The 61,134-nt window shown below is 39.9% G+C and overlaps 2 protein-coding genes across 2 annotated transcripts; both read left to right on the top strand.

The window, feature by feature from the left end:
- Positions 1 to 10,420: 10,420 nt before the first annotated feature.
- LOC149836055 (wall-associated receptor kinase-like 15) lies at positions 10,421 to 13,776 on the top strand. Its single transcript, XM_090010769.1, has 2 exons — positions 10,421 to 11,352; positions 13,597 to 13,776. The coding sequence occupies exons 1-2, from the start codon at positions 10,491 to 10,493 to the stop codon at positions 13,641 to 13,643; spliced, it is 909 nt and encodes a 302-aa protein (XP_089866895.1). The 5' UTR covers positions 10,421 to 10,490; the 3' UTR covers positions 13,644 to 13,776.
- An 18,848-nt stretch (positions 13,777 to 32,624) lies between these two features.
- LOC149836054 (cysteine protease RD19A-like) lies at positions 32,625 to 53,781 on the top strand. The gene is made up of 4 exons (XM_090008953.1): positions 32,625 to 33,112; positions 33,226 to 33,345; positions 52,881 to 53,127; positions 53,288 to 53,781. Exons 1-4 carry the CDS (start codon positions 32,645 to 32,647, stop codon positions 53,557 to 53,559), a joined length of 1,107 nt encoding a protein of 368 aa, XP_089865079.1. The 5' UTR covers positions 32,625 to 32,644; the 3' UTR covers positions 53,560 to 53,781.
- Positions 53,782 to 61,134: the final 7,353 nt, after the last annotated feature.

The following is a 61,134-nucleotide window of genomic DNA, read 5'->3' as shown; positions in this document are numbered from 1 at the left end:
TGCTTTGGATATTGTTGTCAGGATCTTATGGAGATGTAAGAAGCAACAAAAAACATCTCTTTTATCAACAAAGGCTGAATACCGAGCTATGACTACTACAACTATGGAAGTAGTCTGGCTTTGACGACTGCTTTCCGACATGGGAGTTGAAAGTTCAGAAGCATCCGACATGTGTTGTGACAATAAGAGCTCTATCTACATTGCAAGCAATCGGACGTTCCACGAACGTACCAAGCATATAGAAATGAATTATCATTATGTTCAGGAGGAATTCTTGCGCGGCACCATCAATTTTCCCTATGTTGCTTCTGAATACTAGCTGACCGATTTCTTCACCAAGCTTCTTGCTGCTCTTAGATTTCACTTTCTCTTAGGCAAACTTTCGGTTATCCAACCGTAAGTTTGAGGTGGGGTGTTAAAATATGTAATCTCATAAACAACTCATGTAATCCCTTATAATGTTTTTTTTAGTTAGTTTAGTTCTAGTTTAAACCCAACTAAAACTCACTTAAAATCTATTTTTAGGACACCTTTAGGCTTCACCTTTTTGACTAGTCAAAAAGGCCTTTTTGACCAAGTCAAAAAGGTGAAGCTCCAAGGGAGCCGTTGGGAGTCCAATGAGTCCCTTGTGGCTCCTCTCCCCTTCTTCTATAAATATGGGGCTGTTTCCCTTTGTAAAGCATTCTTTGTTCTTTATTTTTTGTGGGAGTTCTCTCCCAAGTTTATGAAATCTTGTTCTTCATTTTATGTATACCCTCTTTTGGGTATTGTGTATGAGTGTGAGCTCTTTTGTGTGAATGCCTTTGTTTCATAAATCCTCTTTGTGAGTGTTGAAGAAACAATCCTTGTTAGGGATTGCTACATTCTTTCATGTTGTATATATATATATATATATATAATCTTTTTATTATTTTACCCGAAAGGGTATTATTGTAATTTCACATCTTGTGCATATTCCACTTGGAATATGTTGTAATCTTTTCTTTTCTTTCTTTTTTCTTTTATTTTTTTTATTCTTTTGATTAATATGTCACATTGGGGGTCCCCCCAATAGAGTTGTTGGGGACCCCCAACGACTCCTTTGGGAGCCCCCCCCCCCCCCCCCCCCCCACACACACACACACACACACACACATGTGGCCTCTTGCATTTGTATAAATAGGGTTGTTCCCCCTTTTGTTTTGTAAGCTTCAGAGCCTCAAGCATTTCTCTTTTATTGAAGTGCATGCCTTAAGTACATGCTTGTTCTCTTTTGTGTATTTTACGTATTTGTGCAAGTGTGGTGTAAGTGCATTTGTGCACTTTTGTTTGTCAAGTATTTGTGCTTGTATGCTTGTTGCCTCTTAGTAGGCAATTTTACAGTGACCCCTTCTTTGTATTTTGGGTTTGGCGGTTAGAATGTTGGCAGAAGGTTTTGCCATTTCATTGATTGGAGAAACAAAATAGGCTTTTGCATGGTGTAGGAAATTCTTGAAGAACGAGGTGGTTGGCTCTACTGATATAAGATAAGACATGAAGGCTCTTGTCATATTATTGTTCAACTTCTCGTAAAATAGTTGGTTGCTTTTTTAGGCTAGCTTACTCAATTCTTGAAAGAAAACTTTTCATATTTATCCTTTTAATGATTTTTTTAAGGAACTTTTAATGGTTTTCTTAAAATAGTTGTTCTTTAAGATGCCACTTGGTGTGTACAACTATAGAGAATATCTTTTCCTTCTAATTATGGATGCAAATGGTTCAAATTTCGGATCAGAAAATACATTGGTGAGTCGGATCGGATCCGGAACAGACAAAATTTGCAAAAGTCCCATCCTGAATCCGAAACGTTTGCAACCCTACTTCTAATTGTTTTGCTTAGATCTCTACCTTTAGACGGTTTTCTTCATATATGCATCTATGTTTCATTTTAATCTCTTATTTCATGGTGGCTTGAATATTTCTTATGCCTATGGCCCAAAGGACGGTGATTATCTGTTTTCTCTTATTTCTTTGTTTTGTCTTTCTTCCAAGTTCTTGTGGTGGTGTATGGGTGTCCTGTGTCCTAACTTTCCAATGAGTTTGTTTCTTGTTGTTAGTTCATTGTGATATATATATATATATATATATATATATATATATATATATATATATATATATATATATATATATATATAGAAAAAGTGGTAGCTGCCTGACTACCTTTGTGCCTAATGCAAATGGACGTGTGCTGAGCGTCCATCGCACGTGCGTTGAAGCGCCACTAAAGGTTAAAATCCTGCCAAAAGCATGGCTAAAGGTCATTTTTATACAGGACGCATGCACGATGGACGCTCAGCGCACGTCCATGTGTAAAGGGGCTTTATCGGTGCTTTTGAAGCGCTGCTAAAGGTCAAATTCCCGCTGGGACATTTAGCAGCAATTCAAAAGCGCCACTAAAGGTCATTTTTTATACAGGATGTGTGCTGAGTGTCCATCACACATGCACGATTGATGCTCAGCGCGGGCCCATTTGCATCATGCACAAAACACATCAGGCAGCTGCCATTCATTATATATATATATATATATATATATATATATATATATATATATATATATATATATATATATATATATATATATATAGGGCCACTAGAATATGTTAATTGGAAATATGTGAACTGGAGTATGAACTGATATTTTCATGGGTTTTTTTAAATTTTTTTCCTTAAATTTCACCATAGGGATGTGATCTAGATGCTTAGTTTTATAGAAACATACTCTTGGATCATCCGATTATGATGCATAAGAAGGATCTTTAAGGCTTGAAAATCGACGACTCAAAATTTTCGTAAAGAATCAAGCATCAAAAAATCAAATTTTTCATTGAAAATACATGATCCAACAGTCGATTCCTAGCAAATGAACCACACCGAATGCATTTGCAGGGTTGGATTTGCAAAAAAAAGTGTCGGAAATACCTAGTTCACACTTCGGTTCACAAATTTTCAGTTTAACATATTCTAGTGACCCTATATATATATATATATATATATATATATATATATATATATATATATATATATATATATATATATATATATATATATATATATATAATGGTGTGTTTCTATTGTGATACTGTACCACATACTTGATTTACATAAATCCAAACACCAAAAGCAAAATCTAACCTTTGGATCATGTGGGCAAATGAATCCTACAAATTTTCATGGGAAAATTTCTTTGGAGAATGAATTTCACAAATTCTTCATGAGCTCATCGACTGATCGAGCCATAGGGAACAGGTCCATTCTTAATTTTCATAATTATTTCTCTCATTCGCATTAGACCTTTCTAAATCTTAATTAAAAATTTTCTGGTTTCGACACCACTTAGAGTATGTGGCCCATAATTGGAATTTGGCATAAAGGTTTGTAGAATTAAAAACAAACTAAGCAAAAAAAGAGCTAGAAAAGTTCCCCTCAACTTTGAGTTTTGCTGTAGTTTTAGAGAAGGAAGGCCTTGTTCAACTGGGCTCTATAGAAAAGGTATCTCCTTCACCACTGAAAAACGTTTGACAAAAGATATCAAAAATATTAGTCACACACTTGGACCAAGTTTTATGTAATTAACTTGTTTTCTTGTTGATTCATTAATGCATATAATAAATATGATTACAAAGTTTATTCATTTTACTACATTTAATTGCATTTCTAATTTCAAGAACAAGTAAAATGAACATGTCTATTTTATTGATATGATCTTTGCTTTCATTGATACTACTAGCCTACATGTTGTAGATCTTAACTTGGCCATCAGCATATAGAGAAAAATAAACTCTACGCAGCATTCCTGATGTCTTTGAGTTCAGAGGCCATTCCTCACTCCTCCCCTACCTTATCAGGCCATGATAGTCAGTGATGGCTAGCACAATCTTCAATGTTTCTCACTCCCCATTACAGGAATTGATCACTTTGAAGCAAGAGAGCTTGAGATAAGCCAGATAATTAGCACTGGAAAGAGATGGTGCAATTAGACAATGCAGCAGCTTCACCAAGCAAGGCCTAACTTTGCCCAGAACGCTGGTGGGGCTTGAAAGTTCACTTCTCCCTGTGCTTCCTTCAATGCCATCTGGACCAAGTGCTCCATTGTCGAGATTGCTACCACATGGTACAAATCTGCCTATTAATCACCACAAATCTCCATTTCTCTATTAGTGCAACATTGAAAGAGGTGAAAAGGAAGTAAATTTGGAGCTCATCTGTGCTGTGAAGCCAGAACTAGTAGTTGAGGCTCATCTGTGCTGGCACACGCTTGACACAAGTGTGACATGGAGTGCTCATTGAGTATAAACTTTCATCCATGATATATGAATGATTTGATTAACAAAAAAAATCATATTTCTGTTCAGCTTGTCAGAATAACTTCTATTTATCTAGTTGCTGGATGGTATTTAGATGTTATGTAAAGGTGAGGGATTTCCTTCTTATTTTGCAGAAGCAATAAATTATTCTTTGTTTTGTGATTTTTAACTTTGTCATACATTTGTTTCACTGGCATGCGTATAAGTATATATGACTGTTAGGGGCTGAATTTTGAAGGTGCTGAAAAAATTACAGGCTCACAATTCATTATGACGGTGATGGTTTAAAATGATCAAGAACATTATTTGGTCAACACTAACTCTCTCTTTCTTCCTGACAACACATTCAGGTGTGTCAAATTGGGTGACACGTTCATCCTCAAGATGATGTATTTCTTATGGTTTGTTTACAGATTTTTTCTTCGTTTTGTTTTATGCATCACTTTGTTTCACTTTTTTTTTATCGCTTGAAACTATGATGCTAAAATAATATGGTTGTGATTTTTTATGTATCTCATTGTAACAGATTCTTTTTTCAGTAGTTTTTTTTTATTACCATTGTTACGTGAAGATGTGTGATGTGGGTGGTTTAGTTGACTAGGCTGCCTTTGTTTTTCCTTTTGAATAATGTTCTATTGTGATCCATCTGTGAGGACGGGCGGCATGTCTAATTGCTTCGTAAGAAATGTTTTATTATGATTACCATCCCATATCACAACATTTTTTTTTTTAAACAGTAGTAAAGCGATAAACATTAACATTAGTTTTTTGTTAAGTTTTTTTTTTTAAATTTATAACCCGAAGAAACCGCACCCGGCACGAAGACCTGTTTGCGTTGGCTCAGCCTGCCATACCTACGGTCGTCGTGCTGACAGCGTAAAACTCTGAAGCTAGGACCCCTGCCCACAGGGCCTATGCTACGCATTGGCTTGCTCAGAGGGGTGATGCCCATGAGAATCGAACCTTGACTATCTGTCTAGCAGCCAAGGCCCCACCCTCACTACGCCAACCCCCTTGGGGCTATTTTTTTGTTTAGTTACGGGGAGAAACCCAGATCCTGATATCAAGGGGCTAGGACCCTCACCTCCATATCACAACAATTTGATAATGAATTGATGGCAAATTAATAATTACGTAATAAGTACAGAGGTCCAAAGAGTCATCCACAATGTTCGAGAGCAGGATGCAATTTGATTACTTTGTTTGGAGATAACCAAAATACTACTGATTTTTTCAGAATAACCAGGGGAACTGAAGGAAATTGTCCTGCAAGGATGATTAAGTAGTAGAGCAACCTTTAACGGATTGAGCAGGGTAATATGCCTGCATCATGCATTCATTGAAAAGGTTTGTGATCCTAGTAGTCCTTCGCTTATTTATTCAAGCCCCAAACAGTGCTTCCTCCCCTCCAACCTTCTTTGTTTTAACATATCCATCATCCCAAGAAGTGACTGTTGTCATGGCAACTTAGCATGCCTTAAACTCGATACTAACCACAGGCATGCCTAAAACTTTCTTCATGTTGCCCCTTAGTTGTTTAATACACAGCATCATAAGAGTATTGGTTTTATTGTAGTCTTATAAAAATGTCCATTGAATCATAAGGACACTTGTTTATTATATACTTGTGTTTACTACACCCAATTAGCATAAATCCTCCTAGTGATATCTTTATCAAATCTCACCATCTGTTGCAGAATTAAACCTATACACCAAATTCTTTGCACTCTCCTAGGTATAATATCTTCTCCACTAGCCTTCTCATTAACCCTCAAAGCAAATTTTCAAGGTACCATCAAATCTAAATTGTAAACTTTAGATGAAGATGACCATGTTTTGTTTCACTTTTTTTTTTGTACTCCTACTTTTGAAACTTCACTTCACAGCTTAGAGAGAGTCCTAAATTGCTAATTTTAACTGACAATACTTCCATGAAATGAATTAGGTGACGTTTGTAGCATTGGTCAGTCAACATGAACCTAATTGATTTGAATCCTACGTCAATGAACTGGTTAACCCTTTAGTGCATGTGATACTGTGAATGTAAGGTTGAATAGACTGTTGGGGTTTAGTCTCAAAATAAGTTGGTTAGTACCTAGCCTTACCTACTTTTTTCCCTATATTTACCTAAGTTAGTGAATTTTCATTTTTTCTTAAAAGTTTAGTCTCACATTCAAGAGTAAAAACTTCCTGGGGGAGTTACTCTTATGAGCAAAACTCATTGGGGGCTTGTCAATTGAACTTTGGATTTGTCCTTAGACTTGGACTTGGGTTGGGTTGGGTTTGGTCTTGGTTATGATCATGGTTGGATTTTGACCACTCTTTTTGGTACTTGGGATGGTTTTATTGACCATTTGAGCCACCTTTGACCTCAACTTGAACCTGACCAGGATTTCTGCATGGCCAATTGAATGCTCCGTCCCCTAGCCGGCCTCATTATTCCAGATCTGTTGACTGCACCCCTTATTTTGGACTTTTTTTACCTAACAAGATCATTCTCAACCCTTTGACTGTCATTTTAATCTTTGGACTTAGCTCAACTTAAAATTCTTCCTCTACTAACCGTTTGCATTTATTTTTTTGAAGAAGTAATGTTGGGGTGTTACCCTTAGAATATATTAAAAAATACAATTTTATAAATGATAACCTAAGGAGGGTAGCCAATCTGATGGCTTGCCTTCCCAGAGCAAGTTATTACAATTTTGAAGCAAGACAAGAACATAGCCCATATTAACAAGAGGACCCTTAAACACGACATCCTCACATGCAAAGCAACTAGTTAAAGCACAACCTTGAATTGATGAGTGTTGCCCTTCAGCAACACTCCTAATGGTTCTGCACCAACACAGATTATTTGATATCACACACACCTTCGATCCATGCTGGAGAAACGATAACAAAGGTGGACAATCTTCCTCAATAAGGGATGAGTTTAATGTTCGCTTTGTTCCCCCAAACAAATGAATTTGTCTCTGGAGTAAACCACAAAACAAAGAAAGTGATAGTCTCTATAGGCTTTGAAGCAAATCTGATCACAAACAAGCTAGAGATAGACATCCAAAAGCTATCAGCTATTAAACCTATTTTAATAAACAAAGATATGAATTTCATCTGGGCACTCGGCCAATCAAGTACAACAAATTGATTTGTACATGACGCCCAAACCAAATCAGTTATAGCAGACCTATCCGACATGACACCCTCATGGTAGAACACATTCCTCAGCTTCCAAATATTTCAGTAAACAATGTGGAAGGTGATGTCCCAACACAATTTAAGCCACAAAGGATGAAAGGAAGACGCCATCCACCACTTCAACTTAGAAATAAAATCAAAGTGTGGTACCCTTTTTTTCATAAATTTTGCACACATGTTTCCAAATCATTTGAGTAATAGGGCACGAAAAAGATGTGACTGAGATTCTTCGTGCTTGAAACAAAAAGGGCATCTATTAGGCAATGCTACTCTAAATCCCTTCAATGTATCCTGCATTAGAAGTCTACCATGTCCAACTAAGTAAGTGACCCACATCCTTAGGCAAACCCTTTTTTGGCAAGACAAACACAAACCACTCATGGGCTAGCGCATTAATACGAATGGCATCCCAAATCTCCTTTCAACTTATCCTTTTAGTAAAAACAAATCCTTATAATATGTAAGGATTGGGAGTATTATGAAAGCCAGTTGAATTAGGCTACAAGCTTTCAAGACCCGTTATGAGAATGGGATGCCTCACACATAATGCCACCTCATCCTTAACATAGGTTTTTTTGTCAGGTACCAACCTATGTATTTTCCTCTCAGAAAGTAGTGAGATCAACAGGGGACCCATCTAATGATCCGTCCAAAACAGGGTGACAATTCCATCCTCTACGACACAAGACATCCGAGGCTCAATCTGTTTCGAACCTCATAGAATACCCTTTCATGCTCCAAAACTAACATCCGAGTTTGTTCCCCAAAAACTTCTAGTTTGAAGGTACTTGGACCATATAAATTTGGCCTATATAGAATCCTCATAGAATATATCAATCACAAGCTTTGCTAGATAAGCGAGATTTGGCTCCTCAATCATTTAAAGTCCAACTTTGCCTTCCTTTTTAGGTTTACATAGCACCTCCCATGCCACTAGATGAGGTATCTTGCCGAAATCTGAATCATGCCATAAAAAGTTTTTGAACATGCCACTTTCTTAAGAACCTTAATATATAAGATCCAAAAAAATGGAATTAAGCTTCCAAACACTGATGAATTTTAGAAATAAGAGGCTGGCATAAAGATGTATTAAACTTACCCACACAAAGAGGCAACCCCAAATATTTCAACGAAAGGTTGTTCACTGTCATCCAGACAACTGCGAAACTTGGGTTGCAACCTCTGGGTTCATGTTAAGAGGCACCATGATAGATTTTTCGTTATTAATTTTCATACCTACAACAACTTCAAATTTCAAGAAGATATTCATGATTTTTTGCACTTGAGTCTCTGATGGATTACAGAATAGCAATACATCATCTGCATAAAATAGGTGGAAAATATTTTAGGGAAGATAGAAAACTTTTATAGACTCAATGTAATTTTGACATACACTCAATTTCAGCCTTCAGATAACCTTTTTATTACAATAAGGAACAAATAAAGGGATAGGGGCTGCCTCAAACCTTAGGAGCTCCAAAACTTCTTACTTGGCACTCTATTAACTAGGACATGGAAGGAAAGAGTGGACACATATAGCATTATTCTATCAATCCAAGTTGGATGGAACCCTAGCCAAACAAGAGAGCTCAAAAAAATTATAAGACACCCTATCATAAGCCTTCAATAGGTCTAATTTAAGACATTCATTGTTAGCCGTTTGGCCCCTTTTATGAGGTTGAGACCTATATATATACCCCAACCTTCTCTTATTCTTCCCTATTAACTCTCAAGCTTTCTGGTCTCTTTCCTCTCTTCTTTCACTATCGCCATGCCCTCTTATCTCTCTCATGAACTCCTCACTCTCTTGGGCTCTCTAGCTCATACATGCTCTTTGTCTCTACTGCTCTTCTTGTCCCTCTCTCTAATGGGTTCAGACCTTGACTTAGTCAAAGTTCTACTTAAGTTGAATCTAAGGTCTAGTCTAAGTTGATCATAGGTTTATCTAATCGAGTTAAGAGGTTATTCAAGATGGTCTGTGTCGAGTTACTCAGTATTTCATCCATTGCAAAGTGTTGACGAAATCTTGGTTATATTATGAAAGCGGAGTTGCATGAATACTCATTGTACCAAAGACTTGGTTATAAGTCCTAAGTGAGACAACTATCACTTTAAAGATAACACATCTAACGTGTGCCTCCAAGCATGTATTTCGAGAGCAGTTTTCATACACACAGAGGTAACTTTTCAATAGAGACTACAATATTGTGATGCAATCAAACCCCCAACCTTGGTCTAAGTTGTTCGAGTGAAGTAAGTTTATGGTAACATGAGTGGACTTGTTCAAACCAAGACTTTGGTTAGATCATTTACTAGCTTTCTTATGAAAAGTAGAAAATGCAAAAGAACAAAATAACAATTGCACCGACTCTCCTTCCACTGTCCACACAAGTCACATGCAGAGTCCCATCTACATCCCCAACCCCGTCCCTTTATTGCTAAAGGTAGTGCATTTCCACCATAAAATACAAAACAGTGTCTTGGTCTTTTCTCCACGGGGGCTCCACCTTGTTCTCTTTATCAACTTCATTGTTCAAATTATTGCAATCTTTTCCATTATGGGACCCCACCTCTCTCCACCAAACATAATTCTCAAGTATTCAATAAGGTCAGATCAGGTGATATGAAGAAACAATTTTTTTTTGTTTTGAAATCACCATCGTCCATAGTCTTGATTTTTGTGTATGGATGACATCAGCACTTTTGGTGGGCCCCACTGTTTTACAATGAATGACAGCGATGAAGGCAATGGATGGTGGTGATTTCTAAACACAAAAAAATTGTGTTCTGACATATCACCATCTCCTGTAGGCAATTGTTTTGAATATAAAACACCCATTCTTTTCTTTTGCCTTTCACAGAATTCCACCCCGCCCCCTCCCTCTCTCTCTCTCTCTTTTGGTTTGAAGAATAAATACCCTACCTTTGTATTCTTTGCCAAACCTTTCACAGAATTCTCTCTCTGTCTCTCATGGCTGCCAGTCCAACATCAACACGAACAGTCATCCTCTTCATCTTGCTTCTCTTTTGCACCACAGGCACATCACTAGCAGGGACTTGTAGCAACAAGTGTGGTAACCTTGAGGTCAAGTACCCTCTGGGCACTGGCCCAGGCTGTGGAGACCCTCGTTTCCAATCCTCAGTGTCCTGCATCAACCAGCAACTCACCTTCACCACCCACACTGGAAACTACCCAATCAAGTCCATAGACTACTACAAATCCACTCTCACCATTATGGATCCTGACATGTCCACTTGCTCATTCATGAAGTCATCCCCCAACTTTGGCCTAGACTGGACTGCACCCTTCCAGCTAGACAAGTCCATATTTGTTCTTCTACACTGCAATTCAGCCTCCTCCTTGGTCTACAAGGGGAACCCTCTGTGTGATACCTCAAATTCACACATATGTTCCTCCCTATACTCTTGTCCTGGAATTGTTAGTCTTGGGGTCCCATTGTACTCACAGACTGCTTCTTCCTCGTGTTGTGTCTATTCACCAGTTAACTTGGGACCTGCTGATGATATCAACCTCAATACGCTTCATTGCTCCACGTATACGTCCATCATGTCGTTTGGCAATTCGCCAACTGATCCAACTCAATGGGACTATGGAATTGGTCTCAAGTATAACTACGGTATCGCAGACAACTACTTCCCTAGTGTTTGTGATGCTTGCCAGAGGAGTGACGGTGTATGCGGGTATGGCATACCACATAATACGTTCTCCTGCGTATGCCGTAATGGGCTTAATACCACATCAACTTGTTTTGGACAAGAAGGTTTTTGGTCAAGCAGCTCCAGCAATTTGCCAATGCTTGGAACAATGTTGGGTATGTACTCATCTTCATTTAGCAACTTTCTTTGACAATATATATATATATATATATATATATATATATATATATATATATATATATATATATATATATGAAAAGGCAGGCTCGGGTTAGGCAGACCCTTACCAGTTATACAACTATACCATTGGGTTTTGAACCTGCAAAGTCCCAACACAAGGTGACGTGCACTAACTGATCCTACCATACAAGCGGAGCCCCGTTGGTATTTTTCTTTGATATTTTACATAACAAGTCTGCCATATTTTGGCACAAGGGTTAGCTCTGCTATCCCTTGCTGCAAGGTCGAACTTGGGTGTATCACAAGGGTTTTAGCAGTAGGAGGCCTGACAATGTGTGCTCAGTGTTTTGGGGGGTTTTCCCTTGGCCTAAAATAATAAAAAAATGTCACATTTTTAAAATGCTTTGAAGATCCAGAATTTCCAAACTACAGGATTTTGTTTTGCCAGTGAGGATAGAAGCATTTTCTATCTGGGTCTGCACAAAATCCTGAAATGTTTCTACTACTAATAGGAAATTCTGAATTCTCAGTGGCATAAAGCATCCCTATGTATGTTCAGTGTCATTTGAAATATGACCAAGTTCATGAACAATGCGGGACAAGGTAGTATAATATCAGTTATTATATTGAAAAGGTTATGTAGCCATTGGACAAAAAGTAAAATGCATCTATCAATTAAGTGGCCCATACAACTTTAGTGCAAGTTGTTTATGGCTTTATGCAATCCAATGGTGGTGAAATAGGGCATCTAATAAGTATAAGGAGATTCTTTCAAGGGGTGGGCATCCCATGCTTTCCACTTTGAGCACATAGGAAAATGAACTCCTTTCTTACAAGGGGACTTGCTAAAATCCGGACTATTTCATTTGGGTTGCCAATATCAAGTTGGCTCATGCCAACAAGTCTTATATAATAGTTTTTAAGTGAAATCAACTATGGATTGGATCAACCTAATTAATCTTAAGTGATGCACTCATCAAGACCTATGTATCAAATATCAGCAATATTTTGAAAATATCATGATTTTATTTTAATATTTTTAAAAAACAATGTATTCATGTTGCTATCGTGATATTAATGGGATAGCATCACTTTTTGATATTTTATATTTTTATAGGTATACATATAGATTGTGCTATAAATTTTTTTATATGCCACTATTTTCCATAGATTTTCCTAAAATAAAAATTTCAATTTATCATGAGATTAATTTCCCCTCAAAGGAAATCCATGACATTGTTCATCTGATTCTTGGTGGGTGGTCGAGGTCCAAAAGATGTAGTTGCCAACAGGGGCTCCGCTTGTCTGGCAGTAGTTAGTGCACGTCACCTTGTGTTGGGACGCTGCAAGTTCTAATCCCAATGGTATCATTGTATAACTGGTAGGGGTAAGCCTAACCCCAGCTTTCTCTGATATAATTTAAAAAATGCAATATTTAAAAAAAACATTTTCATCTTGGCAGAACAAGCATTTCTTGAGCTTCAGAGTTCATCGTCTTTCAAAGCTTGAGAAACAATGCTCAAATGTTCTGCATGCTCTTCTATCGGGTGACTATTCACCATGATGTAGTCCAAATATAAGACCACAAACTTGTCAAGATATAGATAAAATATCTTGTTTCGGCAGGGAGTCTCCCTGTTTCAAGCATAAGCAAGGGGCATAATACCCCTACTCTTGCCACCGGCCTAGCAGTCAATGCCCCCTCCCACTATGCCAAACCCCTTGGGACTAGGGGTGTCAACGGATTGGGTTTACCCAGACCCGACCCCAACCAAGGGTCCGGGTATGGTGATAAATAATAAGACCTGATTAAGACCTGGGTTTGGACCTGAAAGTCCGATTAATACATGGATCTGGGTATAGTTTGTGAAATTTTATACCAGCCTGACCCAAGTTCCGATTAAGACCCACAAATTTTCAATGTAAAAATGATAAAAATTAATATTATTTTACTGGGTATGGTCCAGATCTGGTTCATGTAGTTCTTATCGGGTCTGGGTATGATTTCTTTTATAGTGAACCCAATTAGACTCAAGACCGGACCCATTACCATACCCAAAAATTGGGCCCAAGTCTGGTTCTACCTGTGTGGTAACCAAACCCGACCTGTTGACACCCCTACTTGAGACTATGCTGACATTTATTTATGTAAAATGTGCTTAGTAGAAAATTGGCAAATCTCTAATGAATTGTGAACATGGTGTTTCTCTCTCCTGCAGCCGGTGTTTGGATTGCATTCCTCGTAACAGCATTTCTGGCAATGTGAAGAGCAGGTTGAAGTACAAACTTGAAGGCACTCTCTCTCTCTCTCTCTCTCTCTCTCTCTCTCTCTCTATATATATATATATATATATATATATATATATATATATATATATATATATATATATATTGTGGGTGTCATCCAAAGTCCCAGAATTGTAATTCCATGGACCAAGAATTGTAAATATGCAAAACAGCAATAAGGGGCGTAAGTGTGGAGCCCACATGAACTAATAATTTCAAGAATGTCGGCCATGAAATCTGGGCCAGACTCTTTGCCTTTCTCAGTAGCACTTTTTGTTTTGCTTGCTTTTTTGTCAGTAAGAAATGAAAGGAAAAGATATCCTCTCAGTCTTATCTCCACTTGAGTTCTGGATTCTTCTACCAATTTTTTATCTCTTGAGAGCATTTATACGCTTATAAAATCTGAAGGGCTGTTGTGGTGTTCTATTATTGTTATTTTTTTTTTCTATCTAATGTTAAACCCCATCTGTTTACTGGGGACAGGTCACACCAATCAATAAAGTATTTGCACGGAGTTATTAATCGTATCCTTTATGAGAATGGCAGGCAATTGGAGAAACTTCTAATGATTAACCAATGGATTAATATTAATATTAGATCATTTGATACTGCTGTTAAAATCTTGCTGTAAGAATCAATCTTTGAATCGAATCAATTTTCTGAAAAAGAGCCCTAATGGGTCCGAATTGAATGAAGTTGAAAGTTTGAATCAGTTTTCTACCCCAGTGGGTAAGGAACTAGGGCCTAGCAAAAAAGTTCAATAATTTTTTTTCAGCTTTTTTGCACATTTGACCCTACAGATATGATATGCTTATTAAGTTCAGTAAAAACTGGCTTTTGGATCATGTTTTTCTGATGTATATATCAGATTTTTTTTGGGTTGAAAAATCGATGGCTTAAAGTATACCAAATTTTCAAAACTAAAAAAAACATATTTTTATGTCGAAAAACTATGATCCTAGGGTTGATTCCTACTCTTTTGACCATATTGAACACATCCATGATGTCATATTTGGTCAAAACAACCTCCCCTTATGAGTTTCAACTAGGGGTTCCTTACTTAGGAGGGTAGAAAATGTTATTCTATATATAATAAGTAGCTCTTAAACAATATTATCACCTAAATCATCTTAAAAGGGTTCTAAAAGTAAAGTTTCAGGTATTTACTTAATCCGAACTCATAGACATAATCTTTATAGATTACTTAGTAAAAAACATGTATTAGATTAGACATTTTTCGTGTTTAGATGAGTATTTAGAGCGATAAAAAACCGACATCTCATATTGCACCAAAACTTGACGAAATAGAAATTAAGGTTACTCATTGTATCCATTCTATCCAAAACATGGTCTTTAGTGAACAAGCAATAGGTTAAGATTAAGAAAAAAAGCATGCACAAACTATGTTTTTGATAAGTGTTTAGGGCAGTTTAGGGGCTACTTATCACTACACACACGAATAATAAAAGCATGCTAAATGGTTTTTTTGAGCTTTATTGGTTTTACTTTTAAATTTTGACCTATAGACCTACGTGCTTGATTTTATAAGAATCAGCTCTTGGAGTGATCGATTCTGACACATGGAAAGGTTTTTATGAGGTTTAATTTTCATAAATTTTTTAGGCTCCAAACATTGCTTTTTTAATCGAAAAAGCATGACCCGAGTGTTGATTCCTAGTAAATTAACCATGTCAAACACATTTATGGTGGTAGAATTGTGAAAAATATCAAAAAGCTCATTTATCATGCTCTCTCTCTCTCTCTCTTTTAATGTTTCAAGCCATGATACACCCCATCGATTTTTTTTACAACAAAATATAATTTTATGAGCTTTAAAATTTATAAAATTATGAGCCATTGACTCTTGATTCCTTATAAAAACCTGCTCACATGTTATATTCGGATGATTCAAAAGCCAATTTGAAATATATATATATATATATATATATATATATATATATATATATATATATATATATATATATATATATATATATATATATATATATATATATATATATATATATATATATATATAAAGGTCACTAGAATATGAGAACTAGAGTGTGAATTGAGATTTTCATAGTTTTTTTTTTTAATTTGATCATAAGGATGTGATCTGCATGCTTGGTTTTAAAGTAACTAGCTTTTGAATCATCTGATTGTGATGCATAAGCGGGATTTTTTAATGCTTGAAAATTGACAGCTTAGAATTTTCGTAAATATTCAAGCATTAAAAAATCATATTTTTGTTGTTGAAAAAGCATGATCCAATAGTCGATTGCTAGTAAATGGACCATGCTAAACACATTTACATGGTCGGATTTGCAAAAAAAAAAAGTATCGAAAATGCCTAGTTCACACTCTAGTTCTCATATTTTGTAGGGGCTTTAAATCAGCGCATGCATCAAATGAAACAAGGGCTGATACAGATCCAAGTCAGCCGATTCAAGATTTGGTTGGATTTTGATAACTTTGGATAAAACCAACATTTTCAATTGATGTGTTGAATAGGCACAACATCGAATTCATCATGGCTAAGGAGTATTGGTAGGTAAGATAAAAGCCCATTGAGTTGTAAATAAGATTAAACCTGGTAGGTTAAAGAGACTTAGTAGGTAAGATAAACCCAACAAGTGGTAAATAAGATTAAACCTGGTAGATTTAGTTGTGGAAGACACCAAATATAATTATGATGATTGAGTCATATAATGCATTTAGATGTTCTCCTTGAAAATCCCCAAATGGATGTCAGTCGACTCCCACTGAAGAATTCGAAAGTATTTGCTAAGTTGAGACAGTTGTATACATTGTTATGTGTGACAGATCTTTCACCTACTGGATAATAACTTCAAAATGCTTGGCATGTGTAAGCATGATATTTTGTAATCATCAAACAAATCTCCTTTCAGCATACATAAGAGTGCTTGGAGATCTATAAGGGTGTGTTTGGTTATCTAAAATTCAGACTGGAGGTGATATTAGATTCCATGATCTAAGATCCAAGATCTCAAATCTTAGGATTTCAAGTTGGATTTAGAATCCAGTATTTGATGAGAGAAAAGAGAGAATTTCAATTTGGATCTCTGGCATGATCATCCCCCTTCGAGCTAGAGATACATGAATTGGAGGATACTTTTGAATCTCAAATCCGAAGATCTGAGAACCCATGTTTGCAAAGCATATGGATTTGGCATGCCCCATGAAAACAAGGATCTGAAATTAGTGGCATTCAAGTGCACCCTGCCATTTTTTAAATCACAAATGAGCTGTGGCCTGGCGAATTCAACATCAATGTATATGTTGTCCCATGCTTCAATTTCTTGACCCAATTGATCCGAAACAAACCCACTCATGTGAACACTAAAACTGCTAAAATTCTAACGGAGATGCAAAATGGAGAGGTTCAATTGAGAATCTAATAAAAGCAAGTCTTCCAAGCCCAATGGTTCAGAACTGCTTTGTGGAGTTGATTTGAGAGAGAACCTTTAATCAAAAGAGTGGAAATAGGATTAATAGAACATCCACATGATGGGAATGGGATTAATAGAACATCCGAATGAACCTCTGTAATCTGCAAAAGAACTTGGAGTTTCAAACTATGGTTGGGTAATGAACAGATCAGGCATGGCATGCCCTTCTTTGGTTCCACTGAACAACAAATTCATTGAAGCTCCAATATTAGAAATTACATGAGATTATGCTAAAGATACTTTAAAAGTAAATACAGGTTTTGTTAAAAAATGCATAATATTTAGAGAGAAAGTAAAACTAGAAAACTGCACCAAAGGAAAGATCCACCGGACTAGAGCAGGTTGCTTTTGGATCAAGCACCTTATATTTATGAGATAAATTGAAAAGATTCCATTGCAAGAATTAGTAAATTAAAAATATCCTGTTGCAAGAAATAGCCACTTGAAACAAATGCACTCAGGTTTCTCAGAAGGACGAGGCACAGGGATGGCAATGGGATAAACTAGGATGCAACTAGATCAGCATAAAACAATGAACCAACCTTGTGAGACCATTCCAATATCATTCAAACTTAGCACAAAACAATGAGGTATGCTATCAGAATTTTGCATTTCACTACACCAAAATAAGGGAGATACTGGAGTTGCATTTATTGTTATTCTCTACATACACCTTAAACTAGCTTTGTGTAATTAACAAATTGCACACCTATTCTCTACTTATTTTTCTTATTCTACAAATAAAGTAACGATCATATTTCATGCCTTCTATTCCATTTCCCAGTGAATGCAATATAGTGTGAAGTTCCATTTTCCTTCATAAGAAGAAATGGGTGGCCTCATTTCTCTTGTTGTGATTGGCCAATAATGGATCGATGATGCTCCTCCATCTGTTGTAGTCAATGGGTGAGCCAGAGCCAGACACCGGAAATCCATTGATAAAGAAGTAGGGTGCCCCTGTCACTGTCCTAGAACATCCATACTGCACCAACCAGGAACCAGGACATTTAACAGAATCAGGATCTGAGTTTCCATCTAAGCATCTCAAGTAATCAAGATAAATAAAGCTCTCACCTCGAAGGAAACTCGTGTTGCTATGTCTGTTTTTCTGTCACGGAAGCCAGATTCAAGTGCAGACAGTGAGGAATGGCCCAATATCTTTGCTGTAAAGTTTGCCATTTTTTCAACAATTGAAGCTCTAGACATCTTAAAAGTCTGCTGGTTATAGAATTTCTCCTGTTCATATTCATCATCATCAGAGTAGACAGTGATGCTGCCAATAGCTAGGATAGCAGATGCCAAAATTTCAGGAAAATCCAATATAGTCCATCATATGTAGAATTCACTCATACAAATTATGTGTTCAATTTCCAGAAAAGAACAATTGGAATTCAGTATATCAGTAGTTTAACTCAATGTTGTTTGTATCGTACGATACGGTATGATACATAACGATACGATACACACTCATATTGTGATACGAGTATGTATCATACTCGTATCAGGTGTATCATACGATACACCCCTGCATCGACCCGTATCGTACGATACGGGACTGGTGCACTTAAAAAGACCCAAAACCGAGTCTTTCATTTTGGGTTTAAAAGGCCTCTTAAGGGCAACTTGTACACATATGTAGAGGCTGTTGGAAGGGAACCTACTCACACTAGGTTCCGTGAGATCAATTTGGAGGCTGATTCGTGCGCAAGGGATAGGACTTTTGTGATTTTCTCAAGAGTGCATTTTCACCCATTTTTTCACTCAAGGAAGTGGGTTAAGGTAAAAAATCCCTATGTTTTGCTTGTGATTGAGTGTTTTGGGGGGAAGATGGCATCGGAAGATCCAACATGAAAATGGTGCACTCAAGTAACGAGTAGAAACTGATTAAAAATCAAATGCAACTATTTTCAAAATAGTTTTTTTGGATCATTTTTACTAAAATTTTCTGATTTTTCTTGATTTTTCATGATTTTTTTTTTTGGATTTTTTTTAATTCTTTTGAAAAATTTTTATTAAAAATTTACGATACGATACGGTGTTACTATTGGGTCAACTGATACGGGTAATGATACACTACTTACAACCTTGGTTTTACTTGCTAGCCTAATGGAGACTGATAGTTTGCTGCCACCTACTCTTACAAAATTAAAGATCAATGCTCCGATCATGCTCATGCATTTTCTAGACCATCATTAGAGAACATTACAGGAATTGTCTTTTGCACTTGACAATACTGAGCAGTTCACCTTTCAAAAGCCAAGGTCACGTTCATTGACACTTGACGTAAATCAACTGCTTAGAAGCTTGCCTTATTTTGGAACTTGGGCTACATGCTATTGTAATTTAGAGGCACAAGAAGCATCACTTACTATGAAAAATGTAAATATAACCTGGAACATCCTAAGGATCCTTGCTAACTTAACAGTTAACACCATTTACGCCAGATTGTTTCAGCACCATTGATCATAGACATAGGAGTAACCAGTAATGCTCAAGATGTTTGTCTATGACTGCCTAAATGCGACCTGATTAAGATAACCACGGTTCACTCTCACAGATCTTCAACTCATGCAGGAACAGCACCAATAGTAGCAACAGAACAGAACAATAATCCCTCTGGTACCTTTACAGTTTTCACAGGACTGATTAAAACTTTCTAGGCAACAAAGATAAAAAGGAAATAATCAAACTGACAAGTATACAGTAAGCTTCCGAAGGAAGGTAGACAATTTGTCCCATATAAAAGATTTTCAATTTATAGCCAATAAGATCATAAAGAAGGAAATCATTTTAGAAGCCAATGAAAGACAACACTTCTATAGCTTGCATGTTTCTTTTAAGAACCAGTTGAACTGTAGAAGATAGAAATTGATGCATAAGTCCAAATGCTTTGGAATAACACATAGTATAACAGAAAACATGTATAGTTCTATTCAAGAAGTATCTTTTCATTTTACTTCTTTTTTACTATGAGTAGTGATATGTACAACATATTGTATGATTATGGCACTTCCAAATATCATCTAGCCTATTCTGAAACATCATAGAATCTCACAATCCCAGGATATTCCATGAATTTACCAAGAGAAGATCCTTGTTTAGAAGGCTAAGAAAGCTTTTAATTCGTGGGGGTAGGCATGCACAACATTGCCAGATCCAGATCCAGATCATCTGCCCTGCAGATTGTATGGAGAATTACCATTGGAAAATTTCTAAATCCAGGACATCAATACCAAGGGTCTTTCTCAAGGTGCTAGCAAAGGAAGGGCCATGGACTTGACAATAGATTGCCTTCAACCACAATTATGTGCTCAAGCTCTACTTAGTGGATAAGATAAATCTTTCTGCCACACACATTATGTATCCTACAACAACAGAAAGCAAAAATCCCCTCCTTATTCTTGGCTACAGCTCATCCTGACATAACAGTTTCCAGGTGCTAAGACATAATAGGATATATCGGGATAATGAAACCCTACTCTAAGCAGCATTTAAAAACTGGCTCATTTTCAAGCCAATTCACTGTCATTTCTAATGTGAGGCATCTTTCCAAGACTGCCTAAAGGCCAAACGGGCCTAAAGTTTTCAGTTGTGACAATGAAGCAGACTAATTTCAGATGCTGCAGCCTGCAACACAAGGTGATGCCACCTAGGTGGCTCAAGGATGCGGATGAAGATAAAGGCTCAACTTTGGGGATATAGGGACTAAGCTTGGAAGGATTTTTCAAGGTTTGTGCAAGAAAAGAGGTTAGTTTCAGAAGATTTCAACGTTCGAAAAAAGCTACAGAATTGATTTCAAGGGGAACAATTGAAATTATGTTTTTCAATTTAGATTTGATAATTAGTCATATAAAATGGTTATTCAAGTAATGTACATTTTAGATAGATCTTTGAAATTACTCAAAAAGGTACAGATCTCTGGAATTATCTTTTGATAGATGTTTTTCAATATATTTTGAAGAGATTTGAACTGCACATGCAGAGAAATTGAATGGTTGAATTAAATTTTCTGCAGGAGTTGACAAAGTGGTTTGGGTCTTTGAGATGTCAATGGAATGCAAATTTCTTATGCTTCTATATGCAGTAGTTATTTGCTTGAATCCTGATCCACTGTTGGTTAAGATGGTGATAGTGGATATTGTCACACGGGAATCCATGGCGTGGTAAAGTGGCTAACGTGGTCCCAAGAGATGAGGATAAGATGCTAGGACTTGTGGACTTGCAAAGTAGTTAACATGGTCCCTAGAGATGAGGATACGATGCTAATACTTGGAGTCATTTAAGTACCATTCAAGGATTTCAAGTTTTCCAAACTTGATGGGATGGCTATGGATCTTCAATTTGCACATCACCGAAATCCTTCTTTTTTTTTTTTACCAGTATTGGTTTCACATTGGGAGTGTTAGTTTCTAGCAAAGTAAAATGAAATTGTTAATCGATAAAAGTAAAAATAAACAAATTTACCTGATGATTGAAAAAGTGCTCCAAAAGAGGGTAAGTTGCAGAAGCTTTCAACATATTTGTAATATGCAGTGCTCGGCAAGCCACAAATGAGTTTTCATGGTAACTGTGATTCAGAGATCACATTATCATCAAATTGAAGACCAAGTTGGAAACTATAGAGCAGACAAAAGGAGATTTTGAACTGACAATCAAGCAGTTTCTCAATTCCAAGGAAGAACGAAGAAAGAAGACATAGCACAAGATACCAATCTTTTCAATTCTTCATGGTGAGTAAAAACATAGCAGAAAAAGGAATCGATACATACATATATGCATGCATATATATGTAGCATACACACCTAAACACAAACCTATAAGTTAAATGGATGAAAAAGTTGAAATATGAATAAAGATTACATTGCATTATATGCAAATGTTTCTATCAGGCAATCTCATTCACATGATAGAATGTGAACAAGATTGTTGATGAATAAGGTCTCGTGACCTTATAATATTCTAGAATATTGAAGTTAAACATTCCAACCATTGTTCATGTAAAGCCAGTAACCTACTCAATTCTTTTGTTTGGAGAGAATTTTAGCTGCACGTCTCAATCCATGACCTAGAATAGGTCTACGATTAGATCCCGGCGAGAGAGAAGCATCCTCTAAAACCAAAGGAATTCAATAGAGAATTCTGTTAGCATCACCATCAAGCCTTATCCGAACCACAAGGGGTCGGGGATTTATGAGTCATGTTTCTTCATTCCTTCATTCTCTCAGGACTCATAGGATGTCACAAGAATTTCATGGCCGTTTACCACTGATGCCAACCCTCCTCGTTTTTCCAGGCTTGGGACTGGCACTAATAGGGTCAAAACCATCATAATGACAGTTTCAACATAGCATTTTGTATCAACCAAATATGAAAGCAGTGTACTTTGTGAAATAACAAGAATGATAAATTTCAATAAAGAATTCTATATGATTCCAGGTCTAGAAAAGCCTCAACTTAAACCTTGCACTAAACATTGTGTGACTTCACGTTCTCAGGGAAGCCAACATATTGACAACGTGCAATTCAGAAGACAAGGCCTAGACTGTAATTGCTTATCTGATTTAGTTAACTTGCTCGGTGATAAGGGGTCAAGAGGAAGAGGGCGCTTGAATTCTCGTAAATGTAGAGAATTCTATGCCTATGTTACAATCAATAATCCATAATACTGTACCATATCCAGATATATTCTCAATAGAAACTTAAAAAAAACTAGCCTCTTCCATCTTATAGCGTATCTCTGTGGCATACTTTTCTACTAATTTTGATATGATTTTAGCTTAGAATGCCTCTACGTATAATGAGAATGAGACTAACTCCAGGATTTGAATAAATTTTCAAAATTTAATAAAGTGATCTGAGTGCTGACAGAACTTACCAACACTTCTCTGTTTCTAAGTTGATCTTGTTAACTCTTACACGACCTCTGAGTCATCAATACAAGTTGCTCAATAATACATGATCTAGAGATGTACCAAATCACCCCAACTTGCTAAGAGGAAAGATACCCCAAAAACAAGCACGAAAAAGGTTATAAATCATGAAAAAAAAGGTGGGTTCACTTTGACGTAAGGTTAAATGCTTAGATGAATTAGTTAAAAGATCTCATCTTATTTTATGCATGATCCAGTGTAAAATCGTATTAAAAACCCATTTTTATCATTGTTTTTGAGAAATTGCTTCGAAACCTATTTTTGAAAAAAAAACATATTTTTCGATTCGGTCTTGTGTTTTTTCGGTATCTTTATTAGATAGAATTTTTCTAATTCATAATTTAGTTAGATTAGGACTTACTTTATTACTTTGAATTAGTTTTAGAAAATACCCCTTTGAAAATTATATTTTTAAGAGGAGACCTATTTTGGAATTTAAAAAATATTTTAGACTTTTTTTGAAAACTTTGTTTTTAACTTAATTAGGCTTATAAATAGTAGTTTTGAGGGCTGAAAAAATATTTTTTCCAACAACCCTCTTGCCTCCCTTGACTATTGCTTTTATCTTCCTTTCTCCCTTCTTCTTCTTCATTCTTGGTCGATTTCTTTTCTCTTTCTATTTCTCCTTCTTCTTTGTCTTCTTATTCTTTATTTCATCGATCCTCAAAACCCCGTCTTCATTGATTTTTTCTTACCTTCTTCATCGAGGAGGCGTGTATATAGTTGGGACCAACCACTTTCTCCTCTCAGCCCTTTCATCGGAGGCGATCCGTGATAGGTCATTTCTTTCTCCCTCTTTTTCACCGTAGCATGTAGCTTTGTTAGATCTTCACATCATCTGCATATTTAGATTAGATTAGTTTAGATTTATCATCTAAAAAATAAATAAAAAGAAAATATATATATTTTTTGCTTAATGTAGATTAATCGTTTCTTGATTTGTGCATAGAATAACCCTAATCTAGGCAAATCCATGGTTTCAACATAGTGTCTTCTTGTAGTTTCTTGTTTTTTAATTAGTTTTAGGTTAGAGTTAGTCTGCATCATATTTTTATATTCGGTATTTCTTAGGTCACGTGAATAGTTTTTTTTATTAGCCGATTAGCTTGATTGCATAGTTTTTCTATATTTTTTTGGCATCAAGCAGATCTTAGTTTTTGTGTTCCCGTGTAATTCTGAGTTAGTTAGTGGCTGGTCAATATATATCATCAAGCTTTTTTTAAAAAATTAGATTACTTTTTCTTTAGTTAGTTAAATTACTTGCTAGATTAGGAAAAGTCGGTAGCATAGTGAGTAGCATTTTTTTATTTTATGATTAGTCATTCTATTCAGCCAAACAACATAGTTTTGATTTATGTTATCACAGCCTTTAACTTATTGCTCAGATTAGAAGTAGGATAATTTTGGTACCCGAATGGTGTGTTATTTCAAATAACTAGTTTCCTTTAATGCATGTAGCCTAGGTTGATGTTTTGGCTATAGGTTAAACTCAAATTCTCAGCTGGGTAGAAGTACGTAGTTTATTTATTCAAGTCTAAACTTTTGATTAGTCGTTGGATGTTATGGCCGAGTTTATTTCCAATATCGTCTTTTTTTGAGTAGGTAATATTGCTCTCTTTTAATGATGTTAGCTGCGGCTTACCATAGTTATCTCATTAGATAAGTTTATTCTGTTTAAATTACATTAATTTTATATTAGAATCAGATTTTAACATAGTATAGATTATTAATAATTTATTAGATTAGTTTTGACTAGTGGGTAGTTCAGGTTGTGTAATCGTTAGTTACTAGCTTAGTTGTTTTTATTTAATTAGCATAGGTTAGTTTAATGTTTCATATTTGTTATTTGTCCTAGTTTAGATTATTGAAAATCCGTACAACATATAATTTTATTAAATTCATTTAGTTATTCTTTAGTTTTATCTTTTAGTAATTTGTTAGTAGTTTCTTGAATTAGTTAATAATTAGTTTGTTACATTAGTTAAATTCTTGTTAGTAGTTAGGTTGTTTTGCTATTTTGTCTTTTAGTGATAGTTTGTTAATAGGTTGTTCATAATTAGTTTATATTTAGTTTGTTTTTAGCTAGTTTAATTCTTATTCTTGCTAGTTTTTTTTAGTCATTAATTAGTAAATTCTTGTTAGTTTTCCTCGTATTGCTCTGTTTTATGTTTTTTTATTTTTGCAGGGAGCGATAAAACGTGCGGTAGAGCTCTTTTTGTGCCCTGGAAGTACCCTCTGAGGTCCCTTTAAGCCCTCAGAAGACTCCTCAAAGAGCCATTTAGCAGATCATACAAAAGTGTTCAACCTAAGTACCTAAAGGGTACATAGAGGAAATGATAAGTGAAGACAAATCAATCAAGAAGGGACAAGAAGACTCGAAGCACTGAAGACCTTTTCTTTTATTTTTAAAATAAGCTTTATTTTATTCAATTCAATTCATTTGGGTTTGTAATAAGGCACTTTAATTATTTGTTTAAGCCCTCAGCAGGGGCAACACTTTACTGTTTATTTAGTTAATTAAATTTTTATTTTTCAAGACAATAAAATATAGTTTAGATTGTGTGCTTGAATACGAAGTATTTTCCATTCCTTGAGTTTGACTCAGACTTTACCACTCGTGTGAGCCGGTTTTTATATTTTTGGTGTCTGGCTTTCACTTGATTTTCATTAAAAATATTGTTTTCATAAAACTCACACCAGGTATGTCCATTCTCTCAATTTTCAGTGAGAAGAAGAAAACTACATACTGTGTTTCTGATAATGGATATATAATTGAACGAAGGGTGTATGAATTTTCTTGTAAAAAAATCAATATTTACGCATTCATATGAGCAACCATGAAAAAGATGATTAAAAAACCAACATGGTGCTCATAATTGTCCACTAAGATGATTAAAAAACCAACATGGTGCTCATAATTTTCCACTAAATTGATCGATTGTGCATCAAAAGATGATGAGAGAGAGAGACTCACGACAAGGCAAAGGGATGGACGATGAGAGAGACACGATGGGGGGTGTAGTAATAGAGGGTCTCCTTCAGAGGGGGCCACGAGTCTCTGCTGTCAGGGCAAAGCAGGTCGAAGAAGGCTTCTATGAGTACGTTCTGGGTTGATGCGGTGGCCCTTGTACAAGAATCCATCGTACTTTGGGGGGATGATGAGCTGACAATTCACAGGCCACACCAGAGTGAAAGAGAAGAAGAAGAAGAACAAAAGATGAGAATGCTCCTCTCCTTTTGCTACCCATCCTCTCTTTCTCAGAGGCTCACCACCACCCTAAAGGAGGGACGTATCACTAACGGCCAATCGTGTCTGCCATCTTTTCATTGCTGGATATAAATATAAATAAATAAATATATATATAGCTTTAGTAGAAGGGAGTAACTGTTACTTGAGACGTTTGATTGTGCAGACAGAACTGCGTAGAACAGTCTTGTTTGTGCACTGCTACAGGGAGTGTGCGAGTGTCCTAGACCAGTGGAGCTTTTGTTTCAGGTATTTTGCTTTTGTTTTTTTAATTTCTTTTAGTTTTTTGGTTTTTGTCCCTTGTGTTCCAGGCACCACTGCTCCAAGAGGAGGGGTAGAACACTGCAGTGTACCTAAAAAGTGTCTCGCTAGACATATGAAATTATGTGTTTCAGGTGTCTTGCATGTTCGATGTTTGTGTCAAGTGTAGAGAACGCGGGTGTTGTTCATGCAATCAAAGTTCATAGAAACACCCATGTTCTTTGAGATTTAAGATTTAGACATGGTTTTTCTCTCAAGTTGTCAAAAGACTTTTGAAAGTGGGAAAGATCTAGGAAAAAGGATATAAAGTTGAAAAACTCCATGTTTTTTTTACCCTTCAACAACTTTCTCTATAAGTTTTTTTCTAAAAAGTACACTTTTTAATAGAAAATATTCTTTCAAGGGGAGGTGGAAGAATGTTTTCTACCAAAAAAATGATATTTTACACTCTCCACCACTCATCTTACCACCACCACCCACTTGCCGAAAAACCACCCTCCCCACAACGATTTTCCACAATCCATCACCACCACCACTACCACCCACCTCTCGAAAAACTGCACAGGAGAATATCCACAACCACGACCACCACCACCACCACCCACGATGATTTGCCACCACCATCTATCCCACCTCCTAGAAAACGGTGTCGAAGAAGCTCCACCACCACCATCACTCACCTCTTGGGAAACCACATCAAAGAAGCTCCACCACCACCAGCGTCTCTCATTTTTTTAAGATTTTTCATTTTATTTTTTTCATGCTATCCAAACAATTGAAAATTTTTCATTTTAAAGAAATTATCATATTAAGGCAAAATTTTCTTTTTCTATGAGAGTTTTTCTTGCTTCTTAAGTGAGAAAGATGTAGAAAAAGTGATATAAGTTGGGAAAACTGTACAATTTCTTCGACCATTACAAACGAAAGAGACTCTCTCTTAGAGACTTTTTCTAAAAAGTATATTTTTTTATAGGAAACATTCCTTCATAAGGAGAGGTGGAAGAATGTTTTCTAACAAGAGAAAATAGTGAATCATACTCCCCACTGCCCATCTCACCATATTTCACTACCACCATCACCACCCACCATCATCCATCTCACCGCCACCACCACCACCACTACTACCCATCATCATCACCACTACCACCCACCATCACCCACCTCTTGAAATCCACCCTTCTCATGATGATTTTCTACCATCCATCTCACCACTGCTACTACCACCCACCATCACCCACCTCCCAAAAAATGTGCTAGAAAAGTTCCACCACAACCCAGTGGCAGAGCCAGGGGTGGGCATGGGTGGGCGGTCGCCCACCCCAAAATTAGAAACCGAAAAAAAAAATTCGAACAAGTGTCAAGTATAATATCAGTAATAGTTTTTTGCACATTATCCAATAATTCTGTTACTTTACCTTATATTTTTACATACAGTAGCTTAAAAGAGACTTTGATTAGCCCATAAATTGGATTGATTCGGACCTAAATTCACACGGGTCTGGACTGTAGTCCGACCTGTATGCAGCCTTAGACTCTCTCTTTCGCTCTCTCTATATGTCTCTCTCCCTCTGCTGCCAAGGTCGAAATAGAACAGGAGAAGACGACCATCTCTCTCTCTGAAACCGATGGCCTGCACCATCAATTTTCGGCGTCTAGATGAAGGGCTGGGAGACCAGAACAACAACAAGCGGAAGAGATCGGCTGCCGACGACGGTGGTCAACCCCTCGCCATGGAGATCGACGACCACCCAACTTCGAAAAGGGCAGCCCTCCCTTCTGTCGAGGACCCGGACAGACCCACCTTCAGCAAGCCCACCTACGATGGAGTCATCGCTGGGAACTTCTGGCATTGTCCCTAAGACCCGAAGTCTGCCCACCCAACGAAAAACTTCTGGCTCCGCCACTGCCACAACCACTACCATCCCTCACGATGAATTTTTGCTACCACCATCACACCATCCATCTCACCACCACCACCACCCACCTTCTGAAAAACCGCCCTTCCCACCATCCATCATCAGCCACCTCCTAAAAAATGGCATCAAAGAAGCTCCACTACCACCACCATCACCATCGTCCACCTCTCAAAAAACCACGGTGGAGAAGCTCCATGACCACCACCACTACCACCCCCTCCTCATCTCTCTTATTTGTTTAAGATTTTTCATTTTATTTTTCTTATGCTACCCAAACAAGTGAAAACTTTTCATTTTGAAAAAAATATCATATCAAAACTTACCATAGGCAAAAATTTATATTCTTAGGCAAGTTTTTCTTGCTTGAAAATGATGCAAGAGAAACCTTGAGTTAAACTTTCATAAGAGGAAAAAAAGCATAAGGAATTCTCCTTGTTACCCTAGGGCATGTTTGATGGCAAAGTAGTTTTCTCCTTTAGGGATAACCTATATGTTTTAGGTGGGCCCCATACATGCAATCAAATGCACGACAATTTCTTCTTTCCTATTTTTGCTTTTTCGTGCCAATAAAGGTGGACTTAGTGCTAGTAAAGGTCTTTACTGGTGTTGGCAAAGCGTTAGTAAGTGCGCCACTCTAGCCCTTGTCGGTATAACCTTTACTAACGTAAAAAAATATTGTGTCAGTAAAGATAATATTTTTTAATTAAAATGCAAAAAAAATTATTGTCACAAAATTTGCACCAATAAAAAGCTCTTTACTGACATAAATTTTGCACCAATGAAGATCTTTTGATTGGTACGCATTTCACGCTAATAAAGATATTTTTTTTAAATTATTTGAAAGTATCTTTACTGGTGCAAAATTTGCACCAATAAAGATTTCTTTATTGGTGCAAAAATTGCATTAGTAAAGAACTCTTTATTAGTGCAAAATATATTTTCTCATATATATATTAAATATCATTGCTGGCACACAATTTGCATCAATAAAGCGATCTTTAGTGGCACAATTTTTTTGCAGCAGTGAAGTTCTCTTTTTTCTTTCACATTTTTTTCTTATCAATCTATTCACTCATTCATTCATTCATTCATTCATGAACCTGCTTACTATATACATGTTCATTTATTTATGAATTTGCTTATATAGTCAATACTATATACACATTCATTTATTTATGAACTTGCTTAAACATTCAATAATATATACATGTTTATTCATTCATTCATTCATTCATTACTCATACATTAATTTATTTATTCTTCAATTCATTCATGAACATGCTTATACATTTATTAAATACAAACAATACTATATTTGGTTCATTCATGAACCTATATATACACTACTATATTTCTTCCTTCAACCCTCCATAACTTCATCATTCACAATTGAAATCCCCTTCAAGAAACACAATATGTAAAACATTTATACACATTGTTATATCTATTCTTTCAACCCTCCATAACTCTAACATATATGATTAAAACCTTCCAAAAAACACAACATTCAAAACATTCATACATACACTACTATATCTTTTCTTTCAATCCCCTATAACTCCAACTTGTATAATTAAAACTCTACAAAAAACTTAACATGCAAGGCATTCATACACATTTAACATGTATTTAATAAATAAATTCTAAAATAAAAAATTCTAAAAATCTAAATATAAAAAAAATATACATTTAGCATGCATTTAATAAATTAATCATAAAATAGATAATTAATATGTAAAACCCTTAAAATATAAGTTATATATATAACTTCATCATTCACAATTGAAATCCCCTGCAAGAAACACAATAGGCAAAGCATTCATACACACTGTTATTTATATTCCTTCAACCCTCCATAACTCTAACATGTATGATTAAAACCTTCCAAAAAATACAACATTCTAAACATTCATACATACACTACTATATCTTTTCTTTCAATCCCCCCTAACTACAACTTGTATAATTAAAACTCTGCAAAAAACTTAACATGCAAGACATTCATACACATTTAACATGTATTTAACAAATAAATTATAAAATAAAAAATAAAAATGTAAAATCCTAAAAATCTAAATATATAAAAATATATATTTAGCATGCATTTAATAAATTAATCATAAAATAGGTAATTAATATGTAAAACCCTTAAAATATAAGCTATATATATAAAAATATATATATTTAGCATGCATTCAATAAATAAATCACAAAATAAGAAATTAAAATGTTAAAACCTTAAAATAAAAAATATATATATAAAAATACACTTAGCATGCATTAAATAAATAAATCATAAAATAGAGAATTAAAATGTAAAACCTTTAATTAAAATCTAAATCATATATAAAAATAATACATTTAGTATGCATTCAATAAATCAATCACAAAATGAGCAATTAATATGTAAAACTCTCAAAATCTATCATATATGAAAAAATATATATTTATCATGAATTCAATAAATAAATCATAAAATAGACAATTAAAATATAAATTTCTTATAATATAAATCATATAAAATATATATTTAAAATTTATTCAATAAATAAATTATGAAATAGACAAATAATATGTAAAACCATTAAAATCTAAATTATACGTGAAAAAATTGCATTTGCCTTGTCCATGAACACAACGTGAAGAAGATATATATAATAAACCTCAATGAGAAAGAGAGAGGGAGCCACAGAGAGAGGAGGGCACAAAGAAAGAGAAAGAGAAAGAGAAAGAGGGGGGCAAGGACGCGCGCGCGTGAGCGCGCGAGAGAGAGAGAGAGAGAGAGAGAGAGAGAGAGGCAAAACCTATCTGATAGCATAGCAAAAGCCCTTTCCAACTAAGCAAACCCGTGGGATCTGGGGTTGGTTTACCTTTATCATCCCTTTTCTCAATTCTTTCCCAAACATCCCATTAAGCCAACTCCACCACCTTCTTTTTCAAACAATCAACCGAGCAGTATCCCTCACATCACTTACTCTTCTTGAATTGTCCTTTTTTCTTTTTTTTTTCTCAACCATTCTTTATGCTCACACCAAGGGGTGTCAACGAGTTGGGTTTGATTCATATTCAAGTGGAACCAAACCTGGTTCTGAGGTCTAATTGGACCTACTATAAGAGAAACCATACCCAGACCCCGTAAGAACTACATGAACCAGACCCAGGCCATACCCAATAAAATAATATTTTTATTTAGAGCAAGAATATTTCTAAAAGCTTTTATGGGGCCCATAAGCATTCTTTGCACACATGAACAATGTCCCGTAGGGTATTGATGATAGGGTACCCTATAGTCACAAATATCGCCTTTTGAAAATATTATGATTACATTAAGATATTTTCAAAGGGTGATGGTAAACTGAGAAAAACATGATATTTGCAAAGTATCGATTGTTTTGAAAATATTATGTTTTTAACTCGTTATTTATATATATTTATATATACTGATATTTTTTAAAAATATCTTGAAAAATATTCTTTTAAAATATCACGAGAATTTTCCTCCCCAGTAGCTTTTTTCTGTGAGAACAAAATTTTGTGCTACTGAATATTCCGTTTACCTTTTCTTCCTACTTATCATGATAGAGGCCATTTTTCTAGGCAACCATTTATTTTTTAAAGGCAAGCTGGGGCTAGGCAGACCCTACCAATTATACAACTATATCATTGGGTTTTGAACCTGCAACGTTCCAACACAAGGTGTGACGTGCACTAGAAGCTCCTGCCAGACAAGCGGAGCCCCCGTTGATATTTTTTCTACGCATCGTTGCTACATGCTTACTTGCTTAGTGCGTTCACGATATCAACATTTTTGGAGATGAACAAGCAAAAGAAGTATCAAGATGGACGGCTGCCAGGCAGGTAGCTGCACGCTGATTCTGCAAGTTATTATAATCTCAGAAAGATTACATCTCAAGCCACAAACCCGGACCGCGTATTCTCCAAATCCAACGGCTCAGAATCCCCCAAACGTTTATTGACCCCATACAACTAACATCCAACCTCCACCACCCGCTATCAGTTCCAAACAAACCAAATGGACACGTGGACCAATAAGCCAGCTTTACGTTTCGAGCTCCCATTGGCCCACAGTCTCTCCCAGAAGCACACGACACCTTTTTATCTCCCACTGCACGCCTCCACTGTCTCACGGCGCCATGGCTCCTCCCTCCTTCCTCTTCCCCCTCTTCGTCGTCTTTCTCTGCGTCTCCGTCACCGCCTCGTCGGCGATCGGAAAATCCGCCGTCGATGGCGACGATCCTCTCATCCGGCAGGTGACGGGAGACCACCTCCTGAACGCCAAGCACCACTTCTCCGCCTTCGTCCGCCGTTTCGGTAAGACCTACTCCGGCCCTGAGGAGCACGCCTACCGCTTCTCCGTCTTCAAGTCGAACCTCCTCCGGTCTCTCCGCCACCAGATGCTCGATCCCACGGCCGTCCATGGCGTCACGCAGTTCTCCGACCTCACGGAGGAGGAGTTCCAGCAGAGGTACCTAGGGCTCCGATCGCCGAACCCGTTTGGAGCGTCGAGCGACGAGAACAAGGCACCGATCCTCCCGACGAACGACCTCCCGGAGGATTTTGATTGGAGAGAACATGGCGCCGTCACTCCGGTTAAGAACCAGGTTTATCCCTCGATCTTCCTGCTCTGTTTATTCTTTATCCTTTTCTTCCCCCATGAATCTTTGTTTTAGATTCTGGGATTTTCTCTGAAAAAATTGGATCTTTCAATTATTAGGGCTCTTGCGGGTCTTGCTGGTCCTTTAGTGCAACTGGAGCATTGGAAGGAGCTAACTTTCTGGCTACCGGGAAGCTCGTTAGCCTCAGTGAGCAGCAGCTCGTCGAATGTGATCACGAGGTCCTTTTCACCTCTAATTTGAATTTCTCACTGTTTTCGCAGTTTTTATTTTCATCAAATTGCGTCTTGTTTGGGAAAAGTGATCTTTATGCATGCCCCTTCTGCTGAGAATATGAGATTTCTTTCTTTTTAAACGGAAGGGGGAGTATCGGTTATTGTTTGATGACGTTTGTGTTCTGATTAAAGAAGACCCCGGGGGAACAGTGGAAGGAAATTAGTATGGGGGTCGAGTTGCTTTTATTAGAATTCCCTTGCCGTTATTGAGATGAGATGGGATTCTGCTATTGGAATGTGTCTTGTTTTATTATGGAGCTTTTTTTAGACTAACCAGCTTATTTGTTCTTTTCCCATCTATGTTTCTGCTTGCTTGTGTGAGTGTACCCCCATGAGTGGTGTGAGTTGTCCCGGTGAGAATCCGGTTTATTATCTGTTTTCTGATACGTTCTTGTGTAGGGAATTGTTTTGTTTAGTTCTTTAGCCTTGATCATCATGATTCAAGGCCTTGTATTCTGTTGGGATTAGCCAGTTTGTTTGTTTATCTTTATTTTGTTTTATTGTTTATATTTGATTTTGTCATCTCTATGTGTTGACCTTCTATTTGATGTTGATTGCGTTGCTATCTGCTAAAGTTTTGTCTAGAATCCAGAATATTTAGATTTTTGATTGATCTAACAAGGAAGATTTGTCTTTGTTTGCACCTGGTACACCAATTTCTAACATAATTTTTTGCTCTAATTCTGAAACACACCACCTCCTTTAGAATCCCAAATTGATGTGAGCATGTGCCAAGGGTTCGGACACAGGAAGGGAAAAGTCTAAAATGGACCAACTCGGATGGACAGGGTGGCTGGGTTCAGACAGGGTCTGGGAGAAAATTTGGTTCTCCCTAATGTCACAACAGAAAAATATGAAATTTGGTGAGTTGGTTCTTGACACCCTAATGTAGGTACCGTCCAATTTTCAGGTCGGACACAGGAACAGGGAGTTACGGATTTTTTGAGTGACCAGATAATTCAGGTCGGGAAAAGAGCAAACAAGTTAGGGTTCACGCAGACCTAGTTGTAAAAAATGGTTCTTTGCACTGGGGACTCAGTTAGATCTAAAATTTGGAGGGTTGACCAAGGACACTTTGAAGTACCTTTGGACCAAAAATCAGGACCTGACTCTTTATGGTTTGGGCTAGGGATTTTTTGAAGTCTGATGGGTATTAAGGGCTGCAAGGTTTAGGTAGGATGAACTGGGTTACCATGGGTTCAATTAGGTTTGGGTGATTAGGGAAAGGGACTCAAACTTACATAGACCTTATGGACCACGTGAAGGGCTTTCCCACAAGACTGAACTTGCTGGATATAAGGTCTGTTACTCCAAGGAAGGATTTGGGCAGTCTGATCACACCGGTTCCGCGAACTTGGCAACGCAGAGTCTAGGTTGGACCTTGGGCAGCACCCGAAGACCTAATCCAGTCTTCACATGACCTACTGGAGGTTAGTTAACTAGAGAGAGAGAGAGAGAGAGAGAGAGAGAGAGAGAGAGAGAGAGAGAGAGAGAGAGAGAGATTTTCATTCATGCTTCATCAAGGAAAAAACATGGCCTTTATATAGGCATAAGAGGCGTACATTAAACCATTTTACAAGTTCTATAAGATATTAAAATGCCTAATTTTGGTTAAGCCTCCTTGGACTCCATGTTAACTAGGTTATTTTTGGAATCCTGCCCTCTAGAAATAGACAAGCCTCTTATCTCTTCTTTCTTATTCTTAGAACCGATCTTCAGGAGGGTTTCACGCCCCTCTAGTTTGGCTAAAAATAGGGGACACCCCACCTAGCTCAGTTGCCCTAGCCGACTGAGTTTTTGGATCCGGATCTACTCGATCCGTAACACAAATCCACCTGTTTTTTCACAATTGCTTAAAAAAAGCCACTACTTCCACATGCTTCAAGGTGGCAAAGTTTGAGGGAAGTATAGTCATAGATGAATCATGATTGAAATAACTCATATAAGTTATCCTATGGTCTTAATATTTTGTAAAAAGTGCTAGATGATATTTCAAACACAAAGCTAGAAACTTATAGCATGCAGTTATGTAACATGTATGTGCTAGTAAATTTGTTGACAAAATCCAAAGAGTACATAAATGCACATAATCCTAGGATGATGGCATCCTATTTAGAGATCCATCATTATTGAATGGTGAAAACGTGACAAATAAAAATGTGCTCTATGGGTCTAACTTTTCATGCTTTTGTGTAGGACTTGCATAAATAAGGAAAATAATAGTTGATTAAAAGCTGAGTTTAGTATGCACTTCTTTTACTTTGATCATGAAATATTAGTCCACTCAAGGTATGATTATGACTTTGTTCCCTTAGTTTTAGCTTAGCCATAATGTGGTCAGAAAGCTATGTAACACAGACTCTTCTAGCAGGGCACCGCACCCACACCCACACCCATGCGGGTGCGACACTTCGACACAACATCCTTTGTGTCATGTGAAGTAAACCACATTGAGGTCCATTTCTGTCCAAAAGTAGATTCAATTAACCCTAATCAAGTCTAGTTTTATCTATATTATATATATAAATACATAAAATGCACACACACACACACACACACACACACATATATATATATATATATAGTGGTATTTTTTATTGATGAGGAATAACAATTGTAGATTGTTAATTTGATTTATTGCATGAATTTATGCATGATGAATTAATGATATGATAATTATTTTTATTTCATTAGCGTTAACTTAAAATTGTTAAAAATTATATATATACCCTCCCTGCACCCAAGTTTTTTTAAAGTGCCGCATCCGCACCAGTATCCTTATCCTTATCCTTATCTTTATCCTTATCCGCACCCGCACCCGCACCCGCACCCGCACCCGCACCTGCACCTATGTGACATAGTCGGAAAGCCTGAAAGACACTTCTCCCACACCAAAAAGGAGGGAACTGTCACATTGTCTTACTGGAATGAGAAATACCTAATGCACCCTAGGAACTTGGCTGATTGGATTTGGTTTCCATAAAACAAGGTAACAAGGTGCGACCTTATAGACTTGTTTGCCTTGGTCCACCAGGTTCATGAGTCATAAAGCCTTTCTCTTCTATCTGCCAAAGATGGATAGTGGTAGGCAAGTGAAATATTCTCTCTCCCCATTCTGCTCATAAGTTACCACCTACTTTTCTGTCAACCAATTATAAACAACCGGACCTTTAATTACATTGTTCATTATAGGTGTCTCGGGCCTATTTCCTTCAATAGGCCAGCGCGGCGTGACAGTCCTTCCTTACCGTCGTAAGCCTACTTATCGCTCACTTGTCAGTTGCAGAAGCTTGTAATCAGAGTGCAAGAGAGCAAGAGAGAATAGAGGGAGAAGAATTGCAATCATAAGAAGCAATCACAACGAGGGTGAACAAAAGAAAGCTCAACGCATTTAATTCATTCACAATTTAGCTCGTAGGCCTCTTATAGTTCAAGTATACGGGTTGCCCCTTCGGGGTATTGATTAACCTGAACCGGGCAGCTTACATTAGACTCAACGAAAGCAAAACAGACTCTAGACACAACTTTACAATGTAAGTCACAAGGGAACATGCTTCCTCCCTTCAAATCATTAGCTGTCCTCGGCGCCATCTGCTTTATGGTAATCCCTGACTTCAACCGGGTAGCGGTTGTTTATTCGAAAAGTTGGCTCCCACGCAGGTTTCGTTGTTTGCTCCCACTGCACTAGGTATTTTTTTGCTTCGCCCAAGTAGTTGACCTTGTGGCGAAGGATCTGACTGAGGTGCTTCTAGGCTCGTTATGTTGTCGGGGCCCTCTGAATGATGGGAGCGCATTGTGGCACACTACGTTTCGGATCTTCGTCATCTGTATGGAACTGTTTGAGGTTGCACATGTGGAACACCCGGTGCCCTTGAAATCTGGGGGCAACTCCAGCTTGTATGTCAGTTTGCCCTCCTTCTTTGTAATGGTGAATGGTCCTTCATACTTTGTAATGGTGCATGGTGGAGTCTTTCTTGCATGCACCAGAGAAACAAGGTGTTGCACCATCGGATCCTGCTACGTACCTTCGCGGATGCGGCTTAGTAAAGCGCCTTTCAAATGCACTTCGGAAGGCTCCGCACGCACAACAGTCAGTTCAACCCTGCAGCTCAATGCGTCCGCAACTACATTGGTCTTCCCAACCTTGTACTATAAGGTAAAGTCAAATTCAACCAAAAACATCTGCCATCGAGCTTGCTTTGGCGTCAGCTTCTTCTGTGTTTGAAAATAGCTTGTAGCAACATTATTCGTCTTGACGACGAACTGGGCACCTAGAAGGTAGTGTCGCCAGGTCCTGAGGCAATACACGATGGCTGTCATCTCACGTTCATGTACCATGTAACACCTCTCTGCATCCTTTAGCTTACGACTCATATGCGATCGGATGACCGTCCTGCATAATAACTCTATCGATGGCAAAGTCTGAGGTGTCTGTGTGGACCTCAAAGGGTCTCGAGTGATTAGGCAGTCGCAACACTGACTCCCTCACTAAGGCTTTCTTCAAGTCGTTGAAGGCATCTTGGCATGCTCCTGTCCAGAGCCATACTCGATTCTTCTTTAACAGATCAGTGAGGGACGCATTTATGAGGGAGTAACTTTTAATGAATCGCCGATAGTAATTTGCCAAATCAAGGAATGACCGCAACTCTAGCACTTTGCATGGCAGAACCCATTCCTGGATAGCTCTTATCTTTTACTCATCCATGCACAGCACACCACGCCCCACAACGTGGCCGAGGAAGCTGATCTCCTCCTGACCGAAGAGATACTTTTTTCATTTAACATAAAGGTCATTCACTTTTAGCAACTGAAACATTGTTCGCAAGTGCTCGACATGTTCCTTCATGTTGTTGCTATAGATCATGATGTCATCCAAATAAACTATCACGAACTTGTCTAAGGGTAGAAAATTTGATTCATTAGGGTCGTGAACGTAGCTGGAGCATTCGTCAACCCGAATGACATTATTAAGAATTTGTAAGCACCATAGCGGGTGATGCAAGTTGTCTTCGGCTCATCACCATCTGCAATCCTCACCTTCCAGTAACCTGATTTCAAGTCTAGCTTTGAAAAGATTCAAGCATTGTCCAACTGATCCAACAAGTCCACTATTAGTGGCAACGAGTACTTGTTTTTTATCGTGACCTTGTTTAGCGCACGGTAGTCCACACACAACCGCTTAGAGCCATCATATTTAATTTGAAATAGGACTGGGGCGCCAAATGGTGCTTTTGATGGACGAACGATGCCTGAATCCAATATCTCATCCAACTGCCTGCGCAGCTCTTTCAGCTCAGTTGGCCCCATGCTGTATGAAACCATTGTGGGAGGCTTCGCTCCCGGGGTGAAGTCAATCTTATGGTTGACCTCACGTCTTGGTGGTAGACGCTTTGGCAATTCCGGAAGCATTACCTTCCGAAACTTCAGCAACAGTGGGGTTAAGGTCGGTGGCACTGCTGCTTGCATCTTCCCTTATACACGCACAACAACTAAGAATGTCTGCTCTTCACACTTGACACCCTTCTTCAATTGCATTGCTGATAACACTAAAGTCTTGTCTTTCTGAGTAAGACATTGAACTGTGTGTGTCAGGTTTGGCCCTATAATTGTCAACGAGTTAAACTTTGTCAGCATCATCACATTCTGGTTGCGCAGAAACTTCATACCCAAAATCATCTTAAAATTGTTCAGGGGCATAACAGAGAAGTTGGCCTTTCCGGCTAAACTCCCAATTTGGATAGCCACGTTCCTTGCTTCACCAAGGATGGACTTAGCCTCAGAGTTCACCATTTTGATGGTCATCTGCTTTGGCCCGAGCTTCAAGCCCAACCGCTCCGCCTCTTTCTGCGAGACAAAATTGTGTGTGGCCTCAGTGTCTACCATTGCTGAATTAGACTTTTCATTCGTAATGATTTTCAAGTACATGAGTTCCTTACTGACCTGCATGTTTTCAGCTGCACAACTTCTAGCTGCGTTAATCGATCGCATGACCCCCATCCTTGGTTTTATGGTCTCAGTATCACTGTATTCTACCTGCACTGCATTGGCTTGTCCATCGTCCTTTTCAAGGCGCTTTGGACACTGTCTGACGATATGTCTATCGCCACAGAACCAGCAAGTAACAACTTTGTTGCTATTGTTATACTTCTTGAAGTTTTGATTCTTATCAAATTGGTGGGATGTCGATGCCTCACCTTTGTTGTCACGTCGCTCATCCTTCTTGCGTCCGTGGTCAGGCTTCTTCCTGACCTTGGTTGATGGGGGTGAAGGGCTTGCGCTGAGTGTCAACTAAGAGCTCGATCGTCACGTATGCATCTTCCAAAATACTAGGGTTGCTCCTTTCCACTTCAGACTGTGCCCATGGTTGAAGTTTCACAATGAACCAATTGAGTTTGTCCTCATTTGGCATGTTAGGCACCTCAAGTATAAGCTTCTGGAACGTTATGATATAGTCTTGCAACGAACCAATATGTTTAAGATCCAACACCATCCTATAAACATGTTTTTGTGCATTTCTCAGCATAAAGTAGTTGCACAATTTTATTTTGAAGTCGTCAAGTGTTTATCACACGTTGACCCCTCTCCAGGTCACTGCTCTTCCGCCTCTACAAAGCGATGACATCTCCATCCAGTAGAGCTGCTGCAGCCTTAATCTTGAGATCTTCAAGCGTCACGTTCTAAATATCCAAGTAGTCTTCTACTTGGAACAAGAAGTTCTCAGTGGCCTTGCTGGCGCGATAATCATTTAACTTTGCTGGTCTTGGCGCATTAATCCTTAATGGCCTCACACAATTTTCTTCATTTAAGGTCACTGTCTGTTGCAATGAGCAGTTCTTCAACTGAAGCTCCCCTACTTAAGTCTGCAAGTCAGTCACTGTTGTCGTCAACGAAGTGACCTGTCCCATCAATAAGATTATTTGTTCTTGCAGGCTCGCCACTGCACCATTCAGTCCACCAAATGATTCAATTGTGCATGAAATCGCTTCGTCGTGCGAAGTCATATCTTCCACCAGGTTGTTGGTAGTTGCAGCTATCTGCTCTTGGCCCCGAGGTGAACCCATGTCCTCAGCTTCAGCAACTGTCTTGCCTTTGGTGTTACGCAAGTTTTGATAGGGTGCCACGATGTCTTGCTCATAAATCATAACCTGTTGGCACGTCTGTCGACTCTGACTCTGGAGTCCCTTCCCAAGCACGAGAACGGGCTCTGGTACCACTTGTCATGGGCCTATTTCCTTCAATAGGCTAGCGTGACGTGACAGTCCTTCTTTATCGCCGCAAGCTTACTTATCGCTTGCTTGCCAATCGCAGAAGCTTGTAATCAGATTGCAAGAGAGCAAGAGAGAATAGAGGGAGAAGAATTGCAATCACAACGAGGGTGAACAAAAGAAAACTCAACAGATTTAATTCATTCACAATTTAGCCCGTAGGCCTCTTACAGTTCAAGTATACGAGCTGCCCCTTCGGGGTATTGATTAACCTGAACCGGGCAACTTACATCAGACTCAACGAAAGCAAAATAGACTCTAGACGCAACTTTACAGTGTAAGTCACAAGGGAACAATGGGTATGGTCTAGTAATCAATTTAAATGTACTGATTGTTGTCTAAAAATTTCATTGTGAATTCCATTTTTTATGGTTTTGGAGAGACAAACATGATATGTAACATGTTTGAAGACTCATGAAGTGCTCATACTTGCAATCACAATTCTAAGAATCTAGTAAGTATGCTATTTGTTTGATTATAATTGGGCCTTAAAATAACCAAATGAATTGTTAATATAAGATACAGATGTTGTGGAAGAGTTGTCCTTATTTTAGACTTCTTTGAAGGGGCAGCTGATGCTCATTTTGGTAATTTGGCTTTCTGGAATAGTGCTTGACAAAGAGTTGACTTCTAACCATTAAGAAGATTCTCATAGGGCAAAGAACATTTTTCTTTATAGAAATGTTAAAAGAGAATAATGGGTCAGAAGAAAGAAGCACAAGAGTTTTCAATTTAAGAATGACATTGAATACCTCTAATATGGAAAATGGAACAACTTTTATGCTTGATATATTAAATCGTGATTAATGCAAAGTTAGTCACCAATCAACACAATATTATATTTCTCATGGGACATGTATCTTTTGTCCATTCAAGGTTTACATTTTCCATGAGCTGGTATCAGGTTCACAAGATTTTCTGGACCTGCCAGCGAAATACAAACTAGTTCCTTGAACTAGATTACAATTTATAGTTTATTGAAACTAATCAATCTAGTTTTCTGTGGTTGATTATGCGCACGTGTGTGTGTGTGTGTGTGTGTGTGTGTGTGTGTGTGTGTGTGATGCAGTGGTGATGCTGGCAGCGAACACCAACCGACTGATTGCACTTATCTGATTTGGGTGGTCGAACGATGTTCAGAAAGGGAGAGAAATGCCCACTGGAAATCAGTGGGCCTGCTTCTTTTTATTGAAAATAATGGATTCAATAGATAAAGACATTAGACTGAATGAAAAAAAAGTACGTGAACTAATGCAATAAAGAATAAACAATGATAAAGAAAACAAAAGACAAGGAACTGCTGAAGAATAAGGCTGCCGTCAGGGAAAATTGTAATCTGTCCCTTCATAAAACCCTAGGAGAGGGTTTTAACCATTCAGCTGGCGGATCCGGGTCTCGGATCCAGTCATGGACCCGAGACGAGATCCGGGTCTTCTTCTTGATGGATCTGGATCCGGGTCACAGGTCTTGGAGTAGGGCCTGGGTCCATCCCGCCCTGCATCATTCTCCCCTGGTGGGAAAGAAGTCGGCTCTGACGACTTGTTGTCTCCACAGTAAGCATATAGATCGGACATCTTAAATGTAGGAGAAAAGTGCCAAGTTTTGGGCATCCCAAGGAGGGAAGATCGGTCAAATAGGCCCGCTAGCCGGGGCAACCCGGTCTCCTTGGTGGGAAGGAGAACTATCCTATGACCCTGAAAGACAAATGTGTACGTATTCCTACGACCATCATGGATGGTCTTACGGTCAAACTGCCAGGGACGTCCCAATAGGATGTGACACGCACTCATGGGCGCCACATCACACCACACTTCATCGAGGTAATGCTTCCCCATAGAGAACCGAACTAGACAACGCAGGGTGATGGGCACCTCATTGCCTTTCTTGAACCATGCCATTTTATAAGGTTGGGACAATTTTTCTGTTTTTAGGTTCAAGGTGGACACGACACTCTCGGACACCATATTCTCGCACGCTCCAGTATCAATGATAACATCACACGCACGCCCCTCACAGTTACACCGGGTTCTAAAAATATTATTTCGTAACCATTTTGTGGGGGCCGACTCTCGGGATGTGGTCAACACATGACGGATGGTTAACAAATTTTCGATGCTGCCATCGAACTCTACGACTTTCACCTCGTCATTCCCCTCAAAAGCGACTCACCCTCGCTCTCACTATCGGACGCAGACTCAACAATGCCCTCTGCTAGGTGAGTGTTCTTATTCATGGTGGGACACTTGGACGCAATATGACCTAACTCTTGACACCTAAAACAACGAACAATGGACTCATTGGGCTTACTCTTGGATCTGGTGTGGTACGCGGGTCCAGACTGATCGGGTTTGCTAGGGTCTACTCCTTTGGTGGACTTTGAGTCTTCTTTCCTAGGGGAGCTCGCTCTCCTGGTTGGGAAAATCAACTTGGGTTGACTGGACTGATCACTACGGGATGTCCTATATTCCTGCCTCCTTTTCAATTTCTCCTCTACATTCATAGCATAACTACTTGCCTGATCCAGTGACTCGACTGTGATACAACTGAAGTTGTCAGAAATAGCAGGATGGAGACCAGAAATATACCTTGTGACCTGCTGGCGGGCTGTCTCCTCGATCTGCACTCGTAGGGAAAGACGATGGAACTCCGCAGTGTAATCCGCCACAGTATTGGTGCCTTGACGCAGGGTCAGGTACTCCTTGTAGGCTCTCTCGGCATGATCTGACGGCACGAACTTAGACTGCATCAACCGCTGCATCTCTTCCCAAGTCTGTACACGCTCCAATCCCTGTCGCTCCCTTGACCGCTGCATCTCAACCCACCATGTCTGTGCTAGGCCTCTCAATCGAGTAGAGGCTAGGGAGACACGACGGTGCTCGGCGACATCGTGGTAGTCGAAGAAGAATTGGACGGCATATGACCAATCAAAGAACTGCTCTGCATCGAACCGGCCTGCGAACTCTGGAAGCTCTAACTTCACCCCATACGTGGAGGGCCGCTCTGGTGCTCTCTGCTGACGGGCCCCCACCATGCCTGCAGGGTATTCATCCCAAAAAGTATCGTCCCACACTGCTCTATCATCGCGGTTCTGCTCGCCTGGCTGCTGGTGCTGTGCGACTCCAATGACGTGTGGACGGCGCTCAGGTCGCGCCGGTCCCTGCTGAATCTGCCTCGGTTTGGCTGGCCCAAGGACGGGAGCCATCTGTGTCCCACATTTGGGGACCGGTATGACAGGTGGTCCCGCGATAGGTGGAAGGGTCGGTCGGGTCTCGGGCCCTAGGTGGGTAGGAATTGGATAGTATGGGTTTGGGTTATAGGTCGGGTTAGGATAATGGTATTGGGTAGGGTATGGTATTGGGTTTTGGATATGGGTTGGGTTACCGGGTTGGTTCTGATTCGGGTATTTGGTTGGGTTGGTATTGGACTGAGATGACTCGCCCGACTGGATATGGATCGGGCCTAATCCTAGACTATTCGTCGGACCCAGATTTGGATAGGTTGGGTCAGGAATTGAGTTGTGGGGGTAAGAGGCGTGGTTTGAACTCAATCCCCGATCCATACGATTATGGGTCTGGTTTTGACCCGGCTCAAAATCAAACTGGAGCTCCGCCCGGGTCCGATACAAGTTTTGGTCGGTATAGGATCCATTTTGGGGTTCAAAAGTAACAGGTTGGGTCGGATTTATAGGAAATTGCGAACCGAACCCAACTGGGTAGGCTGGATAGGAGGGTGTGAGACCCGGACCCGCTCCCGATAACCCAAAGGGTGGTCCTCGATAACCGGGTCCGGACCCAATTAACATAGGATCCAGACCGGACCCTGAGAGGTCAGGCCCAGTCCAAGCAAAATCAGGCCCCCGAACCTGCGGTTGGGTTGCGACATTTCTCCCGCGCGCAGGTGCTGGGAAAGTCGACAGACCCTCCCCCGCCCGGGGTACGTCTGGTGCAATGGCTGCCTGACTGGGTAGCACAGCCGGGCCACGCGGGCCGTGCCCGCCCTGCAACCCCTGCTGCGTGGGTCCCTGCCAGGACGGCGCACCCAAACTGCGGTTGGGGAGCCCCTCTTCAATCTGGTCCGGCCTTATGTTCGGGCCACGCATGCCGTGCCCGACCTGCAGCCCCTGCTGCGTGGGTTGGTGCCAGGCAGGCGCACCCACATGGCCACTGGGACCCCCCTTTTCCCCCAACCGAGTGGTTACCCCACCACAGGGCATCAGCGGTACCTCGGGGTGGGGCGACGTGAGGTCGGCGTACCTGTGCAGCCCCCTTCCTGCATTTTCTGGTGGTGCGGCAGCCTGAATAGCTGGTTGGGTTGGATCGTCAGCCACCGCTTCCACGAGGACGACCGTGCTGCCGCCCCTAACCAGATCCATTTGCTGTGTAGAAGGTGTGGGAGTCGCTGCCGGTGATTCAATCCTTGCAACCCTATCTTCGACCCCATCAAGTCGGCGTGATATTCCGGCCACGTCACGGCTGATACGCAACACGTTCTCTTGCATCTTCGTCATCACTTCCATCATCCGCAGCATCGGATCTGCGTTGCCGGCATCTTCCTGCTCGATCGTCGTCGCCGGATCGCCCCTCACCTCCGAAGCCATCTTGCGTACGAGGGGAAAGGCGCTGGCTCTGATACCACTTTGACGCAGTGGTGATGCTGGCAGCGAACACCAACCGACTGATTGCACTTATCTGATTTGGGTGGTCGAACGATGTTCAGAAAGGGAGAGAAATGCCCACTAGAAATCAGTGGGCCTGCTTCTTTTTATTGAAAATAATGGATTCAATAGATAAAGACATTAGACTGAATGAAAAAAAAGTACGTGAACTAATGCAATAAAGAATAAACAATGATAAAGAAAACAAAAGACAAGGAACTGCTGAAGAATAAGGTTGCCGTCAGGGAAAACTGTAATCTGTCCCTTCGTAAAACCCTAGGAGAGGGTTTTAACCATTCAGCTGGCGGATCCGGGTCTCGGATCCAGTCATGGACCCGAGACGAGATCCGAGTCTTCTTCTTGATGGATCTGGATCCGGGTCACAGGTCTTGGAGTAGGGCCTGGGTCCATCCCGCCTTGCATCAGTGTGTGTGTGTGTGTGGGGGGGGGGGGGGGGTGTGGGGGGGGGGGGTGGGGGGGTGGGTGGGTTAATATTTGGTGCCTTTGAAAGCACCAAATTACATGAAAATATTGAGCTGAAAACCATACATGTTTTTTCTTTTGTAAATGTTTCACATGTGATTTTATAGTTGTATTTTGTGCATTCATCATTGTTTCATGTGTCATGATATCTTGCATATATAGAACAATATATTCAAAGCGCATGCACATAACGATGAATCTGCCCCCAACGCACATACAAGAGATGCCATAGCAATTTTGGAGATTTTTGCCAGGAAAGTTTGGCAGGCCCCACACGCCCTGTGGGTCCCACAAAGCCCACAAGGTTGACTTTGTTTGGCCCCACTAAACTAAGCCCACATCCTATTGTCCCACCAAACCACTTTAATGATGAGATTAAAACATTGTTTTAATTAAACCATGGTAGCCTTCAGTTTTGGAATGAAATCATGATTAAAGCCATGGTTTTGCTTAACCCATTAGCCCCCTTGTTTTGGTTTTATACTACCCCCCCTTGGGCCCTATAAAAGTCCAAGGGATTGGGGGGGGGGGATGTTTCAAGAAAAGGTATTCAATATAGATCCCAAGGGCTATTAGTTCCCAAGGTGGACAAGGTTGATTTTCACATGAACATGTGTGTTCTCACTTAGGACTCTTTCTTTCTATTTTGATTTAGACATCCTTGCCAAAGCATCTGAAATAGCTTGATGTTCCTTAAGAACACTTGGCTAGATTGGGACCATCGACAATGCATGATCGACGGTGTCCATGGTTTTGGTGCACGCCCGACATGCACAAGAGCTTTCCAACAGTCTAGGGTCTCTTTTTCAACCATTCTTCACCTTTAGGAGGATTTTGGGCATCAGGTTGATCAATCTCATCCAAACAACCGCCCCGGTAAGTTTCTAAACACTCTTATGGCTTGGTCGTGCACACACACACCCCACGCGTAGGACACTTCTTGTGCGCATTTGAGGCACTTCACATGGGACACCGGAGGCCTTAAACGGCCACCCCTTATGCTGCCGAACCCCACTACCATGCACCCCTAAGAGTGCACTTAGTGCATACCTCTCCGTTGAGGCGTATTCACACTGCCCACTAGAAGCATCAGAGGCCTTAATGGGTCACCTCCTATGCTTGCAGAAATCCCTCACCACTGTGCACCTTTCTCAACACCCACGCCTTTGTTGAGGCTTTTATCGCGGCTCGCTTACTGCATCGAAGGCCTTCATGGCGGCCACCCTCTCGTCGGCGAATCCTCTCCCCTCTCCTCCAAAGGCGCCACCTTGGTTCCTATCATAATTGCGCAAGGACCCTACATTCACCGCGTGAAGCAGTGAACCTCCCTTGATGCCTCAACATGCTGCGCACAGATCCTTTCCCTTGCAGCGCTATGCGCGCTTGATGCCCTTGCCGCGTGCACTCTCATGCTCGCCTTCCGTTGGACGCAATGCGCACGCCTGCACCTTTGCACCACCCTCGCCTGCGGCAAGCCAGTATCCTGGCATCTAGTTGTGTGTTCCCTTGATTGGCTCTCGCGTATCGCTTGATTGTCTGTGTATGTGCTCGTTTTAACATTAAGCACCTGCTAGTGCATCTGCAGGCCAAATCGGGCCTTGTAAACTGGTCATGTGCGCTCACGTACTTAACTTATAACCCTAGCTCTTGGGCTAGATAAAAGGCCCTTCTGAGAGGTGCTCTATTACAAGGGCTGGCTAGTGGTCCCGATTGGGAGTGAGCTCATTTTTGGGCTGCTCCAGGAGCACCATGGCTCAACACATGGGAGTGTCCAAAACTTATGAGATGCTCAAGTAGTTATTTTATTGGAAGGGTATGAAGAAAGCGGTTCAAAGCTACATCAAGAAATGCTTGGTGTGTCGGGAGAACAAATATGAGGCTCTCAAAACATTAGGGCGCCTTACTCCCTTACCCATACCCGAAGGAGTCTGGCAAGACATAAGCATGGACTTCATTGAAGCCATGCCCCCTTAAACCAGATGGAGGCCATTTTCGAAGTGGTAGATCAACTCTCAAAATATGCCTCTACCAAGAAACAACATCATCTCCCAAGTGGTCCTGAGTTTCCAGGATCACATCGGCTAATTACATGGATTGCCCAAATCCATTGTGTGATAGGGATTTTATCTTCCTAAGCACATTATGGAAGGAGTACTTTACCTTGAGCGGAACTTGACTGAAATTCAGTTTCACCTACCACTCTAGACCGACAAACAAACAAAGGTGATAAACTGCATATTAAAAACTTACTTGCGGTGTTTTGCTAGTACCAAGCCCAAGAGTTGGATGGCATCTCTTATGGGCCGAGTACTCCTACAACACGTCATCATTCTGCCATTGAGATGACTCCATTTGAAGCTCTATACGACTATCCCCCTCCCAAGTGGATCACATATGAACATGGGAGTAGCCCCCTCTTCGAGATTGATTAGGCCTTGAGGACCCGAGATGAGATATTTCAAATCCTCAAGGGCAATATTGCTAGAGCTCAAGTTAAAATGAAGAATCAATTCAACAAAGGAACCGTGTTTTCGATGTGGGTGATTGGATATGGCCCAAGAAAAATTGGGCCCATAAGCAGCTAAGCATGCACCTATGTCACATGGTTGCGGTTGCGGGTGCGGGTGCGGCACTTTCAAAAAACATGGGTGCGGGGGGTGCGGCAAAAAAAATTATATATATATATATATATAATTTTTAAGTTTTAACAGTTAACAACATTAACACTAATGAAATAAAAACAATTATCACAATATCATCAAATCAATTCATCGTCATCATGCATGAGCCTTCTTTGTGCAGGGGAGGGGCCGAGCTCCCTCCCTGTCCTCCCTCTTTATGCAGGGGAGGGGCCGAGCCCCCTCCCTGTCCTCCCTCTTTGTGCAGGGGAGGGGTTGATCCCCCTCCCTGCACTCTCTCTTGGAAGGGGAGGGGTCGAGCCCCTCCTTGCGCTCTCTGTGTGCAGGGGAGGGGCCGAGCCCCTTCCCTGCACTCTCTGCCCCTAGGGGAGGGCCGGGCCTCCTCCTTGCGCCCTCTTTGTGCAGGGGAGGGGTCGAAGAGGAGAGGAGGAGAGCAAAGGGAGTCACAGAGGAGAGAGCGTACCTGAGGAAGAGAGGTCCGGCAGAGCGGTCGACGACGGCATCGGGGTCCGGCGAAGGTTGATCGGCGTCAGCTTCAGGAGGAGAGGAAGGGAGGATTATGGCAAAAAAAAATTTGCCCTAATCCTCCCCTCCCATTGGGCGTTTTTTTTTTAAATCTAAAAATTGGACACAAATGACTGGGTGCGTTGACCGTACCCAGGGTCATGTTGACCGCATCGGATGCCGCACCCACACGTGCACTCGCGTCGAGTTGCGTCGACGCGGGTGCAGTACCCGGTTTACCGAGTCCTTGTGACATAGGCATGCACTCACAACAACACTCCAATTTAGTACCACGTTACTATTGGCCTTATCAAATAGAGACCAAGATTGGGAGAGTTGCTTACAAACTCAAACTACCATGGGGATCCAAGATCCACTCCGTCTTTCATATATTGCAGCTCAAGCCACTAATTGGGGATCCGCCCCAAGAGACCATTCCCCTTGAAGAAGGTGCTCAACCGGTAAAGATCATCCGAAAGATGACAAGGAGAAGAGGACAGTTGGTCAGTTAGCTAAAGATCGAGTGGAACACTAATGGCGAGACATCAGTATCATGGATGGACGAAAACGAGTTTAGAGATAAGCATCCACACTACTCCTTAGATGACAAAGGATAGTAGAAGCATGGTGGATTGATGTGTCTGTTCTTTGACGGCTAGACCTTGTTGATGCCATCTGCGAGCAAGACACACCTTTTTGCCCTGAAACCCACGAAAGCTACAGTACCCCAAGTATGGAGGCTCAAACAAGCCAAGTGCACACACATAACAGTACATATATGAGACACCCCAACAATTTTGGAGATTTTTGCTGGAAAAGTTTGGCGGGGCCCTACATGCCCTGTGGGCCCCACAAAGCTCCCCCACAAGATTAACCTTGGTGGGACCCATGTATGTATGTTCCCAAGGTATTCAGTATAGATCCCAAAGGCTTGTAGTTCCCAAGGTGTACAAGGTTGATTCTCATATAGCCTACCGCACGCTGGGGTGGTGCACAAGGGCAGGGGCAAAGGCGTGCGTATTGCGGCCAATGGAAGGCACACGCGAGAGAGAGAGTGTGGGGCAAGGGTGCAGAAACACGTGCTTATGTGCGCAATGTTGTGCGGGTATGCCCGTAGCGCTGTAGTGGAAAGGATGTGCCCGCGTGTACGCGGCTTATTGAGGCATCAAGGGAGGTTCACCACCTCACGCGGTGAACGTGGGGTCCTTGCGTAGTTGTGAGAGGCATTGGGGTGGCGCCTTTCATGAGCGAGCCATGAGAAGCGCATCAACAGAGGTGTGGGTGTTGTGAAAGGTGCGTAGTGGTGACGGGTTTCTACAAGCATATGCATGTCCACAACGCCGAAGTGATCAATCAAATGTCGAAAATCCTCCTGAAGGTGAAGAGGGGTTGAAAGAGAGCCCCTAGATCGTTGGGAAGCTCTTGTGCTCACCGGGCGTGTGCCTAAACCATGGACACCATCGATCACGCATTGTCAATGGCCCTGATCTAGCCAAGCGTTCTTAAGGAACATTGAGCTACTCCGGATGGTTTGGCAAGGATGCCTAAACTCAAATGGAGAGCAAGCTCATTCCACTTAAGAAAAAGAGAGTCCTACGTGAGAACACACATGTCCATATGGGAATCAATCTTGTCCACCTTGGGAACTACAAGCCTTTGAGATTTTTGAAAAATTCCCCCCTTTGGGACTTTTATAGGGCCCACGGGAGTGGCTTAAAACCAAAACAAGGGGAGGCCAATGGTTTAAGCAAAACCATGGCTTTAATCATGATTACATTCCAAAACTAAAGTCTACCTTGATTTAATTAAGACCATGTTCAAATCCCATCATTAAAGTGGTTTGGTGGGACAATAGGAGGTAGGCTTAGTGGGGCCTACCAAAGTTGACCTTGTGGGGGAGCTTTGTGGGGTCCATAGGGTTTGTGGGCCCCATCAGAAGACACCACAATGAATGTTTCATATATAGTGGAAAATAGAGCCCATGGCACGTATCAAAGGCTTCAGGTTCTCCAAATCATCAATGATGATGATGAGGATCCGATATTCGAAATAGTGATTGGAGACAATGCCTGCCTACAATGCACCCACGCCAGCCAAGATACCCCATCAGCCATCCAAAAATCAAACTTCAAAGTGAATTTATATCTCCTCCCTCTCAAAGGAGTAGAGGTTGTCCTTGGTATGAGTTGGTTGCGGAGTCTGGGAAAGGTGTCATGCGACTTTGACACCATGGAGATGGCCTTCCAGGAGAGAGACAAGCTTGTCACCCTTCGGGCGCAAGGATCAAAACAAGGCAAGGAGGTTGACAATCGTGGGGTCCTCAAGATATTTAAAAGCTCACGTTTTGCAACCCTCTATTTGGTACAACAAATCAAGGAGAACTACGAGAAACCAGGTGTAGAACTACACCTAGCTATGGTCTAAGTGTTGGACGAATTCAAGATGGTTTTCCAAGAGCCGAAAGGGCTACCACCCCCACAGTCCCAAGATCATCACCTACCTTTGGCTCCCAATGCCAATTCGGTGAATGTACGTCCATACAGTTACGTAATGTCTCAGAAAGAAGTGATGGAGAGAGTATGGTTGCAAAAATGTTGGACATCGACATTATTCGGCTAAGCTCAAGCCCTTTTGCATCCCTAGTCCTTCTAGTTAAAACACGTGGCGCTTTTGCATTGACTAATGGGCTTTAAATATCGTCACCGTCAAATACAAGTACCCAACTCCTATAATAGAGGAATTGTTGGACGAATTACATGGGGCAATGTTCTTCACTAAGTTGGACCTTAGGGCAGGGTACCATCAAATTCAAATGTCCAAAGAGGATGTGTTCACAACTGCCTTCAGAACACATGATGGCCACTACGAATTCTTGGTCATGCCAATGCGCCCGGCCCTACCACCTTCCAACGGGTCATGAATTCTTGGCCGTGTTGGTGTTTTTAGACGACATCCTAATCTACAACAAGAGTTAGGAGGAACACTTCTCGGGTTGATTGGCTACTATCGGCGATTCATACAGGGCTACAACAACATTGTCGTCCCCCTCACGACACTATTACGGAAGGACTGCTTCATATGGACCACCAAGTCACTGGAAGCCTTTGGCTGATTTCTCACATGATTTCACAATTGAGATGGACGCGATGAGTATGGTATTGGGGCCATGTTAATTCCGAGTAATCACCCTGTCGCCTTCATGATCAAGGCAATTCCCCATTGAGTGCATGCTTTGAGCACATACTACCGGGAAATGTTGGCGATTGTGCTAGCCATAGAGAACTGGCGACCCTATATACTCGGGATACACTTCTTGGTCAGGACTGACTGCCATTCTTTCAAGTATATGCTGGATCCGAGAGTGATGACTGCAAGCCAGCAAAAATGGGTACTAAAGTTGCAGGCCGACAACATTGATCTTGAATGCAAGAAAGGCTCCTGCAAGCTAGGGTGCTTTCGGCACAAGTGGAAAATGACATTGCCATTTGTGCACTGAAAAATAAAGTCAGACGATTTGTGCTTAGATACATTGTTAGCCATCATAACTGGAGCCAAATCTTTGTATGGATTTATTTTTTTATTTTTCCTCATTGAATCGTACCACCTGCATATATTATTGCTTCAGCAGTTTCGCGATGCGATGTCTCTTGATTTAGTTTGTTGACAGAGCAACCATTCGTCCATTCATCCCAATACTGTGTAAAAAAATGATTAATTAGACCTCAATAAATTTTAATGAATCATTGCTTTTCTTTTTCCCTTTGTGGTGTATGAATTGCTTAGCTTTATTTTGGAGGCTTGAATATACCACTGCCACAAATTCTTGGGATGATAACTTCTTGTCTTTTGTGTTTCAAATTCGCATGGTTTGTGGCTAGCATTGAGACAGCTCTCAGTTTCATAAAAAGCTTCACACTAGTGCATAAATTTTTGCAGTGCGATCCTTCAGAACCAAGATCATGTGACTCAGGGTGCAATGGAGGGCTAATGACTAGTGCCTTCCAATATGCAATCAAGGCTGGTGGACTAGAGAGAGAGGAAGACTACCCATACACTGGAACTGATCGGGGCACTTGTAAATTTGACAAGAACAAGATTGCTGCATCAGTCTCTAATTTCAGTGTTGTCTCAATTGATGAAGATCAAATTGCTGCAAATCTCGTTAAAAATGGCCCACTTGCTGGTAAGTAATCAAAGGTGCTTTATGAGATCCAACACAAACGTCCCCACCCTACTCACAACCACTGCGCCCACCAGCACCCCCCATTTTTTGTTCTCTTTTTTTTCTTTCAACGAAGATGATTATCTTAACAATGCCATTGTTGGATTCCCCAACATGGCAGTTGGTATCAATGCTGTTTTCATGCAGACCTATATCAAAGGTGTCTCCTGCCCGTACATCTGCGGCAGACAGTTGGATCATGGAGTTCTGCTTGTGGGGTATGGATCTGAAGGGTACGCTCCTGTCCGGTTTAAACCGAAGCCTTATTGGATCATTAAGAACTCCTGGGGAGAAAGATGGGGAGAGAAGGGATACTACAAGATTTGCAGGGGCCGCAATGTCTGTGGGGTGGACTCCATGGTCTCGACTGTGGCTGCTATTCAAGCTCGTTAGAAATACAGATTATTCACTACATTATCTCCCTCGTGTAAATAGTAAATGTAACTTAATATCTGCATTGCCAGACTGTCTAGTAGACAAAGGGAGCCTGTCATTGGCTTGATGCCCCATCTATATGTATAAAATACTTTTTAGCTTTAATTATTTTTATGTTTTCTGGTGTGATTTTAAACAATCCTTGAGATTGGTAACCTTACTTAAGGGATGGTTAGAACATGATTAAGTGCAGTTTGATCATCGGTATTTTGGTTGCATCACGACATATCATCTGTGTGAAGTGTGGTCCAAGACTTCAATTGGATATACTGATTGGTGTTTTTTTTATGTTCTTGCTGGCATTTGCATTGGTGGTGATCATCAAAATTTGAATTGGGTCCTTGCTCTGAGACTGCAGAATTAGGTTTTGTATTACCAAGAAAGCCTCACATGATATTATCAATTTTGGTGTTGTGGATCTCGGAATTAAATCAATGGAGAGAAAGATCCTTATCATGCTTGGATATGATGACCAGTTATGAGTGTATGGTGAGAGTAGTCCTTCAAGCTGACTAACCAGAGAATATTTAGAGGCTCGTAAGGGTCCCCAACTGAATCCTGAGGGCGATAAATTGAAGTCTAAATAATTGGATGCATCTTTTGTGCGAATGGTGATATGTTGGATGACTGGAATGTAGACTGCAACCTCCATTGCTACAAGGTACTGTTGGGTGTGATATACTTGAGGGCAAGGTTAGTTTTATTTTAGAGATTGTGTTTGTCCTGAGGTTGCCAGGAAGGCTAACGGAAACATGAAACGTTTTGGGAAATGAAAATGCGAAACGAGGTTTCTTAGGCGGATGTGAAACGGAAAAATGAGACGCAACAAAAAACTTATTGTGAAACGAACTGAGAAACAAATATCAAATGTTTTTAAAAAATAAAAGCCTTAATAACTGAATAAAACTAAACATGAGAAACCTATATCTCACGAAAAGGAAACATGTTTCCCAAATATGGGATTATGGGAAGGGAAACAAATAAATACGGAAAATGTGTTTCCCAAATATGAGAAACATGTTTCACTCAAGGAGGGAAACACACTTCTTACAGTATGGCAAACACGTTTTCGATAAGTTTTGTGGTGTTCCCGAAACATTTTGGAAATGGTTTTTTGAGAAAACGTTTTCTCATCTCCTTATAGCGTTTTTGGTAACCTTGATTTATCTCATAGTTTGCCTCTTGTGCGCTTCAAAATCTTCTAATGATTTGGATGCTACTTATAGGCATGGTCACAAATCTCGTGCTCAGGATTTTTTCCCTATTGGAATGTCCAACGGTAGATTGGGATCTCAGTATATTGAAAGTAAACAAAAAAATAAATTGCAAAAATATTCTAAAACATATAAAGATTTAGATAATGTTCTGATATATAAGAAATGTAAAAGATTTTGAATATATTTTGACATTTTTGGGAGCTTCATGGCTTGCCAAAATCTTGAGAGGTTTTATATAATTCTGATTTATGCTGGGGATGGAGGAACTTAAAGTTTTGTTTTTCTTTCTTTTCCTTTGAGCAAAATTTATTTAAATTTGGATTTGACAGGGGAGCCGATGAGGTAGCTGGATGGTAAGATCATAGTTAACAGTAATATTTTAATGATATCCCATCGCTAGTTAGCCGTCAGTGTTCAAGGGAGTCTCTAGGTTCCTTTAGTTTTGGTAGGAAGCAAATTTTCAAAGCGACAAATGTTATAAGGGAAAAATGTAATGGGAAGCAAGCTTTCAACTCACTTTTTATGGAAAATGACCGTAGTGTACGGCATAAATGATGTGTTTCCTAAAATGCCTCACAATTTACCAAATATGTTGAATGGACAATATTGCAACTTCTTCATTTTTTCTTGTCGCTTTTATCCCTTGCATGTGCAATTTTTTTATTTTCTCATGACATGATGTTAAAATAATACACTCATGAAACTCGTCGACAAAATCGCATCAGAGGTTGCGATATTACAAAATTTGTGAAACTCGTGATGAGTTTTACGCGATCACATGCAAAAATCATAAAATTTGTGGAAGTTAGATAATTACAAAATTATTGATGAGTATTGCATGAAGTATTGCAAAAGACTGAAATTGTGAAATTTCTTATTCGAATCACACTCGTATTGCAAAATTTTGTCCTATATAAATAACGCTTTATTTCGCAACCTTTTTTTATTTGAATGCCCTATTTTTGCAACACCTATCATTCTTGTGGTCACCAACTATTGGTCCCCAATCCTTTCGGCAATCTTCCAACGACATTCAGACAAATATACCAACGGGTGGCGACTTTGCAAAAGTCCCTTATCGATGGTGGTTCATCGACAACAGTTCACTAACGATGGAAAACTTCAAATTTTGGCCTTCATCCGACGAATCTCCTTCAAATATTCTAGTAAGACCATCGACAACAACTTCATCAACGTCCCTTAACCAAGTTTTTTTTTGGTAAGGTTACTGACAACTAGGGTTTTTGGTGAATAATCTTTCACTGTTGTTTTTCTTGTAAAAACATATTTTTTTTAAATTGATTGTGTATTAGTTACGTCCCTCAATTTGTTTTTGCATGTATATTATCCAGTTTAATCGATTGTTTTCAAATTTTTTGGTGTGCAGAAAATTGCATGTTAGTTTTTTCGATTTTTTTTATTTGTTGCATGTATAGGTGTTATTGTTTTTTCATGCATATTATCCATTTTACTATTGTTTTGGTTTTTGCATGAATATTATCCAGTTTACTGTTGTTCTCATATGAATTAATTTTTTTATTACAATATGACACCAAAAAAGAGAAAAACATAAAAGTTACACCTGCCACCACAAAGAAGAAAAATAACAGGCAAAATAAGCTTAACATGCAAAATGAGCCTGAAGGATCTTTAGCATTTGATGGTTACATGGTGTTTCACAACACATATCTTGACACATACAATAACCTTATCACTCTGATAGAGAGATCCTACTCCAACATAAAAAAAAAAATGGCGATCAAATCTTGTCCACAAAAAAATACAACCTCAACGATTTGTGCTCATCCAATTCGTTGTATGCAGTTCCAACAAATGAGCTGCTAAAATTTTCAAACAAGCCCAAAAGTGTTGTTGAATATGCAAAAAAAGTTGGTGATATTATGGCCAAATATTTGTCTCCCATCTCGAAAGCATTGGAGGAGGGGAGGGGGACTCATTGGTGAAGCAATTTAAGCTATTGGTTTATTATGTATTCTTTAATACATTATACAAAAACAATTCATATCCTATAACTTACAAGATTCAAACAACTTCATTTCCTTTTATATACACAATTCATCATTCTCCAAAAACAAGACTTAAACAACTTCATTGTTGTTATATATATTATTGATCTTCCTTCAAAAATAAGACTCAAACAACTTTATTTATAAACAACTTCAATTAATTTATTAATGTATATAACACACATTCATTAATTAATGTATATAACAAAATTCAAACAACTTGAATAATATATAAAGTTTCAATAATTAATTAATGTACATAACAAAAACATAAAAAAGAGAGTCATTGGCTCATTGCTACATTATATCACCCATGACTGGCCAGAGCTCCTCAACCTCTCATTGTCATCTGATACCTCATTATCCAATGCTATCTCTATATCTTCAAGGGCAAGGGCATCCTCCGTCTTCGATTCTTCATCAGGTTTTGTCGTCCCAAGCTCAGCTCTCTTTTTCTTCCACTCTACACGAACGATCTTCCTTTCACATTTATAGACTTTTATCAATCAACGCCTAAATGCAGTTACATTAGCCTGAAAAAAGTCACTAACAAATATCATAAAAAAAGATGGGTGAAAGTCATCTCTTGGTTTTCAAGATCTTTACTTGGGAATTGTGCAAAATTCTTCCATACTGTTTTGTCATTTACAATGAGCACTTGGCATGTGCACTTTTCTTAGGATCCATGCTTAAGTTACATCAGAAAGAAAATCACAAAGAAAACTCTAGGTTTTCAATTTGGAAATTATTGTAGGCATGAACCTGATTGAACACTTGAATGCCACTTTGAACTTAGAAGTTTCAATGAATAGAATTCAAGAAAAAACTTGATAATTGAAATTTACAATGCTTAACAAGACATGTAAGCCTTTAGGTCATTGGGTAATAAGATTTTTTTTTAATATACGTGGTACAGTAACAAGCATGATCTAAACAATTGGTGTATGCCCCTAAATGGGACATTGCACGTAGATACAGTAGACATGGTTGTACTTCCTATTAAACTAGAAAGTTGGACTAATTCATAACACAATCATGGTAATCAAATTGGATAGTTTTGAATGGATGTACAATATGATAATTGAAAGGAGGTGAGCAAAAATTTTGATGCTGGCAGGGGGCTCTTTCTCTGTGAGAAGATGTCCCGCATTTTTGCTGGGCAAGGCATAAATATGCGGGCCTCGCAATGGCACACAAATGAACCCTTAACATCTCATATTCTCATCATATTGACATAATATTTGCTCATTCCCTCAAAAAAATATTTGCTCCTTTCCAGATTGATGTTACGACATTGGTATTATGTAGATTTATAAATTATTATGAGCTGAGACAAATCTCTCAGAATCGGAAAGAAAAAGTTGCTGGCTTTCAGCTAACTTTCTTTGGCGAATAAAGAAACAAATGACAGGAGTGGCTTATGTATTCTGTTGCAGGGAAGGCAGCTGCATTAACTGTCGGGGACCTTGTTGTCGGGGCAGCAGTTGGGTCAGCTGTTGAGATGTGGTTGCAGGTTGAAATCGTGACCTTTTTGGGCACTCACGTGCTGTGCTCATCAGTGAATTCATTCTCATCTCACAATTCTTGGTCTCTGTATACTTGAGGTAGATCCCAATACATTGTGGTTCATCCTACTCGATGACATTTCATTAGAAGTTATCTGTACTGCTAATATGATTCGATTAATTATGCTTCTGGAGTATTGAATTGTGTAAATGTAATGTCCATGAGCCTGATTCATCTTAGAAATTGCAAAAAAGAAAAGTTATGTACAGATTTATCTCACTTTTCTTCAATAATTCCTTTCAATTGTTTTGCAAGCACAAAATTATTGTTTCTGATACAAATTGAGGACCAAGATCCAAGGTGCTTGTTGCAAGTTTTCCTGTATCTCTTTGCCAGCATTTGTTTGGTTTGTCAGTTGGTGGTTAAAATAATAAACAATGCTAAACTGTAGACTGAGTTGCTGGTAAATGAATGTTGGCTCTGCAACATCCTGATCCACCGTCATCACAATCATCTTTGAAGTGGGTTGGTTGCCAAACATAAGTTGCAGCTGTAGGCAATGTTGGACATAATGGGTTTGGGTCCAACCCATAGGGTGGCCTGGTTTGACACCATTAGTGGGCCACATATATAATGGGGTTAGTGGGTGGAAGTTACGTGAATATGGAGAGACCAGATTCATGTAACTGCTTATTTCTTCAATTATATAAGGGGTAAGCTGCCATGAAAATGATGAGAGATTCATAGCAATTAGCCTACTCTAAATACCACATAAGGCTTACATCGTAAAGGGTTCTGCTCACCATCCACCTTAGGCCTGGGCTCATCGTGGGCGTCGACTGATTGAGGAGAATGCCGAATACTCTGCACACGCACTCTACAATGACTATATGTATGTTTTTTGTGTTTGTATTGGATTTTGCAGGAAACGCCAACATTGGATTATGGGTCCACACCACACACTTCCGCTGTGCAGGCCTATCAGCGTTTTTCTGCGACTGGCACCATGGAGTGACGTAAGTTACAGTCTGTCGCTACGAGGTTGCGGGTCGACTGTAACGGACTGAGCTTGTCGTCGTGGGACGACGTGGCTCGTCTGTATTCAGAAAAGCAATCGCCTAAATTTTGGGGATTATCGCCATGGGGTGACAGCGTTTCCTGTCAGCCTCGATCAGTCACTGGTAGAGTGACTAACCCCGATAAAAACAGAGGATCGTTCTGTTTTTTTTCTCCTACGTCGTCGGGTTGCAAGGTGGTCGATCTGCGCCCGGGTCGCCACGGAAAGTCATTGCAGGAAGATGTTTTCGCCACCGACGTCTGGCAATGTGCGTCAACCAAGGTTTTGAAAACCCCCAAACCCTTGCGTCGGCAGGGTTATTTTGCTCGGCCTGGCGCTGGTACCGGTGACCGCCGATCGCTGTGGGGCGACGATGGTCGTCGTGGGGCGACAATCATCCCCAGTGGCAGGCTAAAAAAAATCAGTAAAAACCCTTTACTTGCTGGTGAGAGGGTCGAGGATGGCCGACAGTTTTGTTGGCGCCCCTGGCTGCACTATGTTGTCGCTGGAAGGTGGGAGGAGCGATGTCATCCGGCGTCGTTGTTTGCCCGATCCCCATTCCATTTTTTCCAAGATCGGTCACCGGACCATCAAAACCCCCACATTAATTTTTCTGTAAAAGGGGTTTGTAGCCTTAGGTCAACGATCGGGAAGAGGGGATCATTGTCGAGGTTCACCGATTCACCGACGATCTCATCGGTGGCGTCCGCAGCACGGAGGCGGTGCAAAATCTCTGTTTGAAGTTTCTGAGAGTTCCTACGGCGGTGCGGTGTGGACTCACCAATGTGCATCGCTTTGGTGTCGCCGAAGGAAGTGCGTCGTCGAGGGAGGTGATCGTCGTCGGTTGGGCACCGGTGTCGGTCGTCGCACGGCGACGAAGAAAAGAAACCCTTTCGGTTTCTCAGAAAAACATAAACAGAAACCCTCGAGTTTCTGTTTCTTTTTACGGTGGAACCGGACCGAGACCGACATTCTGACCCGGTGACAGGCCCGATTCAAACCCATTTTGGGTGGATTGGGTATGCCGTTTCCACTGGATCAGACTCGGACCTATAAAGGTTTTGGGTCTGGGTCTGATCCGAAAAAAGGATCAGGTCTATTTAGGACCATGTCAGACCTGGGTCTATTTCGGACCGGATCCGACCCAGATTCAGCTCATACCGGGTCAGACACGGATCTAGTTCGGATTGGGTCAGACCTAGATCCAATCCGGATCGGGTCAAACTCGGATCCAGTTCAGACCAGACTAGACCCGGATCCAGTTAGGACCGGATCCAACCCGGATCCTGTTTGAACCGGGTCCGACATGCAGGGTCCAAATACTATTTGGCCTGAACCGGATTAGGCACCGATACGACCCTTTTGGGGATGGGTTTAGAGTTATTTTTGACAGGTTTCTTCCAGATTTTCACCGGTTCCAAGATGCTAAGACCTTGTTTTCATAAATATATGAAGATACAAGAATTTTGGCATACGGTTATAGGGTTTTTGAACTTTTTGTTCATATTTGGTACCGGTTCATAAGGTTTAAAATCGGTTTGGACCCTTAGATGACCGGTTCAGAGCTGTTTCATACGGGTTCCTACTTGAGGACCCCAGGTTTTAACCATATAAGCATGCTTTTGTTATTTTTCATGCTTTATAAAGTATTTATTGTATGTAAAGCATGACTTATGCATATTAATTTATGTGTTTCATGTTGGTTAATTATGACTAAATTCATGAC

Source organism: Nuphar pumila, chromosome 6, assembly GCF_984573655.1.
Source record: "Nuphar pumila chromosome 6, dmNupPumi1.hap1.1, whole genome shotgun sequence".
Taxonomy (NCBI): Eukaryota; Viridiplantae; Streptophyta; class Magnoliopsida; order Nymphaeales; family Nymphaeaceae; genus Nuphar; species Nuphar pumila.
This window is presented reverse-complemented; position numbering and strand designations above follow the sequence as displayed.

Coding starts and splice junctions, on each gene's coding strand:
- LOC149836054 (XM_090008953.1), top strand. CDS start 32,645: ATGGCTCCTCCCTCCTTCCTCTTCCCCCTCTTCGTCGTCTTTCTCTGC. Junction 33,113..33,225: donor TCACTCCGGTTAAGAACCAG/GTTTATCCCTCG, acceptor TTCAATTATTAG/GGCTCTTGCGGGTCTTGCTG. Junction 53,128..53,287: donor TAAAAATGGCCCACTTGCTG/GTAAGTAATCAA, acceptor CCAACATGGCAG/TTGGTATCAATGCTGTTTTC.
- LOC149836055 (XM_090010769.1), top strand. CDS start 10,491: ATGGCTGCCAGTCCAACATCAACACGAACAGTCATCCTCTTCATCTTG. Junction 11,353..13,596: donor AATGCTTGGAACAATGTTGG/GTATGTACTCAT, acceptor TCTCTCCTGCAG/CCGGTGTTTGGATTGCATTC.